We start from the raw sequence: 72,089 nt of genomic DNA, 5'->3' as shown, positions 1-72,089 counted from the left end.
TTGAAAACAACGTTCAAACCTATGATTGCGTTGGATAAAAACCGCAATTTTTATACGTGTGCATGCAAAACAAATTTCTTGTTAGAGAGGTCTAAATACAGCACAAACAACATTTTCCAAAAGACCAAAAAAGTGAAAAAGTATATTTTAACAAAACGCATTTGACTAACAGGTCAAACAAAAAATGTTCTTAAACCCTGCTGACTGCCATTGGCGATTGTCAAATAAACGGATCGCCGATGTAATAAATGGATCATAATTATAAATTCAATACTAAACAGAAAACAATAAACTTGCGGAAAAGATGGTATACCGCAAACAAAAGGTGCAAAGGTTTTTGTACACCTTATCCGGATTTCGACAATTAATGTCTCTTCAGTGATGTTAGGAATCGAAACGGTATTTGGAAAGCCATACAATTTACCTCAATTTCGGATAGACTCTTGAATTTTGAGGAGTCAAAATAGGATGAACGGATCATATAAACCCGAAGGCAAATATAATACAAGCCCAAACGAAAAAATATAAACAAGCCTAAATTGAAAACAACGTTCAAACCTATGATTGCGTTGGATAAAAACCGCAATTTTTATACGTGTGCATGCAAAACAAATTTCTTGTTAGAGAGGTCTAAATACAGCACAAACAACATTTTCAAAAAGACCAACAAAGTGAAAAAGTATATTTTAACAAAACACATTTCGACTAACAGGTCGAACAACAAATGTTCTTAAACCCTGCTGACTGCCATTGGCGATTGCCAAATAAAATGATCACCGATGTAATAAATGGATCTTAATTATAAATTTAATAATAAACAGAAAACAATAAACAACGGTATTTAGAAAGCCATACAATTTACCTCAATATATATATATATATATTGTTTATATTTGTATATTAGTAGATTGATTATGTTTTATGCATGTAGTTAATTTTGTATGTAGAGAGCCTTATTGAAAATTGGTTTATTATTATTATTATTATCCTTTATTTCAAGCTTGATTTGATAGATGCGTTACGAAACGTTGAATTATTAAGTTATAGGACATCTTTTATTTAGCGAAATTCGAAGGTAAAGTCAAAGACTTTCTTCCTAAGAAGCTCCTGTACGAAGTCTACCTCATATTAATAAATGAACAAGACGACAAGAAGAGGAACACTATTGGTTCCCTAATGAATGTCAATTGTTTATCGAAAAACACGTTCTCCAAACATAACAAATATGTTATCAATAAAAGATAAAGCATGCTGACAATGTCTGTTTCAGATATTTTTTTGTTGAATCAGAGTACTATTTATTTCTTAGAAATTATGATTTATTCAAGAAGACATTTGTATCTACGTTGGTCATTCAGTTTTTGAAACAAAGTTGGACTAATTCTTTTAATCTGTCTTTAAGTTTGGAGTAGAAAATACTAGCGTAAAGGACAAAAAATTATTTTATACTATTGCAATAGGAAAAAGACTAATATAATATGTACTCTTTTGAATTTTGAAGTATCCACATCTGATTCACACCGCCCCTAGAGTAGGTAGTTTCACTTAACCTTTCAATATATTTCTTTTTGTATCTAGAAAAATAAAAAAAAAACAAACGATTTTATGAAGATGTTGAAATCAACTGGTTTGTGTGGTTATGATTAGTTCAACTATAAAAATGCCAATGTTTTATTGATGCTAGCTATAAATGGTCAATTTTTCGAAACTTTCAAATCTGATGTATCAAGTTTCGAAAAAAAAAAATGAACTAAAAAACTTTATTGTTGAAATATAATAAAATTGACATAAAGAAGAATTTGATCTCTTTACAAGGAAACAATTCAATTACACTTGTATGTATCGTGAAATTGCGCTTGCTCTGTATGTCATGTGTGATTTAATAATGATAAGCAAGATGTATGTTTATGTGCACGTGGCGTCCCCATATTGCCCTTCGGAGAAAGTACTGTATTAGATTGTGGGATAGTTTACTCTATCAATCTGTCGGAATAGTATAATGCTAAAATAACTTGTAGTGAGTTGAACAATAGACACATTTAATAGTTAGAAGGAAAGTTATTGATAATGTATAAATCTATTAAATTTATCATTTTGTAGACTTTGACATTGAATTTTCGTATTTATCTTAAATCATGAAAAGAATGGACAAAACTCTATTAAAAATCAACCTACATAGACAATTGTTGCGTGTTTAAATCAAGGAAGTTATTATAGTTTCCTCTTAAATTTTGGTGTTTTCATTCACGTTGTATTAAGTAAAACAGTTAATGAGAAATTACAAAATCAAACTGTCTGAGGCATTCACGAACCCAAGATGGAGTTAACATCGTTCATGGTGATGACAAAACTTGTGGTGTCATCGGCAAAGTGGCTGTATGAAAACAAAATGGCTGTTATTATCCAGGCAAATAATTGTTTCCTTTCATAAACGATATATCATGTTATTCAAGACTTTCCAATCTTCATAAAAAAAAATAAACATATAGAAAATTGTCAGTGTATGTGTGTGCGTTTGAGAGAGAGAGAGAGAGAGAGTTTTTTTGCATACAGTAAATTTAGGGGGGATGAAAAAAGTGTATCTAAAAGACAATATATAGATTTAATTCTTATAGAATTTTGGTTTTGGAAAACAAAATTCCTTCTAAAACATTTTTAAAAATTACTCCAAGTTTATAAAACAAATACGCTTTTTTTGACAAACATTAGAAATTAATGTTGAGATATAAATCATCCTAGTTTTGAATTGCACACAGGTTAAGAAGAAATACTGTGAATTAAGGTGAAGATATAGAAAAAAAGACTTTGAACATGACCCGATAAGAAAGATATTAAAGAAAAATTTGCCCTACCTTAATACTGTCATTCTTGTGACCTAAAGTAAGCCTGCTATCAAAATCATGCACGAGTCATAGTGAAATATTAGAACGATTACAGTTAGTTATTTATGTGCCAAGAGTGATGAACTAATAAATATTCTTGTAGTAATATTGAAAGAGCTCGAATGCGTATTTATATCGAGGTATCGAAAAGTCAGATAAGTTTGTTCATAAGACCCAAAACAAAGCTTACAACAGTCTTGTCGCTTGTGATGTCAGCTTGTAAAATAGCACGCATGTACTGATCTGGTGCATTTTTATCCCTTGTCCAAAAATAAGTCATTGTAAATATTTTCATGATCAACAAAATATACGGATAAAGATAAGAATTTCTTCTAAATTCTAAAGGAATAATTTTCTCTAATTTAAAAACATTATGATTGTTGTGTCTTTAATGCCCTAACGGGCAATATTACAAGAACATATATTAAGAATGAAATAAACAAAAAGGCCTTAAAAGGAATGGGATTTGAAAAATAGATGTGTACATTTACTTTGTCTGGAAAGCAAATCAATTAACAAGAAATGAAATGACATAACTTTTGAAAAAACAGATTATTTTTGTATCTAGAAATGTTGAACAAAGCTATAGTGTGGCATATGAGGGTACGTCTCTTGACAAGTCATGTTGAATGAAGCTTTGGTATAGACTTTAAGAGTACGTCTCATAACATGACATGTTGAATGAAACTATAGTATTGATTTTAATGGTACATCTCTTAACATGTCATGTTGAATGAAGCTATAGTATGGTGTTTAAGGGTACGTCTCTTTAAAGAGAAGCGAAAGATTCCAAACGGACATTCAAACTCATAAATCGAAAACGGACAACGCCATGACAAAAAAAAAAGAAAAGGCCCAAAAAGACAACAGTATACAAAAGACAACAAAGAAAACTAAAGTCGTAGAAACTCCGTCAAAAACCAGGGGTGATCTCAGGTACTCCGGAAGGGTATGCAAATCTTGTCCTACATGTGGTACCCGTCGTGTTGCGTATGAAATTATAAACCGGTGATAAGTCTAATTCGGTAGGTCACATTCAAGGAAAAGGAGAACGATATGAAGCTATAGTATGGATATTAAGGGTACATCTCTTAACTTGTGACTGGTGTTACGGTCATAATTATTTTTTCTAATAACGTGCAAATGGTTTTCTGTTAAAGAGAACAAATGGCCCTTTCGTCAAAACCAACAGATTTCATTGCTAAAGCTTTTAAACACACTAATGCTGGATACGAAAATATTCAATGTTGAAAACAAACTAACTTGTATATTATTTTTTCTACAGACATTGTTTGAATTTTACAGGGATACAATAGTCTATTTGCCAATAACCGATATGATTCGTTATAACTAACTTTTAACACTAATTGTTTTCATTTGCCAATTGTAGACAATTTAATGAATAATATATATTGACATCAACTTTTTTTTTTACTTCACAAAAAATTCAATGTGATTAAAAGATTTGAAAAACTAAAATGTATGTCTCTCCGTAGGGAAACAACTCACAAAATAAATCGTTTATCACAGGGTCAATCACGACTATTGTACTATACTAAGGAATGTATCGTGAAAATTTCGCTTGCTCTTGAGGTCCGTTGTGATTAAGTAATGATAAGAACAATGTATATAAATGTCCCGTCTACATAATGCCTTTCGGAACGATAGAAATTGCTGTATTAGATTTTTGGGTTAGTTTGATTCATAAGTCTGTCTGAATAGCAATATTATAATGACGTGCCATGTGTTAAGCAATAAAATACCTTTCAAAACAGTAAGAAAATTATTAATAATTTATAAATCTATTAAACTCAACCTATATCATTCGGTGACTTTGACATTGGATTTTCGTATTATTCTTAAATCATGAAAAGAATGGACAAATCTTCCTTATAAATCAACCTACATAGGCAAGGTTGCGTGTTTAAATCAAATAAGTAATTGTTGTTTCCTCTGAAAGTTGAGTGATTTTATTCACATGGTATATAAAAAACAGTTAATGAGAAGTTGCAAAATCCCACTGTCTGAGACATTCCAGAATCCGACATAGAGTTTACATCGGTCATTGACAAAACTTTTATTTTGGACAAAACTTGTAGGGGCATCAGGGAAGTGGCTGTTTGTTATTTCTTTATTTAGATATCAGTGCAGTTTATAGTTTGGTCTTTTTGGGAAGATGTTTTCGCGTTCCGAGAATTACTGTGAAACTAAAGTCCCAAAATTTATAATATGTGATTTTCATTCATCTGCAAACCTGACAATTTTTATTAAAAATAATTATCAAATTGTAATTTGATGCAGTTTTGCAAATTTTGCATGTTTTGTGAAATGTATCATCGAAGTGTACATATATCTCTGACCGAAATGAACTAGTTTGTATCTTAAAGTCTATACTTTATTTCCAATATGATTTCTTGGTGTGGTTAACAGTTTCCTTCTCATTCTTTTTTGGTATGAATGAGCCAAGTTTGCCAAAGTTTATTAAAATTGCAGTGTTTGTCTACCTTACGGCATTTATTTTGAGAAGTGACGATATTGTTACATCTTCCAAGAACACACGTTATCCTGCGTTCTTTCTCTTTTTTTCAGTTGTCCCTTTTGACCCACTTTGGCAACAGAACCTACTTAATCAATTAACTGTTAAATATGTTATCGTCCTAAAAGGGACTGGATTATTTTGCATAAGGCGTTAGAAAATAGCAAATGATTAATAGGAGACTGTCAAATATGTTATCGGCCTAAATGTAGCTTGAATATTTGCCATTCCGCGTTAGACAATAGCAAGTTTCTTTACGGAGACTAGCTCCGGGCAGATTGCAATATGTATCTTCAATTCACAAGACTTCAGAAATTGGGACCACCAGAGTAAACAATACGATAGTACTTTGATTATCTTCATTTTGTAATTACTATCTAGTCATATATTTTTTCAAAATTCTTGCTTTAAGTCTAGAGCACACTTATATATCAATGGTATGAAACAATCGCTTATCTAATCTGTGAACAAATACATTCGTACATAAAAGTTCTCCAATACTAGAAACATAACTCAATAGTTTTCCGCTATTAAGGCGGGGAAAATATCGGGTTTCCTCGATATTTTCTACTTCAAGTCATTTGTTTTCAACCCATTGCGGTTGCGGATGGATATTCTGTTGCAGTTAGTTTAATATCCGAGGTACAAGCGGGCCTGTTCATTTCCATAAGTTAAAGTAGGTGAAAGATACCAAACGTATATTCAAACTCATAAATCGAAAACAAACTGATAATGTCATGGCAAACAAAAACGAAAAACAACCAAACGACAAACAACAGCAAACAAAACACCACATAGAAAACAAAAGACAGAGCAACAAGTACCCCACCAAAAACCAATAAAACATGAGGGGGAGGAGGTTATAAATGATTTCGGGCCTGTTCATTTACCTCCTTTTGTGGTCTGCGTTTTCATATTTCTTTAACTATCCCTATCTATTTTTACATTCTACTGATTATCTACAGTGTTCCATTATTGTTCTTACTCCATATATTTCGATATTAAAACATAGCTTCCATAAATAGATCTATTGAACCCGTACAAAGACACTCAAGATTGTGAAATACGAGAGTGTAACCAAATTGCCATTAAATTTCGGGAAATACTGCATGATTTACCGCCGATTTAGATAAACTAATCTTTCCGCAGGATTATTTAGTAAATTTAATACGTGTTTTATTGCTCTTAGTCCTCTTTCGATAGAAAGCGTGAGAACTATTCGTCCATAATTTATTTTTGAGCATTATAAATGTCACTAAATTGCCTACGTTTTTTGTCCATTTGTTTTAGAATAGACTAGATTAAAACACGAGAAGAATTCCGAAAAAGAACTGTCCCCGTTTAGTGCCTATATCCACGCCCATACTTGAAATTTGAGATGACTTCGAAATAATTTCAATTTTTTTTCTGTTACCAACCAAATGTTAAGGTCATACTTTGGTTCAATTAGTGAATATAACATACATCATTTCAGCTATGACCTTGACCTTCAATATTTGAATTTGGGGAAGATTACCACATTCCTTTGATGAAATGCTAGGTCTAGTGAACGAACAAATAGAGGAACATCGACAAACATATAAACCCTTCATACTTATATAAACTATCATGATAGAGTTTAGGTGGAAAAAAAATGTTCCAAGCCATTAAATATAAAATTGGCAACTTTTAGGCTTTAGACTAAGGTATAATCGTGAACTTTCCAAGTAACGTTTCAATTGGATAATGGAATCGATTCAGATGTTTACGATCATACTGCAAAATCATTTTACTAAAACTGCAAAACAGTTGCTTTTTCTTTACTTTTTCAGTAAAATGTCTCTTATTAGAGTTGTACACACTTGAAATTAACGTTGCTTATTTTCATATTCCTTGGTGATCTCTTTAGATCGGAGGAAAACAAGTAAGATATTTGGCCGGCCTACCTCACAATAGATCTACTCAATATATGTTCCCTTAATCAGGTTAGTTTTATTTGCTCGGGTCTTCATAAACCCAAGACCGTAGTAATCCCACCAACACACGTCTTAGATCTAAAGTCCTTCACCGACTAGATACCTCATTTAAATTCTGATATAAAACATGGAAATATCACAATGATTTTAAAGAAAATTTAGTGAAAAATAAACTCACTGTCAATGATCATTTATATAGATATAAATATTCCCATTACAACAAGAATTGATCATTTGAGTGATAAATAGGTATTTCACGATCCATCCGGCTACATGTGTTATGTAATGGAATTAAAATTAAGCATTTCTAGATACACACTTTGAAGAGTAAGTTAGTTACGCTATCCCCCCCCCCCCCCCCCCAAAAAAAAAAAAGAAACTAACCTTGAGTTATGCGTGTCAAATGTATAAAATATGTTGAGAACAAAACGTTATTTTAATCTTCTAACAAGTCAAAGTGCGATGTTCTATTTTATGAAATTTGTGATTTCCCTCCAGAGTTTTACATATTATGCACAGTATAACAAAAACATGAAATAGGAACACAGCTGAGAAAATGACACATCGAGTAATTAGAAAACCTTCAAAAAATTGAGATTGGAAACGGGGAATGCATTAAAGAGACAACAACCCGACCAAAGATCAAAAACAGCCCAAGGCCACCAATGAGTCTTCAACACAGCGATAAAATCCCGCACCCGGAGGCGGGCTTCAGCTGGCCCCTAAACAATAATGTATACTGTTCAGCTAATGGACGTCACACTCAACTCCAAAACATATAAATGAACCAAAATTAAAAAAAACATACAAGACTAGAAAAGGCCAGAGGTTCCTGACTTGGGACAGACGCAAAAAATGCGGCGGGGTATAGTTCATATTTTAAATCATATTTTAAACGAAATCGAAAAATGTGTATGTCAAGTAGCAGCACATAGCACTATTCCATGTGAATCTGGATGGTGGGAATCTTCATTTTTATATTCTTAAATATTTTAGAGAATTTTTTTCTTTATTCTTTTTTTATTTTGTCCTTTATTCTCTATTTTGTTTTATAAATTAGCACTCTATTATTCTCTTTTTTATAATCTTCAGGCACACTTTTCTCTAATCTTGGTCCATTAATTTATATTCTATTAACTCCATCCAGACCATCTTCCATGGACTCGTTAACAGTACAAGTCACAACTTTCCAAAGATTATCCCATGACGGTAATGAAATTGCATAATTTTGCATATAGTCCAGCGGTCTATATCACAAGCAAATATTAGTACATTTCAATTAAACCGGTATTTTTAAGTACACATAACAAAAACTATAATACTGTTTTTGTGCTTTTATGCTTTGTTCCTTTGTAAAATTTTCTTTATTAAACAGAAAGCAGAAATTTAAAGATATGTTGTTATTTCCTTAACTGAATACACCTATTTTGACCTTAACGTATCAGTTACACCGTCTGACATATCTTAACCACCATTTTATGACGGTACGTATAAGTCGAAATCATCTATAACAAATATCTTCTTCAGACTTAACCTTTTCATACATTGAACGCCCTCTGTCTTGTTTGAAGAACAGAGAACACACTAGCTTAGTCATAATAGCATTATCTATTGTATCTAATGCTTTTAAAACCAATTATATTATGATACGGGAAGAAATTTACGATCCAGCTATTGAAAACACGGAAATCGTATTATTTTTGTATTACAAGATACAAATGATATATACAGTTAGTGGTGTAGAAAAGTTAAAATGCTTGAGAAAGTTCAGTCAGTACGATATTATTTAATATTTCAAAAGAACTTCACACAATTTTCCAAAATTCTTCAGGACATTTGAATGCAGGATCCAATCTGATAGATACAGGACATTTGAATGCAGGATCCAATCTGATAGATACAGGACATTTGAATGCAGGATCCAATCTGATAGATACAGGACATTTGAATGCAGGATCCAATCTGATAGATACAGGACAATTTTTAAAGAATAATTCAAATAGTCATTTAACGAAGAGTAAACAGAAAAACTCAGACATTTATCTAAATATGTATAGTATTTTTGCCATAAGTCATTCCTGAATTCTTAACTGATTCACCTGGGATGTTATTAAGGTGCATGTACAAGTTGTATCCCCTCTTAGAGAATAGCACTAGTTCCATAATCCCTAGTTTTTAATCTCACATTCTCGGAACTTTACAGCAAGCACTGAGCCTACTGGAAAGGCACAGAAATGTGCGATAAGCACCGACTTGCTTCAATAATGAGCTTTGGTAATTATTCTCTCACAGTTTTTTATTGTTTTTTTTTCCACTTCAAAGTAACTTATAATCCGATTTCAGTTTAAGCTGTAAATAAAGAATCGACCACTGTATTTCTGGATTAATTTCATATAGCAACGCCATAAATAGTACAAGAAAACACGAGTTTGTGCAACGGTACAATGCAGGTTTCCGAAAAGAAAGGGACAACAAACAATAAAAAACAGACTATAAAACGAATTTAATTGTACTAATATGGTAGGTTAATTGTTGGTCCCGATAATATGTTATATAACTCAGTTAAATCTGCAACCAAATTATGATATTACAATTCTTGATTGAAAGGCGTTTAAGTAATTAACACAGTTCCTTCACTAAAATCAATTAAGCCAATGCATACATACGCTTCCAATTTTGTTCCACAAAAGAGAGCTAAAGGAAGTAAAATTTAAAATAATGTAAGAATTGCTGATCATGTTCCAGGAAATAAAAGAGGTTACTATTTATATGGAAGTGATATCAAATGAATTTCACAAAACTTAGTACATTTGGAAAAAATGGGTATGAATTAGGAACGAAAATCTTAAGATATGGCTACCTCGTATAGCATTCGAAAGCTTATTGTTAGTAGTATCATTATTGTCCAATCGTCAAATATTCGTACGGTGCAATTTCTGTCAAATCAAAGTCAAAGACAGACACTTTCTTAATTCTTAATATTTCATCAATATTACATATTCTGTATTCTGAATGACAGAATGATATTTGAATATCTTCCTAATTAAACATATACTTTAAATCATTAATGATGTATTCTTAAATGAAAAGTTTCGTTTTAGAAATTCAAGTGAAATGATAACAGTGACTGAATGCCAAAACATTTCTTTGTCTTGTTGTTTACCTTATACAATACACAATCCATAATAGCTTACCCCCTTGCAATATACGGGTATATAAGTTAGAGCAAAACTAATATAAGAACAGGTAACACGAAACCAATTTACCGTTATTTCATGCCAAGACAGTTTCTGACATCATTACCGAATTAACTACAGTCCGTTTATGTAGAACATGAAAATCATGACAGCTCAAACGGTCGCACAAAATACAACCATGTCCTAACCTGTTGAAAAAGAGCAGTTAAGCTCGCTCAGTTGTTCTATGTTCATAAATATGTTTGTTTAATGTTTTCAAATACGATTGAAGAAACACATTTCTTTAAAATGACAAACGGTTTAAAAGAAATAATTAATATACAGTTTTTACGCCAGATTTTTTAGTGGTAATTTTGGTGCACAATTTTTGCATTTTAAACTTTCTTCTTTTGTTATCATTTGACTTGAATTTTCGGGTTAGTAATTGGGGAAGTCCACCATTTAGCTAGACCAATTTTTACAGTGTTCGAATTTAATGCTAAATAATCCATAGTACTGGTAATTTAAATGAGGAAAATTCATCAATCATCTTTTGGTGCGTACGTCTCTCAATTCGTAAAGAAGGATTAACAGCGAAGTAGCGACTGCTTACAGGACATGAAAATCTTGTGTGTTAACGTGAGACTCATCAAATCAATTAGTACGCAGGAAATTTGGAAGATACGCTAGTTGTAATGTAGCCATGTTTTAACGACAATTTTTGAAATTTAATGGTTTTTCCTACTCAGTAATGAAAAGTTCGAAAAAAGTTATTTCATTGTAAAGTACTAAATGTTAAATACGACGATCATTGCAATACTGGGAGTTAGTTTTGATTTTTGCGATTTTGTTTAAATCCGCATATTAAACATTTAACTAAGCGAGATGTCTATTAATCGGTGTGCCTCCTTAATCACACGAAATATCTAATATGACAAATAATGATGTAAAACGTCATCGTCTTTGCTACAAATGGTACAAGTCTACGGCATTGATATGCCGAAATACTTTTATCATTATACTGTTATGCAGATTTATGAAGTTTTACAACAATCAATACCATTTATATAGAACAAAATTATGTCTTGTTTGGCTAAAATGGAACGTAAACAGTCACACAGTCAAAGTTGAAATAATACATCTGAGAAGAATTTCCTCCATCTTAAAACCCTCGTGGTCTCAGTAGCTGTTGTCCTATTTGTTCCAACCATGTTGATTTTTTATAAATTTTTAAATGTATAAGATACTTTTTAACCAAAGTAAATTTGGCAAATGGGCTGAAACTCTTCAAATTTACTTTGAACATGCTCAGTGGTAATACCACGGGTTTTACAAGTTGCTTTATAGTATGTCTGTAGCCCATGCAATTGTAGCCAGGATCCAAACTTCTGGAGTCTACAGTCATATCGGTGGAACCTGGGACCCACTAACCTGCTAAAATAAGTCCGGATCTAAACGATAGAATTAGGATGGTGACCGTGTTATCCCCCAAACCCTGTTTATCGATCATACCTTGATATGGGGTTTATCCATCTACACTCAGTCAAGTAAAAATTAAACCGCAATTAGAAAATTATCTTTGAAAGACATATCTCAAACCGGTTGCCCAGAAACGCATAATGACTCGTGGGGTGAGTATAACTGAACTCTTTATCTTAAACTTCGTAAGTCATTTGAAGTTACATTACGATATAGCCATTGAACGTGTAGAATTATACACACACACACACACACACACACACACACACACACAAAACAATTCTTAGATTAAATTTGTTTTTATCTTAAAATGCACTTGTATCAAACTGTTTGTGTTTTAACCATAATTCATTTACTGTATATACTTTTCTTCTAATTGTAATCAAATATAAATTTGCTGTCATCTTGAATTTTTGTATATTGTAATTATTTTGAGAGGATTATGTTAAGTTGTTATTACTTGTATCCATTCATATTGTTTATTTAGACAATATATTTAAAATTGTGTGACTTATTTCTGTCGTCTTCTACCATTTTGTCCAATGTGAGGACCACGAGATAAACATTCCGAAAAAAAATAAAAATAATAAACAGCTGCGCCACGAGCGCATGATACGCCCGTCGTCTTGTGTTTGAGGTTTTATGCAATAATCATAAATCGTTTCTGAGATACGGCGCGACATGTGAAAACCCCCCATTTTTATAAAAAAATCAATAACTCTAAAATAGAATTTTGAATCATCACCAAAAAGTATACAGATCTTTAGATTAATATAATTAAGAAGTGTGTAAAGTTTTAAGCAATAATCATAAATCGTTTTTGAGATACGGCGCGACATGTGAACGCCCCCCCCTTTTTTTTTTTACAAAAAAACTCAATAACTCTAAAATAAAATTTTGAATCATCACCAAAAAGTATACAGATCTTTAGATTAATATAACTAAAAAGTGTGTAAAGTTTTAAGCAATAATCATAAATCGTTTTTGAGATACGGCGCGATAGGTGACCCCCCCCCCCCCCCCCCTGTTTTAGTTACAAAGTCCCGTAACTCAAAAAGTTTTAATCTTATTTTCACCAAAAAGTATACAGGTCGTTTGACCATCATAAGGAACAACTATGTTAAGTTTCGTGAAATTTAGATAAGTCGTTCTCAAGTTACGGTGCGACATGTGGACGGACGGACAGACAGACAGACGGACGCCGGACATTTGTTTACCATAATACGTCCCGTCAAAATTTTGACGGGCGTATAAAAACAGTTCACCGAACAAAGAGATACAAGCAAAAGTGTGGAACAATTATAAATAGATATATTTTTAAGACGCTCTTCCAGCGGTGATTTAAAATTTAACATTTGGGTCCTTTCTTATTTTTAGAAAATTTATAACTTGATGGTTTACGACAATAAAAAGGACTTTTGTAACGACATGCAAACATGATAGATCAAACAGATATATATATGTGATAAGTCGAACGTTCAGTAAAGCTTCCACAAAGCATGCGTTTTGTTATTTGCCAAAAAAGCGAAATAGTTTTATCAGATTTAGACAACTCCATGAAAAAAGAGTAAATATACAATACTATCCCTTTTATATAATAGTCGTGGCACCATGCAGCTAGCATCTGGTTACCGTTTGTTGACACTTTACTGCTACCAGCGACATATATGATGCTACCAGTTGCAATTTAGATTATAGATCAGCTGATTTTGTTATTAGCGTCAATAAAGAATATATGAATTAATTGAAATTGATAACTTACTCCCCCGAACACGTTTCTGAGTCTGTCAGAATTCCGACGATAAACTAATTAGTTTAATAGATTTTCATAGAAAGATCGCTACCAATAATTTTTTTTTCATAGATGCAAGTTCGGATAAAGTTGCCACCCACAATCAACTTTTTATAGATGCAAGTTAGGATAAAGTTTCCACCCACCATCATCTTTTATCTGATCCTTATACTTATATGCAGACATTGTTTCTAGATTTTGTGCACTCTATTTTTGTCTGGTGAAACATCAATGTTTTCGCCCACACATGGAAAAGCTAGACTTATACTTATTGTATGGTAATAAGCTTGTAAAATCCTATTTAAACAGCTTCTTTATTTATAACATTTTCCTTTGATTCCAATAATTATCATTTTACTCAACAGTATTTGATATATGTAATCTTTTTTAATTATGTAATTTAAACAAGGGAGTGGTAAATTGAATACTCAACGGCCGATATCTGTTTCCGCCAAAAAATGCAGTCATTTGCGCTACAATCTATTTGCTACGTATGTGCTATTTGAATTTGATAACTATAGGTATCATTTGCGCCAATTTGACAACTTTTGATTTTTTCTGTGAGAAAGCTACTAAAAGAGGGGCGAAAGATACCAAAGGGACATTTAAACACATAAGTCGAAAATAAACTGACAACGCCATGGCTAAAAAAGAAAAAGACAAACAGACAAACAATAGTACACAAAACAAAACATAGAAAACTAAAGACTGAGCAACACGAACCCCACCGTGGGTGATCTCAGGTGCTCCGGAAGGGTAAACAGATCCTGCTCCACATGTAGCACCCGTCGTGTTGCTCATGTTAGTACAAACCCGGTAATAAGTCTAATTCGGTAGGTCACATTCGGGAAAAGGGGACGGGATTGTAGTTACGACATTTGGAACATACCCGCTATCATTTGTGAAACGGATATTCCGTAACGGCCAACCAACTCGTGATGGCGTCCGTAAAATTTACGAAGGGATGATTTCAACTTCACCACTTGAAACTCTTGGTTTAATAACTTCCTTGTGAGTAGCAATCCTCTATTAAGGAAATCGTGATAGGAAATACAAGCCCTGGAGTATCGTATCAACTGTGAGATATATACTCCGTATGCAGGCGCTGCTGGAATGTTGCTAATAAAAATGGAAAGTTCACAATTGGGAAGCTGAAATCATCTCTTTTGTCATAAAGTTTTGTTTTCAACCGACCCTCATTGTCAATTTCTAGATGTAAATAGATATAGGAAGATGTGGTATGAGTGCCAATGAGACAACTCTCCATCCAAGTTACAATTTATAAAAGTAAACCATTATAGGTCAAGGTACGGCCTTCAACACGGAGCATTGGCTCACACCGAACAGCAAGCTATAAAGGGCCCCCAAAATTACTAGTGTAAAACCATTCAAACGGGAAAACCAACGGTCTAATCTATATAAAAACGAGAAACGAGAAACACGTATGAACTACATAAACAGGCGACAACTACTGTACATCAGATTCCTGACTTAGGACAGGTGCAAACATTTGCAGCGGGATTAAACGTTTTAATGGTACCAAACCTTCTCCCTTTTCTGAAACAATAGTACAACATCACAACATAGAAAGACACACTATAAAATATCAATTGGAAGGCTTAACTCAATCAAAAATCGTAAATTAACACACAATGAACGAATAAATTTGATCTGTGATACCTGAATGCAAATACATAGTTAATAAAAATTATAAGGGATAAATAATTAAAGTCAAAAGTAAATAAACAGGTTTAAACAAAGTTAAAGTATGACATCACTGTGAAATGTTAAACAATTTTTAGAAAATCATCACTTTTGAAGAAACCTGCGTCATATTATACACAGGTAAATGAAAATAATTTTGTTGTTAAGTATACTTCTTTTTCTGTGTGTATAAAATCTTCCGTTTAGGAATACCAAGAAATTTCTTTAATATCAATAAAACTAATCTAACACTTGGTACATATGGGGTGAATATCAACAATAAAACTATACAATTAGTGCTAGATAAAACTTCCTGTACAGGTCCAAGAACAGTATTTTAGGAGAAATGAAATAATTTTGATGTTCATAGTACGAAAAAGTGAAAATTTGTAGTAATACCAAATAATCAAAGCTGGTATATAGACAAGATCCATGTTAAAATTAAATAACAAAAAAGCATTACAAATAGTATCAACAGGTCAAATTAAAAAGAAAGTACGATTTGAGAGTAAGTCAAGATATGAGGCAGACTTAACTGTATCTGTTGTATCCTTTATCTCAAGTTCAATGGGATAGATGCGTTCAACATAGTCACCAAATTTGGAATTATTTAATAAGAGAACATCATCTATTAAATGATTGACTTCCCTCCTACTTTATCGGCAAAATCTCCCCTAAAACTGTATGTAGAAGTTTTCAAATAAGATCATCACGCTTTTCGAATTATTACTAAGTACCTAACGTAAAGTCATCATTTTTGTTCGTAAACAACACTAATACAATGTAATATCACCAAGAATACTGCGGAATTCTGTGGAATTCTGCTCCTCTTGTTGGCTAAACAGGAAGTAGTTCCCTTCTTTCCCTAAACATGGACTACGGGACAAAGGTCATACCTTTCTTTTGTAAATTTCTTCCATCAATTTTGAGGAGCCCGGAATTACCTATCTTGGAAGGCCGCTCAGATAACAATTCCGCTACTCTCATTCTATAATTTTCAATCTTTTCTATAAAGAAATGTATAGTGCTGAATTACATTGTGATATTACTTATTGGTAGATGCAAAATAGTTGAGAAATCATTTTAAAAAGTTATTTGGACTCCTTGATCAACTTCTGAATTTTGTTTTTTATTCGAATGAGCTATCATTAATAATGTTGTAAGGTCTTAGATTATTGTCTTCATCGAGACAAACTTTATTTTTATCTCCTATGGTTTAAATCATAATAGCCGTGCATATCGTAAAGGGAAAGAGGAAAATAGGAAGTTTGCTGTCCTGAGATGCGTTAAGGGCAACGAAACTGTTGAACGAGAAACACATTTGTTGCTACCTGAATACCCGAACATAATTGTTATTAAATAAAAAATAAAATGTAATTAACACCAAAGAACAGTTTGATAACTGGAACGTGGAATATCTGATGAATATGACCAATGACTAAGAAACGTGATATTTTATATAGCACATAAGTAATCTGTGGTCTGATCACCAGCATTATATTTGATAAAGTGACTTAATAAATAAAATTGTGAGAATATTAAAAGTAAAACGATCTCTCTCTCTCATTATGTATTAATCAGCTGACAAGAGTGAGTGTCTTGTGTAAGCATCGCATGAACTCCGACATGCAATTTGATATGTTCATTTTGTAAACGAAACTGCACGTGACATCCTAGTTTCGGAGATGTTATTTCAATCAACTTAATCATCATGATAGAATTTTCCGGTATGTATTGTTTTATCATATTTCCGACTAGCACAGATAACTTCTGAACCGTGTATTTTCGTGGAAAACACAGGAATCAACCAAATCAATACAAACGTAGCGTTAGAAATTCTGCGAGACAGTATGACATTGTCAGTCAATAACTACGACAGTCACTAGTTTTGTTGGGGGCCTCGGTGGCTGAGTTGTCTAAGTAGGCAGAGTACTGTATCACTAGCCTGTCAACACCGAGTTTGAGAGTTCGAATCTCGCACGTAGCAGTTGTGCTCGACACCAATCTTAATTGACTAGGATCGTAAGTTTTTCCTACCGAAGGTCGGTGGTTCTCTCCGGGCACTACGGCTTCCTCCACCAATAAAAACTGACCGCCACGAAATAGCACAATAGTGCTGAAAGTGGTGTTAAACACCTATCAATCAATCAATCACTAGTTTTGTTAACCTTTGACCAATCAATAGTCGAACAAAGGTACAAAAAAGTTATATGAATGGGACAAAAACTGACCTGAAAACGTGGACTTAAGTGGATCATATTCATCGATAATCGCCGAATATACAAATAAATACTTAAATAGCCAGTGAGGTCATACAACACGTACTATCATTTGCTGTCTGACAAAAACAATTCAAAAACAAGACAACAGACATAGAATTCCGTCCACATATACTTACAATGTATACTTAGTATTTGTATTTGTATCAAAATTTGACAATAGATAATACCTCTCCGATCTGTTGGTCTTTCTTGGATAATCGTGCAATAGACAAATTCAATAGTAAGAACCTTATATTTTCAATATAGAGTTGCAGCATTAAATCTTTTTCTTTTGTTGTAAATTTTGAAAATGTAACGTCAGGCCTCATTATACAGTAGTTTACCATTATTTAAGTCTCACGAATCGACAAAGAAGACACCAAAGACCAAGAAGTGCTAAACGTGATATTCTATCTAGCCCATAAAAAGTAATATGTTGTCTCATCACAAGTATTACATTTGATAAAGTGACAAGACTACATTTGGAAGTATATATAACTGTTAGTCTATTTAACAATAACACGATATTTTTCACAGTATTTGATGTCATTAATCAGATGACAAGAGTGAATGTTTTATGTAAAAACTCATCAAAGCAAAGTATATGATACACCAGACGCGCGTTTCGTGTACACAAGACTCAGCAGTTGAAAGACCAAATCAAATACGAAGCTGAAGAGTGAAAGCGTCGATCGCAGAAACTTTTGAAAACTTGAATCTATAAAAACAAGTTTAATAAGGTCAAATATTATACTCTTCACTTAAGTAGGGTCTGTTACAAACGGGACAGATCTCATAAATGAATTTAAATCTATATGAATTAAGAGAAAGCGAGTATTTGCTTCTGAATAAATTAATATTGTTTTTTGTATGTATTGTATCTTCATTAAATGTATTTGATGTGTGATGCTATTACATGTCTTCTACGTACCTAATATATATTTGGTGATGAGAAGATACTTTAAGATATATTTTTCAAGATTTCAAGATTTCAAGATTCAAGATTTATTGATAACGCTCAGACACATACATATGTTACATGAGGTCAAAGTATAATACATAAACAATAAAATGACGAAATGAGCATGCATTACTATTTAAACATATAGAAATCAATTTGTAAAATATTTTATAAACAAGCAATTTTCTTGAAAAATTGAAAGTCGTTTGTAGACTTCCATATTACATATGGACAATAATCCTGCCATGTTAATGTATTGTGGATTAATAGTATAGTATATATTAGGTAAGTATTGGTTTCTATAATTAACAATAGAATCATGTTCACATAAGTCAGGAACCTGATGTTCAGTGGTTGTCGTTTGTTGAAGTGTTTCTCGTTTCTCGTTTTTTATATAGATTAGACCGTTGGTTTTCCTGTTTGAATGGTTTTACACTAGTCATTTTTGGGGCCCTTTATAGCTTGCTATTCGGTGTGAGCCAAGGCTCCGTGTTGAAGGCCGTACTATAATGGTTTACTTTTACAAATTGTGACTTGGATGGAGAGTTGTCTCATTGGCACTCATACCACATCTTCTTATATCTATATAAATAAAACATGAAATTCATCACCAACAATTTCATGACATAGAGTACAGATTCTCTCTGGTCTTGGTATATTTTGCCAATGCCCCGTCTCGATTGGAATACGTAAGTTCGATGTCCTTAATTTTGTTACCCAGCCTCTATTTTGTTCAGATAGTCTGATCAGATATTGTTCTAATCCAAAGTCCTTTTTAAATATCCCATAAAATTGTCCCCGAGATGAATTTGATATATCGCCAAACCATGAGGTGATAAAATGATCACTCAATATTCGATGAAGATAATTTGTATCACAAAAGCCAATCTGATTCATGAAAATATATCCTAGACCATTTTTGTTAAATATTGATTCTCCAAAATAAATTCATTTGAAAACATAATGACCATGATTTGTCAATGATAGTATCAGCCTGTACAAAGCACTACTGAGTTTATTGCTATTGTTTACAACTTTACACCAGTATGAAATCATTCTACATTAAACTCGAATTTGCAAAGGAAATTTTCCCAATTCCCCATACACCATAAAATTGTGTGTAGTATTTCGAACTTTTAAAATTCTTTTTGCAAACTTTCAAATGCACCTGTTCAATTATTTTTCAAATTCTCAAAACCCTAAACCTCAGAACCATATAAAAGAATTGGTTCTATCGTAGAATCAAATAATTTCAGTTGCAAATCTATTGAAATATTTTCGTTTCTAACAATTCGATATATAAAATGTATCGATTTTTGCTCTTGGTAAATAAGTTTCTTTTTGGTATCTAAAAAATGTTTCCAAATGAAACTGTATATCCTGGTTTTGGGAGATAATCATCTTAATTAACTTAATCACCAGATTATTCCGGAATGTATTGTTTTCTCTCCCAGTTACTAAATTCACACCGATAACGTTCATGTATTTTGTGGTAAACAAAAGAGTCAACCAGTACAAACATAAGGTGAGAAACTCCCCGAGACTGTTTGAAAACGCCAGTCATTGACTAATCGGCCGTCTATAGGTTTCTTTACTTTTGACCAGTGAATAGTCGAATATGTGACAGAATTACTAAAAGTGCGGCGAAAGATACCAAAGGGACATTCAAACTCACAAGTCGAAATTAAGCTGACTGCGCCATGGCAAAAAATAAAAAAGACCAAAGACAAACAACTGTACACAAAACACAACATAGAAAACTAAAGACTAAGCAATATGAATCACTCCAAAAACCAAGGGTGATCTCAGGTGCAAAAGTCATATACAAGGGGCATAATCTGACAATTATATTGTATCATGGCAAACAACAATATAATCATTAGAAATAAAAACCTGGTGTCAAACGCGATGTAGTTTACTTTGTCCACACAATATAAGGGACAAACTATGTACATATATTTGGGATGCCTGTACAGTGCTTGATGCTATAACATTTACAAAATATACTGGAATATAATATCATAAAGGAACAAATTATGTTATTCTTCTACTTGACAGTAAATGACATGAACTGAACAAATAGTTAAAGAACTCGCACATTAAAACAAAATGATTTACCTCTACGTGGACTTGAGTGTTTGATATTAATCGATAATCGCCGAATAGACAAATTAAAAGAGTTATCGATACATTGCTTGAATAACCGATGAGGTCATAAAACACGTAGTTTCATTTGTTGTCTGACAAAAACAAACCAAAAAGTAAGACAACAAACACAGCATTCCATCCATTTAAATACTTAAATTTAGTATTTTTATCAAGACTTAACAATGTTCAATACCTCTATGATCTTTTGATCTTTTGTGTATAGTCGCGCCTTATACAAAAACCTTAAAATTTAGTACCTTATGTTTCCAATTTACAATTGTAGCATCAAATTTTCTTGAAAAAGATAACAGCTCTTAACAATATATCGTACTTATCTCACATCAAATAAGCCTTTAACATTTTGAATACCGAAGTCGTTAACACAAAATTTTCTCATAGCGTCTAATTAGAGATTCAATAGTACAATACATTCTCTTTTTATTTAGTTTTAACTGTTTATCTGGTTTGTGGATTCTCCAACAAAAATAAAAAAAAACTGCATTTCACAGACTATCCTGTCTGTATGCCGATCACCTTATTTAATTTTGGTTAACGTAATAACATTAACGTTACCAACTTAACTCGGCCTTTTACTTTGAAGTATTTTGCGATTCACAAACTTTAGATTTTTTAAAAATTCATTATTAATATTCACGTTCTTACACACGCACCCAGGGCTGTCATGAAAGTTACGGACACCTTTTTGTTATTAAGTACATACTATAAATATCAGTTGTTCGGAAAGGTGCGATGAATTTACCCGTATGCATTGCTGACGTAGATATACTGTTTAAAGAGGTTTGTTACAAATCTGCAAATTAACGACGCGTGTGCCTTCTTTTTGTTGATATTTATCTCCAAAGATATATTTAATCATTCTTCGTAGAGGGGTCTAAATACAGCACAAACAACATTTTCCAAAGGACCAAAAAAGTGAAAAAAATGCTGACTGCCATTGGCGATTGTCAAATAAACGTATCACATGATGTAACAAAATGGATCTTACAAATTATTAATTTAATAAATCGCCAATGGCAGTCAGCAGGGTTTAAGAACATCAGTTGTTCGACCTGTTAGTCAAATGCGTTTTGTTAAAATATACTTTTTCACTTTTTTGGTCTTTTGGAAAATGTTGTTTGTGCTGTATTTAGACCCCTCTACCAAGAAATTTGTATTGCATGCACACGTATAAAAATTGCGGTTTTTATCCAACGCAATCATAGGTTTGAACGTTGTAAAATTCAGTTTAGACTTGTTTAATCATTCTTCGGTATACACGGCTAAATTATGATGGGTTATCACTGTCGTATTGAAAAGATTCGTATTTAATGTACTCTGACAAAGCAATGTCCAACCCAAAGAAAAACCAAACCAGGCAAACAAACAATATGATACTGAAAAAGATAAATTTCAAAATAAGAAAAACATAATAAAAAACAAAGGTGGTCTGGGAGTATATCAAGATATCAGTAATATATGTTAGTGTTTTTCGGTCAAGAAAAAAGAAGTACAAATGTTACAGATGCATGATTTGTATTACCTAACAAGTAATGACTAATGGTGGTTGTAGTTTCGGATTTGCATTGAAAGTGTTTATTTGCAGAAGCCTTAATGCTTCAAAGGAATTAAAAGCAAATTAATTGCCAGATCAATTGTATGGCTGTTTACAGGATTCTATAATGACCCTCACTTGTCTATATTATCTAACAAAAGAGAACTTAATTAGCAGGTAATACAAAACTCGCTAGCGGATAAGGCATTAGAATATCATTTAATTAAACTTTTATCCTTTCCATAATGAGTTTATTTATTTACGGTCTTGTTTTCAATCTTCTGGCCTTTATTGCGGTCGTAGGTGTACTTGGCGGAGAATGGATTTATGCATGTTGTTGATGTTATTTGTACTTTATACTAAATGTATCATTCAGTGCGTGACGATATGACGAAATAACATTATTATGACACAGCTATTACATTTTTTGTTCGTTGGACTATCTAGCTGCCAAAATGTCTTGAATAAAGTAAAAACCATACATGAATAAATAAATCAAATATATACTTTCATGAGCCTATAATTCAGAGGTTGTCTTTGGTTGTTGCCTGGCATATTTGTTTTTTGTTTGTTGTTTTGTCAGAAATTAGGCCGTTCCTTTTTTCATTTGAATTGTTTCGCGTTTTGTCATGTTGGGTCCTTTTTATAAGACTATATAGTATTGAGTTTTGTTCATTGTTGAAGGCCATACAGTGACCTTTAGTTGCTTACATCCACGTCATTTGAACTTTGTTTGATAGTTGTCTCATTGGCAATAATACCACATCTCCGTATTTTTTTCTATGACGTCTGTTTCCTTAAATGTTCACTCCATGGTTTCATATTTAGATTTTTTTAATTAAAAACGTTATCGCTTTCTCTAAATAGTCCTTAAAAATATCATGCAGTTTTACCGGTATAGTCTTTTCCCCGGGCCAATAACTTGAATTCAGAGAAAAGAAAATGAGATAAAAGTACTAAGCCTCGCGATTTACCTTATGTAACAGATAAAAATCCGAAGAATATGTGCAGCAAGTTGATTTGGTGTGGCCTTATCTTTATTGATTATGTTACATGTAAATGCTTTGTAAAGTAAGCAGTTATAATGCTTAGTATTTAAAACGTGTCTAAGTATTTACAATTAAAATTTGCAGTGAAAAACACGATTTAAAAATACTGTCGCTTCTTTGCGAAACTTGATATCCATAAAAGCGTAAATAAAAGGGTTCACGATATTATTGATAATAAACATTTCATATATAAACAGCACGCCAGATCTTCTAGTGTCTGATAATTGTTCCCAGAAATCTTCGTATAATCCTTCAATTATAAGCAACACAACTTTTGGCAAATAACTTAATACAAAGACCAAAGTAATAACAAAAAACATAATTGTCAGTTTGTGAGTTATTCGACGGTTACTCTTTTGTCTTCTTTTGGATCCAGATAGAGTTGTTTGGTGATTTTTGGCAATATTTGTATTTGAAATGTTTGAATCTCCATCTGAAGTGATGGAAGTTTGTATACCGCCATTTTGACCTACTTCAGAAACTTCCTCGTCGTCAGTTTTTGTCTCCGATTTTCCAACTTCTACTCGATTACTATTCGATTTGTTCAATTTGAATTGACGAAAAACTGTGCATCCGATTCTTGAGTATAAGACAATAAGTGTTGTTACTGTAGCAACAGCAAGAAAGCCTATCACAATGGCATATACGGCCCTTGCTAATTGGTGACCTTCTTTTAATTTGCCACAATTTGTTCCGTTTATTCCATAATTGACGCTGTGAAATGGAACAGAACCGTAAACGAACGGTAACGGGAATGCACATATCAATGAAATAACAATTGTTAGTATCAACGCAATTCTTTTAACACGAAGCGACATTACCGGTTTATGAGGCATACATACTTTTAGATATCGTTGGACTGCAATAATAAGTAATAAAAGAATCGGAATGAATGTAGTTAATCCGGCAAAGAATTGTGCTGTTTTACACAATATATTGTTACTAAATGTTACTTGGTGAAAACATTGTATTATTAAGAACAGTCCACAATAGATTGTTACTACCATGTCAAATACAGATAAAATCGGTATGAAATATCTCTCATCTGACAATCCTTTCATTTGAAAAGTATAAACTGATAAAACCAGTATATTTCCGCATGTTCCAAGAACGATATAAATCGAAAGTATAACAATGTTTGGTATAAGACTTTTTGTTATCATATCATTCCATTGAGAAACTGTAATTTCAGCCATTGTTCTAATAGTTTTTCTGAATCAAATACATGTGACTAAGTGAGCAAAGTACACGTTATTTCCTTTTGCATAGTAATACATTTAATGTCATTCTTTTCGAGCATATTGATAATATCAAAATTTAAAAACAGCGACACCTTCCGGTTTAAATCAAATAGAAAACAGCTTTTTTTTCATTCAGAAAGTACAGTGTGTATGTAATAAAATGATCAAGGAAGCTTTTCTATTTAATGTTCGATTGTTTCCGTAAAATTGTGAATGTCATTGACCCTTTTATGTACATTTTCTCAAACAGTTGCTATTCCCACGCGGAAAAAATACTAACTGGGCATGCTCAAAACTATGGGTCTATCGCCAAATGAATAACGATTGCTTTCAATTGAATACAGATAAAACGTCTTAAGGTGTAGTTGGTAACTTTTATTTCAATAGTTCCCGATTGATTTTTGCATTTTAAACCACTCTGTGTAAGGCAAATCTGTTGCCGTCAAAGTACATTCTATGTCTACTGAATTTTAATAGAGATTTTTTTGTATATATATATATATTGATGGGCTGTTTCTCCTTGCCCACATCTAATAAAAAGCCTGAAAGCCTGTATTGTTATGAATAACAGTTTATGGCCAAACTCAGTAACGAACCGTCTAAACTCCATTTAATTAGTAAATTCAACAACGTTTACCGTTATCTTGATGATATATTTTGTACAATAATCAAGAAATTACACTGCCGGAATTTACCCAAAGAAACTTACTTTAAAGAAATCAAATATAAACAGCAATAAATTTTTTTTCATAGTTTTAGATACATGTATTTCAGTACTCACGGGAACAATATACAAAAATTAACGAAACGAGGAAGATTTTTTGTTCCCTATCGTTAATTTTCCTTTTTTGGACGTCGATGTTTCTTTGGACCCGTCTTACGGTGTTTATATATCCCAACTCGCATGTCTGTAGTGACGTTTTTGATTTCAATGCATGTAATCTATGTATCACTGATAAATTATTTAGTTAGAGAATTACTTAAAAACTTTACTAAATTCTTTCAAAGATACAAAGTTGGGCTTGGAAGTTTGGTTGTACTTGACTAAACTTAAGAAAACTTAATACAAACGGGATATCACATCCTTTATTTTTACTTTGATCTTGTTTATAGAGCCCGAACATTTAGATACGATCCTTGTAAACTTATCGATCAATGTATAACCCGGCCACATTTTGTTTGTGTCTGTCCCAAATGTCCCTGTAATTCAGTGGTTGTCATTTGTTGCTGTATATTATGTTTTTTTTTCGTTTATTGTTTGGAACATAAATCAGGCCACTAGTTTTCTCGTTTGAATTATTTTATATTTGTTATGACTACGTCATTTGATATCTGATAAATAAATAGCATTAGCAACGACAGCATCTGTTGAATTCAGTGGTCCTGATCTAAAATCAAGAATGTCTACTGTAGCCGAAATTTGTGTATAGATATAGGAAGATGTGGTATGAGTGCCAATGAGACAACTCTCCACCATAGTCGCAATTTGTAAAAGTAAACCATTATAGGTCAAAGTACGGCCTTCAACACGTACTTTGAATTGCAAAACCTCAATTGACCATCCAATGACATAGGCTGACAACACTCCGTTTTACTTTCTGTTCCGGTAATTCACAAAGCTTTGCTTTGCTTTGTTTATCTAAAAACGTTCCGTTCTACTTTATGTTTTCAAAGATCTTTCGAGATCCTCTAGTTTTGTTCGATAAACAAAGCAAAGCAAAGCTTAGCCACAGGATATGTATTTTGATGAGACTGTCATGTTTTTGTCAGCAGCCATTTAAGATATTACCTACTAGTAGCAGATAGCCGATAAGAGGTGGCTGTATAGTGTGCTATATAAACTGTTATATTGTATTAATATTTTGAATGACCAATCATCATTTTCAGTATACTGAACCTAATAACTAATATACTTATATTTTTTTTCGGCAGACAGTTAATATATTAGCTAACAAGTAGCCTATTGGTTAGCCTTTTAATTTACATGACCAAAATCGTAGTAATGCCTGTCTGTTTTCGTTGTATTTAAAATGCATACGGAAACTTGGAATAAATCAGGTGCTGTCGTATTCTAGGACGGTCGATGATATATCAACGTCATCAGGTGGTACCTTGTAAAATGTCATTACCAAAACATACTGTTTTAATTTAAGTATTGAAAAATGAACAAAATATCTACTGATCATATTTATTTAGTGTTCATCTGTTTAAAAATTGTCATATCAAAAGGGAAAATAATATATGTCCCTTTTAAAACCCGAAATCAACAGTATAAAAATATGGGACAGTGTAATGTATCATTGGTTGTGTTAAGTTATTATGATAATATTCATTAAACTATAACAATTAACTGCCTATTTCATTCAAGAAGGGAAGAAATAAAAAGGAAAATTGCAAAAATTCCTCCCTTATGTAATATGAAAACAGAGACGCACGATCTTATCCGTCGGGTCTCCAACAAAATGATTAGGGTTAATTGTACGGTGTGTTATATAAACTGTTATTTTGTGTTAATATTTTTAATGGCCAATCATCATTTTCAGTATAGATTGAACCAACAAGCTTGTCGTAATATTTTTAATGACCAATCGTCATTTTCAGTATAGTGAACCAATTAAACGTTTATATACGCAAGAAACATGGCTAATGGTTAATGGTCATTTTATAATCACTGAAAACAACGTAATACCATGATTGAAAACAATTGCTGTCATCGTAGACTATTATATTGGGAAAAAAAAGAGACGGAAGATACCAAAGGGAGATTAAAAACTCATTAGTCGAAGAGAGACCGGCAAAATCATGACAAAAACGGAGACGCAAGATAACAAAGGGGGAATAAAAACTCATTAGTCGAAGAGAGACCGGCAAAATCATGACAAAAACGGAGACGGAAGATACCAAAGGGAGAATAAAAACTAATTAGTCGAAGAGAGACCGGCAAAATCATGACAAAAACGGAGACGGAAGATAACAAAGGGGGAATAAAAACTCATTAGTCGAAGACAGACCGGCAAAATCATGGCTAAAACGGAGACGGAAGATAACAAAGGGGGAATAAAAACTCATTAGTCGAAGAGAGACCGGCAAAATCATGACTAAAAAGGGGACGGAAGATACCAAAGGGAGAATCAAAACTCATTAGTCGAAGAGAGACCGGCAAAATCATGACAAAAACGGAGACGGAAGATACCAAAGGGAGAATAAAAACTCATTAGTCGAAGAGAGTCCGGCAAAATCATGACAAGAACGGAGACGGAAGATACCAAAGGGAGAATAAAAACTCATTAGTCGAAGACAGACCGGCAAAATCATGACAAAAACGGAGACGGAAGATAACAAAGGGAGAATAAAAACTCATTAGTTGAAGAGAGACCGGCAAAATCATGACAAAAACGGAGACGGAAGGTACCAAAGGGAGAATAAAAACTCATTAGTCGAAGAGAGTCCGGCAAAATCATGACAAGAACGGAGACGGAAGATACCAAAGGGAGAATAAAAACTCATTAGTCGAAGAGAGACCGGCAAAATCATGACAAGAACGGAGACGGAAGATATCAAAAGGAGAATAAAAACTCATTAGTCGAAGAGAGACCGGCAAAATCATGACAAAAACGGAGACGGAAGATACCAAAGGGAGAATAAAAACTCATTAGTCGAAGACAGACCGGCAAAATCATGACAAAAACGGAGACGGAAGATAACAAAGGGAGAATAAAAACTCATTAGTCGAAGAGAGACCGGCAAAATCATGACAAAAACGGAGACGGAAGATATCAAAGGGGGAATAAAAACTCATTAGTCGAAAAGAGACCGGCATAATCATGACTAAAAAGGGGACGGAAGATACCAAAGGGAGAATAAAAACTCATGAGTCGAAGACAGACCGGCAAAATCATGACAAAAACGGAGACGGAAGATAACAGAGGGAGAATAAAAACTCATTAGTCGAAGAGAGACCGGCAAAATCATGACAAAAACGGAGACGGAAGATATCAAAGGGGGAATAAAAACTCATTAGTCGAAGAGAGACCGGCAAAATCATGACTAAAAAGGAGACGGAAGATATCAAAGGGGGAATAAAAACTCATTAGTCGAAGACAGACCGGCAAAATCATGACAAAACAGAGACGGACGATACCAAAGGGAGAATAAAAACTCATTAGCCGAAGACAGACCGGCAAAATCATGACAAAAACGGAGACGGAAGATATCAAAGGGAGAATAAAAACTCATTAGCCGAAGACAGACCGGCAAAATCATGACAAAAACGGAGACGGAAGATATCAAAGGGAGAATAAAAACTCATTAGCCGAAGAGAGACCGGCAAAATCATGACAAAAACGGAGACGGAAGATATCAAAGGGAGAATAAATACTCATTAGCCGAAGACAGACCGGCAAAATCATAACTAAAACGGAGACGGAAGATAACAAAGGGAGAATAAAAACTCATTAGTCGAAGACAGACCGGCAAAATCATGACAAAAACGGAGACAGAAGATACCAAAGGGAGAAAAAAAACTCATTAGTCGAAGAAAGACCGGCCAATTCATCACAAAAACAGAGAAGGAAGATACCAAAGGGAGAATAAAAAATCATTAGTCGAAGAGAGACCGGCAAAATCATGACAAAAACGGAGACGGAAGATATCAAAGGGAGAATAAAAACTCATTAGCCGAAGAGAGACCGGCAAAATCATGACAAAAACGGAGACGGAAGATATCAAAGGGAGAATAAAAACTCATTAGCCGAAGACAGACCGGCAAATCATGACAAAAACGGAGACGGAAGATAACAGAGGGAGAATAAAAACTCATTAGTCGAAGAGAGACCGACAAAATCATGACAAGAACGGAGACGGAAGATAACAAAGGGAGAATAAAAACGCATAAGTCGAAGAGAGACCGGCATAATAATGGCTAAAACGGAGACGGAAGATAACAAAGGGAGAATAAAAACTCATTAGTCGAAGAGAGACCGGCAAAATCATGACTAAAACGGAGACGGAAGATACCAAAGGGAGAATAAAAACTCATTAGTCGAAGAGAGACCGGCAAAATCATGACAAAAACGGAGACGGAAGATAACAAAGGGAGAATAAAAACTCATTAGTCGAAGAGAGACCGGCAAAATCATGGCTAAAACGGAGACGGAAGATAACAAAGGGAGAATAAAAACTCATTAGTCGAAGAGAGACCGGCAAAATCATGGCTAAAACGGAGACGGAAGATATCAAAGGGAGAATAAAAACTCATTAGTCGAAGAGAGACCGGCAAAATCATGACTAAAACGGAGACGGAAGATAACAAAGGGAGAATAAAAACTCATTAGTCGAAGAGAGACCGGTAAAATCATGACAAAAACGAAAAACAGCGAAAAGATAACAACAGTTTACAAAACTCCACACGAGAAACTAAAGACTGAGCAACACGAACCTCACCAAAACCAGGGGAGATATCAGATGCTCTGGAAGGGTAGGTAAATCCTGCTCCAGACCGCACGTGACACCCACGGTGGTGTTCATTCAATGATGTCACTATAAAGGAAGAAAAGATAACAATAAAATGGCTACAATTGGAACATATCAGTTGTCATCTGTAACACAGATATTATATTTCGGTCAACCAACGCTAGACTTAAGCTTGCAGCCTCGCCAGCTCATGATTGAGTATGAAATAAAATATACGATTAACGTCATTCATAAACAACAATGATAAACCAGTACGGTAATCTGCTTATTAAGTATAGCCAGCACATAAGAGCCTATCTAAAACGATAAAATAACACAAATGAACAACTTAAAGTCCTGTGAAGTTATTAGCCCCTTCGCCCGTTTTTGAAAACACAAATTGCAATATTTCATTACTTATTCGGGAAATTGTAAGGGAAAGATATTTACCCGGGAGGGGGCTATTCCTCTTCGAAATCTAGTTACATTCATATAAAACGTAGGATTTGATAATGATGCTAGTTTTCATATCTATAGACCCTTAAGGAGAGGCGTGATGTATGATCTTCTTTCTGTTTTATAGATAAATAATTGCTATTGATTTAATCTTATGTTTTGTATAGTATAGGGAATTGACAGTAAAATTCTCGTATCATTTGATAGAATTTGATATTTAATTAATAAATATTCGTCTTTAGTTTAGTATTGTATGGTGAATCATAAAACAATGATTACATAATGGTATTATATTCGATGGAATTACAATCATTTCCCAGAATTAATCCATTTAATTTTATATTGAATTACTTACACGTGAAAATATCGATTGACCAAACAGCCTTACATACAATTAACCTTTATTGTGTACTTTTGCGGAGAATGATTGATTGATTGTTGTTTACTTAACGTCCAACGATGTAGAGAGAACGCAGACATGTTGCGGAAGTCATTTGCTAAATTTTCATCATTGTGAACAAAGGAAGCTGCTGGGTATTCCTTAAAATGACAGCAATTCAACAGTATTTTGTTTCGACAGATCAATAATTGAATTATTTTTTTTAAATTAAAAATTAAAGTAAAGTGATAAACTAGACGATTATTACTATTAGAGATTGGACCATTTTTTCTTGCATTTATTTCATGAAAGTGGATCATTTTCAAAAGACTTTGAATTCACTGTATTACAGTTTCAAGTGTACTTTAAAAATTTTACATTTTTAAATATTGAGCCAAGTTATAAGTATTTCTTAAATGCTAAAAACCTTACATTTTGAGTATCTATATAACAATTAATACGAAGGACATTCCAAACAAAACCTAAATTCCATCAACATTGTCACTATGTTTTATCTTCAAAATGAAAATTTACTATTTGTGTGACTTTGTTGACTTTTGATTGATTGATGGGTGCTTAACGTCTAGTGGCAAATATTTCATACATGTTCAGGACGAGAACAAATTGACAACAGATACAAAAGATAGGTCCTGGAATAGAGGCCGTCCGGGAGGAAGGTCGGGGAAATTCAGACTGCTACTGGAAAATGAGCATACTGACCGGACGTGGCTGCATACTTGTACATCCCGCACATTCAAACGGACGCCCCACTTTGGCAAGGGTTTTACTGCCGTTCGGAAGAAGACCTGTAATGACCATATTTCTCTTTCCCAGTCACCCTTGGGTGTTGACTTTTGATGTAAAATATGCAAAATTCTATCGACTTTGTCTTGTTTAGTAATGCGTAGGGTTGCATATCATTTTGATTTTATAATTTTGTAAACTGTTGGACAAAGTTTCTAGAATATTTTATGGACTTATTAACATTTAAATTCTTCTAAGTTATCAACTTGTGAATACTCTTCATCTGTCTTTGTTTCTTTTGTCTTTTTGTTTTTTTACTTCATGCCGACCCGACGAGTCAATTCTTTTCAAACTAATTTTTACAAATGTTATATAATAAGCTGCTACACTTTTGTCTTAGGAAAAGAGGAGGGCTGGCCGCTCAAAATCTGTTTAACCCCACCACATTCCTTAAGTGCCCGTTTCTTAACAGGTGTCTGTAAATCGATGATTTTCGTTGGTTGTTGCTGGCTGCCATATTTGTTTTTCGTTTATTGCTTACTATACGATATGAGTGTTTCTCTTAGTTGAAGGCCATACGATGACCTAGAGTTGTCTCTGGTGGATAGTTGTCACATTGGCAATCAAATCAAATCTCCTTATTTTATATGAACAGAAAATTTGATTCAACTTTTGAACTGAATTAGCAGTTTATAAGTAATATTAGGCCTTCACCGCTAGAATAGCAGACAAATATAGCACAATAAAACTCTCATAAGACTATTTTATCGCTTCCAATTATTGAAGCATTGGCATGTAACTAGTCTGGCAACAAGGCATGTGATTCTTATGTATATGGAAACACAATCATTATGTAACTAGCTTAGTAGAATACTAGTAGTCATCGAAATATATATATAATTACTCATTTATTTATGCAATAAGATGATGTGTTAGTTATTGCCTTTTCGGCTCAAGATCTAGTTATTGCTTGTAATGACTATGAATGTATAGAAACCTTGTCATATTTCATGAATCACTTGCATCTCTTTGTAAACTCGAAGCGAAAAAGCATGGACAAATCTAGAATAAAATACTCAATATATATACATCTGTAGAAGCTTTACGGTTAAAATGAAATACAAACGACATAATTGAAAGATGACTTAGGATAGGTTATACTTGAAAGAAACAGCAAAAAACAACCCCCAAAAAACCAAACACACACAAACAAAAGAAAAGCAAACAAAACCATAAGACATCTAACATTGTTTTCACTTTACTAACATACAGAAAAAAAAACCGCTCCAATGTTCATTTGTTAAATATTATACTCTATTCTCGAGTGAATACTAACATAAAATACGTCTTACGGATACAGCGGGAACAATTATATTGGGCAAGCATATCAATTTGATTCTGGATAGAAAATATTGAACCAGTTGTGTTAAATGGGCTAAAACATCTGGCTCTAAGGACACGAACCAAAAAAATCAAACGCAATGGCAAAAATGTACAACCCAACACGTTATACCAATGTATAATAAAAAAGGGAGTACTATCCGTAAGTTAATGTTCCTGTCTTACGTCAGGAACTTCTTCTGTTTATAAATAAGGAGATCTGGTATGATTTTACATGAGATAACTATCCACCGGAGACCAAAGCACGAGGATATAAGCAACTATAGGTCACCGTAAGTCCTTCAGAGCATTTTTATTTTTTACCTTTAAAGAACATGGTGTTGATGGCAGATCTTTTAAAGCCTCTACAAAATTTATTTACAATTTGTACATCACTGGCTTTGAAATATTCGGCTTTGAGCGTTCTTTATGAAGGTAAATCTAGAAAAACGCTTCGGACGCATGACATTTGCAGTGTTGTTTTCATTTTTTAACTGAATTAAGAACGTTTAAGAGCTTGAGGTGTAGAAACTAGACCGCATCTTGACCAAATGGCTTGTCCAACTTTAGTTTGATGTTATGTTTTTGTTACCAATCAATATTCCTTTTAAAGAACGTGAAGAACTCCGACTATTCAAGGAAGCGATTAAAAACGTGGCTTTTGGCCAGTAAAAAAAAGCCGATTATGATTTTAATTTGTATATATCTCCAGATGTTTAGAAATGCTTAAGATTATTTTTAAATCATTAACCGTGCACTATTTTCTGTCAATGTAACAGTTAGATTTAACCCGTTTACCTACTTTCATAAAAATCAGAAGTACAACAACAACATTTCTCATAGCCATGTGCACTTTTAAATTTAGAAATAGGTTTTGAGTTTACCAAATTACGTAACTATGGTTCTTCTTCCTAATTCAGTAAGACCAAAAATAGAATTCATTATTTCTACCTTCCGGAATTCTATAGGTTCAGATGTTTTATACTGCAATTGTATATTAAAATGTACGTTTTCTCAACTGTTTATCGAGTTAAGAAACGCAACATAGTTCGAATAAGTTTCAAATTTCGTAGAAAAATGGGGAAAACAAAAGATAATTATATTGAAGGGAAAAGAGAATTGCCAATTATCGTTGATATTTGAGTATACTACATATCATTGTTAAGGATCTAAACAAATATCACATGGAACAGACTGATGAGGATCTGGATGGGTCCCTCATTTATTTATTCTTTAACTTTTTAGGCAACTCTATCTATTCTTTATATTTTAGCACCCCATTATTCTCTATTCTTTATCTTTTTTTGCCTATTTTTCTGTATTCTTTATGCACTTTTTGCACTATATTCACTATTATGCAAACTCCATCCAGACCCACACTGAACGGCTGATTCTTGTTGTTACAACCATGCATCTGTTAACAAATAATGTCCTTGCTACTTGTTTTAAAAATTATCCAGAGCTTATTAAATTTTGTCAGGAAACGTAATTAGATTTTTATATCGTATTTACATGAGTTTCGCCTGAGCAATATTTGTTCCAACAAATACGCTTTTTAAATAACCCTTAATTGCTTAAATCAAAAATTGCTAGAAGGATTGGTATCAACATAAATGATAATTTCAGAATGTGCTCCTCTGTCTGAGTCATGCATTGGAAGCTGTTCTTTTTGTGAAATATGAAGATCGATTGTCTATATTTGTTACAACGATTTAAGAAATGAGAACATTTTTTTATTATTTTTTTATAACATTTGACAGTCATAGTATGGTTTGATTGATTGATGTGATGTTGTGTGCTTAACATCAAAAGTCAAATAGTTCATGCATGTTTAGGACGATAACAAATTAAACAATATATCAAATAAGTAAATATTACAAAATTGGTCGACCGAAAAGGAGGACGGTTAATTTGGTAAAGATGAACTGTTGGATAGGGGTAGAAATTCAGCCAAGCAAACTGTTGCTTACTGTAAGATCGTTCTGTCATCCTTTAATTGACCATGGTCTATCTTCTGCCAGAGTTCTTAACAATATTGCATTTACACAATCATGTTTCTATGCATAAATAAACATTTATATATGTGGACTGTAGTCAAGATAATTTGATTTCATTTAAAAAATCGAGAGATCGCTTATTGACAAACGTTTGGTTATCGTGACACTCTCCCTACACCAATCAATATATCAAGCTTCACAATTCCGTCCCGACGTGACAGTGTATTTGTATATCCCGCAGAGCCAGACGGACTGCCTGAGTTTACTGCCAGATAGAAGCTGTCTCTATGAGATGACCATATGTGTAGGATACAACTTACGTTGAAACGTAAATTTTCATCAAGTTTACCTGAAAAAAGGGCACAAAATTAGTATTCAATTTTGGCCCCAAATGAAATATCGCAATTAATAATAATAATAATAATAATAATAATAATAATAATAATAATGATAAAAAAAAAAAAAAAACAACAGATAAGGGTACAAAGCAATCTTATAAGTCATTGGAACGTTTAAACTTTTAACAGGATTGCGAAATTAATATACTTAACATGAAGACTATCATTTCAATATTTATCTATTCTGGGTAACATAACAAAAATAATGAAAAGAATAGAAATTCCATGTAATTAAACTACATTTCTCTCAATTAAAACCAGAAATTAAAAAAAAGAAGAATGTTGGGAGCCGCCATAAAAGTAAGGTAATATTCTTATTATAAATAATAAATCTAGTTCTCAATACATATTGTAAACGTCATTTGCTCAATGTGAGTTGTAAATGACAAATACATATTAACGATGAAGGACCTGACAAGTTACATTCACATTAAGGTCAATGGGACATGTTCTCTGGTAAAAAAAACCAAGACCTTGGTTCAAAGAAAACAAGTGACACTTTCTTGTCTTGCAAGGTCGTCCTACATTTCATGTAATTTATTTTAATTGCTTTTCAACGCAAAAACAAACAACATTACAATCGATTTGTAATACTTTAGTAATTGTATTTCTCGCACCAAGTGGAACATAATTATCATCGGTTTACCAAATTCACGAATCAATAAACCAGAATTTTATAATTGTTGAAAATTACCGTTCCAACCACAAATTTTAATTGCACAATTACACCGGTGTCAGTTATACAGCTTCTGATACTAATAATGATTATCAAAGAGGAAAATGAAAACTGTAACAAAGAACCCGATTGAAAAAAAAACTCCTTCTCGGGTTTAACTATGCATGCAGATAGAAAGAACCTGCTGTATATATGGACTGTTCACTGTTTATGAAAATCAAATAGCTGATCAATATCATAATGGAAATCTTGTTCAGTGAGTTTAGGACTTAGGACTTAGACGCTTTTCGTTAAATAAGTGAAGTTAGTCCGCTAGTTGCTGTACCCTTCGACAATGTTAATGGAAGTATATTTGAATGACACCCTATTGATATACAGGAATCTGATGTTCAGTAGTTGTCGTTTGTTGATGTGGTTCATAAGTGTTTCTTGTTTCTCGTTTTTTTTATATAGATAAGACCGTTGGTTTTCCCGTTTGAATGGTTTTACACTAGTAATTTTTGGGGCCCTTTATAGCTTGCTGTTCGTTGTGAGCCAAGGCTCCGTGTTGAAGACCGTACTTTGACCTATAATGGTTTACTTTTATAAATTTTGACTTGGATGGAGAGTTGTCTCATTGGCACTCATACTCTACTTATATCTATATAACCTATATTTAATAAGTTGAAGTAGATCCCGAGGTTATTTCTATTGTTTATAAACCAATATTAATTTGTGCATATAATCAATGATTTTTTTTCGAGGTAATAGTGCTAAATGTTGATTTCGATAAATGCAAACGCCTGAACAAAAAACCAAGATAATATGGTGTCTTCAACCTATGATAAGATTTTAAAAAAGTTATATTCAACCGATGCCAACAAAAATATAACAGTGTTGTTATAAAATAATTTTTAATTTAAATGTTGGAAAATACATCAAGATCCATTCATATACTTGATGTCAGAAATCGATAAGTCCATGAGTCATCAGAGTAAAACCTCCTTGGCCAACAATATTATCGGTGCCTGAATATAGAATTATTTTCCATTCATAGCTGGCCTACTTATTTATACGAACGTTAAGCATCCCATGTTATCTATGAAGGATTAGTAAATTGAGACGTAATATTGACTGAAATGAATAAATACATTATGAAAGACGGATATCTTAATATACCTCTGTATCATACTGTCATACTGCATATCTCGTTTAAGTTTCTGAAAAGATCTTCATTGACACAGAAATTAATTTTCATATATCTAGAAACTCGGGCATAAAATCATGATTGGCAGGAAAAATTACTTGTAAATTTACCAGTATCATTTTGTGTCAATTTTAATTCATAGTCGCTTTTATATTTGCATATTCAGTACAAGGTAGCTTGCACTGTATGGAGTAGGTACATATATATCAAAATATGTATCTTACGATTTCTTGGTAAGATCTTCTGACTGCCAAAATATTTTCGAAATATTTGCATATTTTAGTTTGAGATGATTAAATTCTTTCGTCTACACACATACCTTTCGATGCCTTACTCAGTATTCTTTACACAATGCAAATAAAAGTAAAAACGAAGAATAGCTGCAATATTGTACATGTCTACAAAGCATTAAATGACAGATAACATTTTATAAAAGAAAAAAAGATTTTCTACCCCAGGAATAAATGACCTTAGCTTTATTTTGCAAAACCTCTCGGAATTTTGGGTCCTCAGTGCTCTTCAACTTCGTACTTTATTTGGCCTTTTTAACTTTTTTGATTCGAGTGTCACTGATGAGTCTTTTGTAGACGAAACGCACGTGTGACGTACACAATTTTAATCCTTGTATCTATGATGAGTTTATATACAAATGCAATACTTTCCCCGAAGTTTGGCGAGAAAATCAGAAATAACCATAGTTATGCTAATCATGGTTTTTAGGCATCACGTGATAAATAATACGCATTGCGTTTATCAGTACACTCTTGGACATAATATATTGATATTATAATAGTCCTAGGTAGGCTAGACTATTTGTCCTTTATCTGTTTACATTTTATGGATTGCAAAGTTACCAGGTTAACAGGAGAGATAACCTGTTAATCCATCTACTGAAATTGAAAGTTGCACTTATTCTACATGTATGTGATGGATATGTTTAGCCTCTCTCCTAATGTCGATGTCCTACACCGGGCATTAGGGTAACCACAAGTTATAGAATACAAAACTAATCTCCATGAAATTTTTCAAGCGTATGGGAATTAGAATTAACCTGCAATTGATTTGTTGATTTAAACCGTTTCTTATTAAAGCTTCATTAAATATTTAAAACTTTCATTTTTTTCAAAGTGTGCCTTCTGTAACAAATATAGATCCCCTTTTCACACTAAGCTACTTTCATTTAGGAAAAAAAGTTTTACCCGAAAATATCAATGGCTTCATTTAAGGATTAACACTATTGTAGTTGAAAAGTTCTCGTTGTCAATTGGCGATTTGACGGTCGCAAAAGCAGTTTTACTGGTAACGAGTAGCAATTCAAAATGGCGACCCAAGACATGTCAGTTGTGGACTTGACGGTAAATTTTAGCCAATGAAAAAAGTTGTTACATTAAGATTTCATTAGAGTAATGTTTTGATGCGACGATATCAGGATCGACATGACATTATTATTGTGAGATTCATAAAAAATTGAGACAATACAAAACATTAAGTACGATAAACGGATAACCAGTTTTCAACATGGTGAGATATCAGCTATTCAATATAATATGAATCTTTTTGTATCATTTGATGATATTCCAGTGTTTGTTTTTCCTATCATGATTTCCTTGATAGAGGGTTGCTGCTCACAAGGAAGCTATTAAACCAAGAGTTCCGAGTGATGAAGTTGAAATCATCCCTTCGTAAATTCTACGGACACCATCACGCGTGGTTGACCGTTATGGAATATCTGTTTCAGAGATGACAACGGATATGTTCAAATTGTCGCAACTACAATCCCGTCCCCCTTTCCTCGAATGTGACCTACCGAATTAGACTTATCATCATGTTTGTACTAATAATGATCAACACGACGGATGCCACATGTGGAGCAGGATCTGCTTATATAAAAATAAGAAGATGTGGCATGATTGCCAATGAGACAACTCTCCACAAGAGACCAAATGACACAGAAATTAACAACTACACTTCCGGAGCATCTGAGATCACCCCTAGTTTTGCTTTAAAGGGGTTCATGTTGTTCTTGCTTTAGTTATAAGTGTTGTTCTTTGTGCTTTTTTAATTTTTCAATGTTGGTGTTGTTTATACTAGTACCAGTCTCGTCTACGCTTTGTATTGAAAAACGTCTCAATTTCATTCGTCCTGAATATGCATATGAATTTGCCACTGAACGTTAAGCATCCATCCATCATCATCATCAATTTCAAAATTTCACATTCGGTCAAGTGTCAGGGTTAGACAATTTTACATCACCGATGGATTAGAATTTGGTGAAGTCTCAGGGTTATATAAGAGTATAACCAATCCGCTACTGCGTGATGTGTAATCTCTTGATATAACTTATCAACGAATACTATAATAGTAACACGACGGGTGTCATATGTGGAGCAGGACATGCCTATCCTTTCGGAGCACCTGAGATAACCCCCAGTTTTTGGTGGGGTTCGTGTTGCTCAGTCTTTAGTTTTCTATGTTGTGTTTTGTATACTACTGTTTGTCTGTTTCTTTTTTAGTCATGACATTGTCAGTTTATTTTCGACTTATGAGTTTGAATGTCCCATTAGTATCTTTTGCCTCTCTTTTTCAAAAGCGTCATACAATGACTAGCGTCTGATAATTTAAGATATCTACATGCAGAAAGTTAAATAAACTCAACATACAACTTTACCAAAAGTGACACTTAGCGTTTTGTAAAAATAAGGACGCAGGATAAAATGTTTGCAGCTTCCAGTAATAGCATGATATCAAAAATAAAAAGACACGAAGTTTGACCAAGATATAGCTTTTACATGAGGATCTGGATGGGGTTTACAGAATAGAGAATAATGGACAAACATGAGGATCTGGATGGGGTTTACAGAATAGAGAATAATGGACAAACATGAGGATCTGGATGGGGTTTACAGAATAGAGAATAATGGACAAACAGTGGAGAATAAAAGGCAGAAGAAATAAACAGTAGAGAAAAAAAGGTAACAAAATAAATAATAGAGAATAATAGTATGCTAAGATATAAAGAATAGAGAATAATGGACAAAATGTATAAAAAATAGGGGAGACTAGTCTAAGAAACTAAATGATAAAGAAATGAAGGAACCCCATTCAGACCCTATTACAAATCAATTGTATATAGACCGGGAAAGCTGAAATTTAATTGCAGAAAACATTAATTCTCTACTACACTTCTTTGCATGCCTGTTCAACGATCGATTACATTAAATGATGATACACCACGGAGAGGAAAGTCTTCTCCGTGGTTAAAGTTACTTAAAATGTCTAGTGACGTCAATGAAATCTGGGGTAATTAACGAATTAAATTCTGATGTGTTCCTACGCCAATACCAGACAAAACAAAATTAGTTATTATTATCATTAAGAAGTCAAGAAGTCAAAGATTTACGTCCGTTCTAAATTTTTATTCACAAACAAAAAGACTGGAAGGGTATCGTACCTGAGCTTTAAGGTTAAATCACAGGGAGCATATATCAATTTACATTTCATTCACATTGAAAGCAACGCGTCTATAGATGTCATTATCCTTAACGAAATAAAAAAGACTATCTTACTATTGTAAGAATAATACTCTAATATAGTGTTTAATTTTGAATCAAAGTCTATATACCAATGGCTGCATGCATACGTTACAGTGAAAAACACTAATAGCACTCTACTTACTCTCTTTATCTCAAAGTCAAAATGAGACCTTTACCTCAGAGCGAAACTTCACACCTTACAGTAAAATCAAGATGGCTCTAAGCACCAGTTTGTCTGGAATTATTTGTTTACTATCGGTAACTCTGCATCTGTGGAGCATTTATTTTCGACAAATAACTACAGGAAAGTTTAACGAATTTGACTACCCACAGGTGTCTCGTACGGTCGGTATTAATCGATTTAAATAGTAAACGTTATATATTGCACTATTCGATCGTATATAAATGTCTTTTCTGATTCTGTCTATGCAACTGTCTTGTTTATCTTGTTGTGTATCGTTTGTATTTTTTCCTCTAGGTTCCAAATTGTTTTTGCCACAATAGGAGTTCAATATCCTGCTTTCTTATTTGTTACAGTCAGTCCATACATTTTTCTGGAAATTAATCTGACTTTCGATCATATTTTCGCATAACAATGTAATAAATAACAAACAAGCATTCCTTAATATTAAGTCTGATTTGTTTATATTTTCTTTGCGATCCTTAGTGATAATAAGAAAATGTTATGTCATTCAATCATTGACATTCAAAAGGCAAATAGTCAAATAGTCACATAACAACGTATTTGGGTGGATTCAAAATAATTTTGTATCTTGAAGATGCATCTCTTAAATGGATAATTTAATTATTAAGGAGCAAGTTGAGTACACCTGTTACTTTCTGGAATTGTCTACTAGTTTAATTTATAACAGTTTTGTATAACGAGTGTCACATGGAAATACACGTTCCTATATGTACGTCATTCTTTAAAGATTTCCGGCCGTTCTAAATTTGTTTTCACAAATAAAAACACTAGATAGATATCGTATCTGATGTATAAGATTAAATTCCAGGGGGTACTTATCAATTTACACTTCATTCACATTGTAAGAAACGCGTCTTTAGATGTCAATGTCCTTAACTAAATTAAAAAGACCATCTTATGATTAATATTTTTATATACTGTTGAAATGTTTGCATCAAAGTCTATATATCATTGACTAAAACATTACAGTTATACCATGGCTGGAAAACAATATTCGTAATCATAAACATACCTAAAAGTTTTTATTGCCTGAAACGTTGTTTAGACTTAAGGCGTGTTTGCGCTTCATATTTGGTAAATACACTCACTTGTCTACTGTTGAAGACGGTATGTTGTATTTTGTTATTGGTATTATGTCTCATTTACATATTTCCATACCCTCTTGCAGTCATCCATTCATTCATTCGTGAATTAAATTAGACAATAAACCCTTTTAGACTGAATTCAGAAATAGTCCGTACACTAAGATACTGTAAATGCTACATAATTCTATGTTGCAAACATATTTATGTAACGAAAAAGAAGGACTAAGGACACATATAATCCTTACACGCACTAGACAACACAAAAAACAAATGGGCAGCACTTTAATTACTAGCTTAATCTCAATGTCACAATATGACCTTCACCTCAAAGTAAAATCTCACATATTATAGCTATTTCAAGATGACTCTTAGCACCAGTTTGAGCGGAATCATTTAATAAGTATCGGTTACTCTATATCACATTTATGCAGCGTTTTCTCGATAACTAACTACGGGAATGGTAAATGACCTTGACTACCAACAAGGGACTCGCACAGTCGGTTCGATTTGAAATTAAAGTTATATATGATAGTTATCAAAGGTACCAGGATTATAATTTAATACGCCAGACGCGCGTTTCGTCTACATAAGACTCATCAGTGACGCTCAGTTCAAAATAGTTATGAAGCCAAAAAAAAAGTACAAAGTTGAAGAGCATTGAGGATCCAAAATTCCAAAAAGTTGTGCCAAATACGCCATGTAATCTATTCCTGGGATAAGAAAATCCTTAATTTTCCGAAAAATTCAAAGTTTTGTAACAGGAAATTTATAAAAATGACCATATAATTGATATTCATGCCAACACCGAAGTGCTAACTACTGGGCTGGTGATACCCTCGGGGACGAAACGTCCACCAGCAGCGGCATCGACCCAGTGGAGTAAATAGTTATCAAAGATAACAGGATTATAATTTAATACGCCAGACGCGCGTTTCGTCTACATAAGACTCATCAGTGACGCTCAGCTCAAAATAGTTATGAAGCCAAACAAGTACAAAGTTGAAGAGCATTGAGGACCCAAAATTCCAAAAAGTTGTGCCAAATACGGCTAAGGTAATCCATTCCTGGGATAAGAAAATCCTTAGTTTTCCGAAAAATGCAAAGTTTTGTAACAGGAAATTCATAAAAATGACCATATAATTGATATTCATGTCAACTCCGAAATGCCAACTACTGGGCTGGTGATACCAACGGGGACGAAACGTCCACCAGCAGCGGCATCAACCCAGTGGTGTAAATAGTTATCAAAGGTACCAGGATTATAATTTAATACGCCAGGCGCGCGTTTCGTCTACATAAGACTCATCAGTGACGCTCAGCTCAAAATAGTTATAAAGCCAAACAAGTACAAAGTTGAAGAGCATTGAGGACCCAAAATTCCAAAAAATTGTGCCAAATACGGCTAAGGTAATCTATTCCTGGGATAAGAAAATCCTTAGTTTTCCGAAAAATTTAAAGTTTTGTAACAGGAAATTTATAAAAATGACCATATAATTGATATTCATGTCAACAACGAAGTGCTAACTACTGGGCTGGTGATACCCTCGGGGACGAAACGTCCACCAGCAGCGGCATCGACCCAGTGGTGTACTATTTGTTCGTATATCAATGTCTTTTCTGATTTCGTTTTTACAGCTATTTGTTTGTTTTGTTATATATAGTTTGTATTTTGTCCTTTAGACTCTGAAATTATATTGCGATAATAGTAGTTGGTTCAATAACCTGGTATTTTTTTGGTGACACTTCATACCTTTTTCTGGAAGTTAATTTGATTTTAGATCATATTGTCGCCTAAACCATGTAAACATGTAAAATAAACAATCCTCTTTATTACCTCTGACGTGTTTATATTTTTAATGCCTGGTGAAATAAAGAAAATATTATGTCATTCAATCATTAACATTTCAAAAGAAAGTTTGGAGGTCTATGCATATGGCCTTCATAAATGAGAGTTATTCCATATCAATTGTAAAACATACGACCCAAGATTTTTTGTCGGCATCAATCGTACACAAGGAAACGATGCAAATAAAAAAAACTGACATCATCTTGATATCAAATTCCGTTTGGGAAAATCACCAATCCCAAGATTATGAGTCATACCTATTGAACCATCGACGGATATGTAGTTCAAGTTAAGACAATTGGTATGGAGCTATTTATTAAAGGACACGGAAATGTTCAAAATAGCAATACATGTTGAATTGTTTATATCTCATTAACATAATTTTTCTATGGTCATTTAAGATTTATGTCAGCCGATTAATTAAAGTGTGCCTTCCTATGTTACTTATACTACTTCCAAACAAATTAAAGTATGAAACTTCTAAATGTAATTCTTTTTTTAATTATTCAATATATACAAATATCTACATAACATTCTATTTGGGTAGGCTCACAATAATTTTGTATCTGAAAGATGCATCCTTTAAATGAATAATAAGTTAATACTAGTAAATCTAATACACCTGTTAATTTCCGACATCGTCTACTAATTTCATATTAAAACAAATACTTCATTTATAACGGTGCAATACGTAGAACTGAAACCTCGAAGTAATACCTCCCCGGGTTTTGGGTGGGGATCGTATTGATATCGGAATGCACGTTCCTATTCACAGATCAAGAGTTTACTAACTATATATAATTAGGCATCCTGTTTGGATTGAACTGTTTCGCTTCTATTTGTCTGCAGGATATACTTTGAAGTCATATAAAGATGATTATATGTTTCTTTTCAGATTATATTTATTTATGAATTTATTATTTCATTTTGACGGTATGTTTGCTTTAAGCGCAATGTTATTCATATTTGATAATCTAAAAGCCTTGGATTAATTTGATTTATTTGATATATTTTTATTAGTTTTAGTATTTTACTTTAATCAAATCAATTAATTTTGTTGCTTTTAGAAGATATTGCAACTGTTTATAACTAACCAAACAAAAAACATTATTGACTATATATAACTTTATCAATATTAGCATTTTTAGAAGGTCAAAACTATGTAGCGCTATATAATATCGACTAATGCGGAGGTAAATAGGTAAATGTGTCTTGATTACTCGACTTTGTCTTATTTTTGTATGTCCTATCTTTGTCTGTCGTTTTTTTTTTTATCAACAACAAAATTATAACCATTGAAGATACGTCTTTTAAGTCAAAGAAAAAGATCTGAAGGACATTTCCTAGACTATACGTGTAATCATCATCTTTGATATCTTCCTTAAACTTTTAGTTTTCTCTTTTTTTTAACATAACCTTCACAAGGTATGCCCGGTAACAACGTTTTTGTGAATTAAATACTAAAAACGTTTGTGAACATCACAACGAAACATTCGAAACAGTATATGAGGATACGGCCATCATTTATGGTTTGTTTTATCGTTTATGCAATTTTGTCTATTTGTTTTTATGTTAGCACATATTATTAATTTTTTGGTCGATTTTCTCTATTCCTTATTTCATTTGCCTATTATTCTCTATTTTGTAAACCCCATTCATACCCTCGTACATCCAACAGCATTTAGGTAAGTTTTGCATCAGTGAGTTATTTGCCATCTTAGCTATAGTACGTTATACATAAATGTAGTTTATTTCATATTTTAACATAAAATTTAGTCAATATTCATCAATGTGAAATTGTTTTAAGTAACAAAAGCTGACCGTCTCACGACCTAGACATGTTGCTGTATATATCCAAGATGTCGTCTTATTGCGTTTCAATTTGACAGTCCCTCATAAGCCTGTTTGGGTGGCTGTTTGGGTGGCTGTGATGTAAATTAACACCACAATTGGTATACACCAACTTCTTCTATTCTCAAAGTTCACGAGAACTTACAATCCCGTTTTCCACCCTGTACTGAATTTGAGCGTTTCAGATAATACATTTGAAGATTCTTACTAATACTTATATTTAGCGTAATCTTCTTCCAGTTGCTTATTGTGTTTGATGTTGTTATTTACAGTTATATGCTAACATTTGTTATAGACACGCACAAGAGGGAGGAAAATCGGATTTCCATTTTATTTAATTGTTTATGTTAGAGTATAAAGCAAACCACTTAATCTTATTTTTTTAGTATTTGGAGAGTCTGGTTTTAAATGAGACTCATCGGTGGCCGAGTGGTCTAAGTAATCGAACTACTGTATCCCTAGCCAGTCAACAGTTTTCGAATCCCGCACGTGCCAGGTGCGCTCGACTCCAAACTTAATTGACTAGGTTTGTCAGTTTTCCTACCGAAGGTTGGTGGTTCTCTAAGGGTATTTAAGCTTCCTCCACCAATAAAAACTAACCACCCCAAAATAACACAATAGTATTGAAAGTGGCGTTAAACACCAATCAATTAATCAATCAATCTCCTTTCAAATTATAGCAAAATAAGAAGTACTTTACTTTTACTGTATTTTCATATCACTACACTGTGTAGGTAAATAAACTGATACTTCAAATTTGTAGTACAAATTTAGTACTGTAAAATTATGGTAATAAACTTGTGTGATTATTTGGAAGTGCTACACCACTTCTACTTTATTTAGGTAAATATACAGTAATATATATTAATAAAAAAAGTACACGTATAAAAGTAGCTGTGTCGACTTTACATATTGTCTAGATATCTGTCTATTGTTGAGGACTTTATGTTAACCTCTAGATGATATTTTGTATTTATGTCGTTGGGTTGCTATCTTTTCAACATACCCCACATCCCTTTAAGTCATAGACTGGTAATAGTAAAAGGAAGTTTACCAAGTTGTAGAAATACCTTTCCCGTGGTAAAAACACCCAAGTCAAAGTAAGAAGTAGAAAGCAACTGAAAAGCATGAACTACTTAATTCTTTGTTAAGATCTACTGTATTTGCCAAATTATGTAATTGTTGTATTGCTGGAAAGGCTAGTGACGAATATATTGAGGACGATATCATATTAAAATCAAAGAAACATACACATACTGCTTTGTCCTTACCCGCCACACTGAGCCAAATTTTCAGCATTCTATAGCTAACATATTGACAGTCAGCAACATGAAACGTCCTCCAAATCCAGACATACATTTCTTATTCCGAGCCGAGGCGGAAGATTATGTAAGAATTTAACACATTGATACCAGTAATGCAATAAAAACATTTCCCCTGTATATCTTCCCAAAGTTTCTATAATGTTGTTTGTATAATGTCTGGGAATTGTTTTGTAATCTGAAAGATGACAATTCTGTTTTGTTCTGTTTAGATTATTGTCAACATTCATTATGTAATTTTGACTGATATTTCTCCTTTAATAGCCATTTTGTTCATATTTGCTTTGCTTTATTTGTTATTGGAATGTAACTTAATCATTTCAACATGTTCAATTGACTGTTTATTTCCAGAATATTTATTGCAGATGGTTATATTTATTGGTAAAATTCAAAAATAGAAATAGTTTTTCAAAGGAAGGTCAATCTGAATCAGATAGATACATTGGTAGATTGAAATTGCTGTTATTGAAATTTGTCGTGCAAATTTGTTAATAAGCCGAAGAATTTTAACAAAAGATTTAATAGACTACAAATTAGAAATAGTCTATTTATATAAGTATATATATATATAAAACGTAAATGAGAGTGCAAGCGAACGACAGAAATGCATTTAAAGGGGAGCACCCTGTCTTTAAAAATTTAAAGGTGTCTATATAAGATGTCAAGCTCTAACTACTACGTCACAAATTTGTAAAAGTTGTGAAAAAAAATGAATATTGTTTTAATAAATATGGAATGCAAAAGTTACGATCAATCTATAAAGAACAAAATGCAGGTATATGTCAATGAGGCAGCAATAAAACAACACAATTAAACCAGACTTTACATGACCTTCATAAATGTGTCGCGTGGTATTCTCTATCAATAGAAAGTAACATCAATCTCTCAATATAAAATTGTTCTAAGTTTTGAGCAGGTTGAATCTGTGTAATAACAAGTTTGATGACAAATCGCAAGACTAGTCTTGGAGAAGTAAAAAAATAAATACAGACGTAGGTGAATAATAATAATTATCAAAATAACACGGAAAATGTCCAATCACGAAACATATAATTTGATGGACATACATGTATTTATACTTTTCGTTATGGTAATACTTATTATACTTAATTTAGCTCAGAAATTTTTGGTCTATAGAAATCTGCAGAAATTGTTTTTCATACCATTATGAATAATTATGCTATATTATCAATATTACTTTCCATTATCTCTATATTATTTCTATTATCCATATTGAATATTATGTATTATATAAGACTAAATATATATATAATCTACAAATATAATTAACTTTTTCTGAATCCTGGAACGAGGTTTCCGCTAAATATCAGTTTAAATGTTTTGATTATTATCATTATTATTATTATTATAGTGAACTTCACCTCTGACATTTAATAAATCCATAGACAATGACGTCGTTTGTAAAATCAAACCTCTTATAAAAACTGTGTTTGTATATACTGATATATTGATGAAAAATCTAGAAGTCCTTCCATGACGATTTTTTTTATGAGTATCTACTATATTTAACTCTTATTTATGTTTGGAAACCACTGTACAAACCCCCATTCAAACCAATATAAACATACAGCTATCATCTCGGATATTGCAAGTCACAAACGTTTCAAACCAGTTCGCATTGGAAAGGATGAAAAGGAGAAAAAATCCTTTCTTAAACTTTCCTTTGCTAACAACGGTCTAACAAAGGTCTCGATGCCATCATAAATCAGTTCACTCGAAAATACCCCCCCCCCCCTTCCCCCCTCATTTTAAAGATCAGTCTGTACCTATCATTTCTTACCTATACCAAACCAATTGCAACTAAAATGTTCAATTACAAACACGTGTTGCAGGATCTCAATATTGACGACGTCAAGTCTGAACCTCCTGATTGCATCTGTACTAGTTCCCCATTCATATATAATCCGACTGGCCACGTTATTACTGGTGACCTAAACATCGTCAATAACACTTCTATGCAAAAGGCCCGAAAAATCGTAAGCCTTAATCCATCAATTGGAAACACAACTTCAAAATACTGATGGATTCAGTCAAGGATTATGCCAGGCAATGGTTTAATCGCGAGAAAGAAGACGCAGATACTCTTTCCGAATGGATTAAGGCTGTGAGGTTGTTGAAACAAAAAAAAATTAATTAAAAAACTGAATGGGTTTATGAATACCCATGCTTCATCAATCTTTAAAGACCAAAATGTTGCATAACACTTGTCCTACCTCCATGACAAATATGTTGTTGTCCCCGCAGATAAAGCCCCAAACAACATCGTTTTTGTGTGTAAATCACATTACATAAACTGCTTGATAAATGAATTAGGTATTGACAATTCACGTAGAAACTCAACATATACCCCCACGACACTTACCAAAGAGGAAATCCTGGATAATGATAGGTCTGTTCTATGTTCTTTTAGAATTTCAACCAAAGATGAAGAACTGGATCTTCCATCACTGTAGTGGATACCTAAACTACATAAGTGTCCTTACAAACAACGTTATATTGCTGGGTCTTCCAAGTGCTCCACGAAACCTCTTTCTAAATTATTAACATCAATTTTATCAGCAATCAAGGCCGGGCTTCAAAGTTATTGTGAACTACCTATTCTAGAGGTGGCGTGAATCAGATGTGGAAACTAGAAAGTTCCAAAGATCTTAGAGTACATACAATCTAAGACTCTTTCATCTTGCAAACATGTGACTTTTCTACACTTTACACAAGTATTCCCCATTCCAAACAAAAAGACAAATTGAAAGAGTTGGTCCTGCTTTGTTTAAAAAAAAAATATGGCCAACGTAGATACAAGTATCTTGTCTTAGGGGGATAAATCCTACTTCGTAAAACATCACTCTGATTCAAACAAAACATTCTCTGAAACTGGCATTATCAAGATGCTTGATTTTTTATTGACAACATATTTTTTACCTTTTAGAGGACGTGTTTTTCATCAAACAATCGGCATTCACATGAAAACCAACTGTGCTCCTCTTCTTGCCGACTTGTTCCTTTATTCATATGAAGTTGACTGGAACTTCTTAGGGAGAAAGAAAAGAAGTTAGCAGTATCCTTTAACTTTACTTTCCGCTATATACTAGTAGATGATGTTCTCTCACTAAATTATTCAAAATTTGGTGACTATGTTGAACGCATCTACCCCATCGAACTTGAGATAAAGGATACAACAAATACAGTTAAGTCTGCCTTATATCTTGACTTGTATCTAGAAATTGACAATGAGGGTCGGTTGAAAACAAAACTTTACGACAAAAGAGATGATTTCAGATTCCCAATTTTAATTTCTCTGTAGCAACATTCCAGCAGCGCCTGCATACGGAGTATATATCTCCAAATTGATACGATATTCCAGGGCTTGTATTTCCTATCATGATTTCCTTGAAAGAGGATTGCTGCACACAAGGAAGCTATTAGATCAAGAGTTCCATGTGGTGAAGTTGAAATCATCCCTTCGTAAATTTTACGGACGCCATCATGATATGGGTGCACATTATGGAATATTCATTTCACAGATGATAGCGGATATGTTCCAATTGTCGTAACTACAATCCGGTCCTCCATTCCCCTAATGTGACCTACCGAATTAGACTTATTACCGGGTTTGTACTAACATGAGCAACACGACGGTTGCCACATGTGGAGGAGGATCTACTTACCCTTCCGGAGCACCTGAGATCACCCCCGTTTTTGGTTGGGTTCGTGTTGCTCAGTCTCTATGTTGTGTTTTGTGTACTGTTGTTTGTCTGTTTGTCTTTTTCTTTTTTAGCCATGGCGTTGTCAGTTTATTTTCTACTTATGAGTTTGAATGTCCCTTTGGTATCTTTCGCCTCTCTTTTATTGCTTGGTGAATCAATAGAAATAACAGGCACGTAATTTAATTGACGACCGCTCTTATTTCTGTTTTAAAATAAAATCTTAAATTAGAATCTTTTGTGGTACATTTAAGCCACATGATATATGTCGCCTCATCAAGTTTATGTTGATGTGCGTTCTCTAATTGCTTATCCCTTTTCCTTGCTAATGTTGTACTTGTACTACGAGATGCGACTTATCACTTGGGTTTTAATCATTATGTGTTTTCTATTTCTCGAACAGGAGCTACTTGTCCTGATACAACTACATCTATTTTTATACTGAACGAGCATATATCGTTATCAGCTGCTCGTAATAATACCTTTAAGACTGAACATTATCTACAAAAGTACCAGGAATAGCAATGTTTACTATTTCGTGATTTATTTTTTCCCATACTAATTATGCAATTTAATCTCTTGGATTAAAGTAAAGATACATGATACGAGATCAGTAAGTGAGTAAACAATTCAATATTATAGAAACTAATGCTTAAAAGCTAATGTTTATATATAGTAATGCTAATTGTGTTGCCGAACGTTTTATATATATATATATATAAAAAAACCTATTCAGTTCCATAAAAGGAAAGAAAAACTACAGAAAAAAAAAAGAAATCAGAAAACAGAACTTCCCCCAATCCAAACCCTCCCCCCCCCCAAAAAAAAATATAACCCCAAAAAAAATCTCCCACAAAAACCCCAAAAGCATTATAACCTGTACAAGTGTGAACGAAGAGCAACAAAATCGTGAAGAAAGAATGATGCAATTTTTCTTTTTAGTATTTAAAAAAAAACCGATTGATTTCCATGTGTATATTTATCATGTCTATAACTTGTCTAAATTTATGTGCAAGATCAAATATCAATTTTCAAACACCTTTTTAATCAATATATTTAAATTTGCTAACATGAACTGCGGTATTGAGAGAGCATATGGTTAATCCGGGTTGAATGCCATACGGTGGCCTTTGGTTTTATCGTCTACGTCATCTGGTCTCTAATGAAACGTAGTACCTTTGGCAATGATACCATACTTCTTATCATTATGTTAACACTTTAAAGGTTATTAAAAAGCCATGTTTGCCAAATGAACCAATAAACTTAAAACCTTAATGAACATAGATATATTCAAATATTTTTTCTAAGGACTCCCTGCCCTCAGTCTAAATGACTTTTAATTTTTTTTAAATGAGCATAATTTGATAGCATCATGTAATTTCAGGATATCAAGATAGTTAACATCAGACAATTTTAAAAAACGGAACAGGAAATCTCCAATTATTGACTCAAGCCTACGCTTTTCAAATTTTAAAACACATTAGTTGAAGAAAGACATATGTGGCTAAAAGGAAATGAATGAACACGAAAAGACAAACAGTTGTTCATAAAACACAACACAGAAAAACTAATGACCAAACAGCACGAACATGTGACATTTGATACCAGTTTCGTTAGTTCGAGCGAAACAATGCAAAAAGTATTCAGTGATGTTATTTAACAAAATTGTGTACGGATGAAGACTGATCAACCACAAACATTCCCTGTACAAAAGTGAACTTTGAGCAGATATTTTGACTGCCTTACTAGTTAACGTGGTAAATTTGTTCAGTCAAACAAGATAACTTTACAGAATGAACCTGCATATAGTCCATATTTTCATGTGACAGTCATAGCACTTTACCTTATTTTATTTGTTTCTATTATATATTAGACATGCAATAGTTTTGTGCATTGATACTTGAAAGACTACCTGTATGAATTGTGAATAGCTTGCTGGTATGTCGCGTTCTTTCAATTTCACTTTTGCCTATTTTTCTAAATTCATACTATTGAAAGTAGTATTCTGTATTAAACAGATGTTATCTTATTTATAATAAACCGCTTTACTAGTAACAATTCGAGGCAACATCTATAAAGCGCTTTCTCTATATAGAATGATATACATTTCACGTAATTTTTTTCTAGAGTTAACTTCAGATGTATATGTACCAAAATATTTGTATAACTGTCAAACAAGTAACAGGTGCATCCCTCACGAAGTATCAAACTTAAAGTGTATCGGTATCAAAAGAGGCCTCAGCATGAGTGTAGTAGTACTTGCAAAAACACTTTGGAAAGGAATTCAAAGTATTCTCAAATCTATATTCTCAAATCATTACAAAAAATAATTGAAACTGTATCATGTGTATACAATTATGTGCCAGTAAGAATAAGAATAATAATAATAATAATAATAATAATAACAATAATAATAATAAAGTATTAACAAAAATACAGAACACAAATGTAAATTCAAAGAGGGAGAAGTCCATCAAACGCTTGACTATATCAACCAACGGAACAAATGGAAAAAAACTGTCATGTTCCTGACTTGGTACAGACATATTCTGAAGAAAATGGTGGGTTAAACCTGAATTTATAGCTAGTCAAACCTCTCACTTGTATTACAGAAATACAGAAATTTGACAAAGACGACAACAGAAAAAGTGTTTGTAGTTGATAGTACATACAACAATAATATAATAAGGTGGTAATCATGTCGTAAAGGGACAAACAACTTCACGACCAAAAGAATCAAGAGGGGAAAAAATAAAGTCTGTTATATATTACACATAAATTAGAACTATGATTCAACCCAAAAACCATAAAAGAACCGTTTGTGCTCAAATGCTTCGGATTAGTAATTACTGCTTAACCTATAATACCCGTCCCATCACTCGTGACAACTCAAAATCAAGAGAAACGTCATGAACGTGGTTTGGATCTTTTCCACCAAAAATAGAATAAGAGTCGACATTGATATCTTTAATCAATGATTGTTTTATTGAAGCCATGCTATATTAGCTATATATTTTAACGTAAAGGATAAATAAGGTTTACGTATTTTTATCACTCCGTGCAACATCACACCCACGTTTATTTCTCATCAAGTTTTATATATCTACTACGGATTAAATAAATAAACACACTATCATGTAGTGAGTTGTAAAATCCGGAAGCTGCACTCGGTAAATCCTTCATATTTGGTAATTGATTTAGTCTGTACAAATTGTAAACAACTGAATGAACCATATGAAATATGCAAATAGAAGAATTAGATTTATTTTTCATTACTAAACAAAAGATCTGTCAAAAGTGATATTGTATACCAGATAAACATTTTTGGTTTGGTTGTAGATGTCTTTGCATGCAACATTTGCAATATTTCATACAAAAGAGCCTCTACAGCAATGCATAGCGACAAATATATTTTGTTTTATTAGTAATATACATATGCCACGATATCTCAGTAGCATGAGTTCGAATCCCGGCCAGGGAAGATCAAATATTTGCTTCCGCAAATTTACAGATCTAACATTGTTGGGCTGTTATTCAGAAGAATTATATATACAGAATGTGTTTTCAGCCTTGTATCACCATCACTGGTGATCCAATGGATAAAATCTGTCGTAAAGTTGTCACTGGTTCAGACGTATCGATTCCTTACATCTCTGAAGAGACATTAATTGTCGAAATCCGGATATGGTGTACAAATTTTTTCACCTCATGTTTGCGGTATACCATCTTTTCCGCAAGTGTATTGTTTTCTTTTTGGTATTAAATTTATAATTAAGATCTATTTTGTTACATCTGCTGATCCGTTTATTTGGCAATCGCCATAGTAGTCAGCAGGGTTTAAGAACATCCGTTGTTCGACCTGCTAGTCAAATGTGTTTTGTTAAAATATACTTTTTCCCTTTTTATGTCTTTTGGAAAATGTTGTTTGTGCTGTATTTAGACTCCTCTAACAAGAAATTTGTTTTGCATGCACACGTATAAAATTTGCGGTTTTTATCCAACGCAATCATTGGTTTGAACGCTGTTTTCAATTTGGACTTTGTTATATTTTTTCGTTTTGGCTTATATTATATTTTCCTTCGGGTTTATATAATCCGTTTATCCTATTTAGACTCTTTAAAATTCAAGAATCTATCCTTAATTGAGGTAAATTAAATGGCCTTCCAAATACCGTTTCGATTCCTAACATCACTAAAGAGACATTAATTTTCGAAATCTGGATATGGTGTACAAATTTTTGGACCTCATGTTTGCGGTATACCATCTTTTCCGCAAGTTTATTGTTTTCTGTTTGGTATTAAATTAATAATTAGGATCCATTTTGTTACATCTGGTGATCAGTTTATTTGGCAATCGCCATGGCAGTCAGCAGGGTTAAAGAACATCCGTTGTTCGATGCTAGTCAAATGCGTTTTGTTAAAATATACTTTTTCACTCTTTTGGTTTTTTGGAAAATGTTGTTTGTGCTGTATTTAGACCCTTCTACCAAGAAATTTGTTTTGCATGCACACGTATAAAAATTGCGGTTTTTATCCAACGCAATCATAGGTTTGAACGTTGTTTTCAGTTTAGACTTGTTTGAACGGATCATATTAACCCGAAGGAAAATATAGTACAAGCCCAAACGAAAAAATATAAAAAGCCTAAATTGAAAACAACGTTCAAACCTATGATTGCGTTGGATAAAAACCGCAATTTTTTATACGTGTGCATGCAAAACAAATTTCTTGTTTGAGGGGTCTAAATACAGCACAAACAACATTTTCCAAAAAAACAAAAAAGTGAAAAAGTATATTTTAACAAAACGCATTTGACTAACAGGTCGAACAACACATGTTCTTAAACCCTGCTGACTGCCATTGGCGATTGCCAAATAAACGGATCACCGATGTTATAAATGGATCTTAATTATAAATTTAACACTAAACAGAAAACAATAAACTTGCGGAAAAGATGATTTACCGCAATCAAAAGGTGCAAAAGTTTTTGTACACCATATCCGGATTTCGAACAATTAATGTCTCTTCAGTGATGTTAGGAATCGAAACGGTATTTGAAAAGCCATACAATTTACCTCAATTTAGGATAGACTCTTGAAATTTGAGGAGTCAAAATAGGATGAACGGATCATATAAACCCGAAGGAAAATATAATACAAGCCCAAACGAAAAAATATAAACAAGTCTACATTGAAAACAACGTTCAAACCTATGATTGCGTTGGATAAAAACCGCAATTTTTATACGTGTGCATGCAAAACAAATTTCTTGTTTGAGGGGTCTAAATACAGCACAAACAACATTTTCCAAAAGACCAAAAAAAGTGAAAAAGTATATTTTAACAAAACGCAATTGACTAACAGGTCGAACAACAAATGTTCTTAAACCCTGCTGACTGCCATTGGCGATTGCCAAATAAACGGATCACCGATGTAATAAATGGATCTAAATTATAAATTTAACACTAAACAGAAAACAATAAACTTGCGGAAAAGATGATATACCGCAAACAAAAGGTGCAAAGGTTTTTGTGCACGATATCCGGATTTCGACAATTAATGTCTCTTCAGTGATGTTAAGAATTGAAACGGTATTTGGAAAGCCATACAATTTACCTCAATTTAGGATAGACTCTTGAATTTTGAGGAGTCAAAATAGGATGAACGGATCATATAAACCCGAAGGAAAATATAATACAAGCCCAAACGAAAAAAATAAAACAAGTCTAAATTGAAAACAACGTTCAAACCTATGATTGCGTTGGATAAAAACCGCAATTTTTATACGCGTGCATGCAAAACAAATTTCTTGTGAGAGGGGTCTAACTCCAACACAAACAACATTTTCCAAAAGACCAAAAAAGTGAAAAGTATATTTTAACAAAACGCATTTCACTAACAGGCCGAACAGCAAATGTTCTTAAACCCTGCAGACTGCCATTGGCGATTGCCAAATAAACGGATCATCGATGTATATGTATATGTATAAAACGTCTAGATATTAGTAAACGATCTTTCTTACGATGGCGCTGGATCGATACGACTAACGATTCATATACACAATAAATAAATCATATAAACGCATAAAAAGTGAACAAAACAACACCAATCTTATATATTTTAAAATCTTTTAACAATATTTCTTAAACGACTGCCTGTATTGGAGAAGGAACTGTTTACTTCCAGATCAGCATAATGTATCCCTGTTTTGATTAAGTTTGTTTTCCAAATATTGCTTTTTTGTTCTGTTGTTTGTCTTCTTCTCTGACTTGTTATTTTGATTACTTCCTAGGCCGTACTTTTTTCGATATTTAACTTCCACTCTCTTTCATCAGGTTCTTTATCCAATTCTTTCATTGAAAAGAGTATAGATAAGTGGTAATGTTAAAATGCGATAGTAAATATTCAAAACAAAAATGTATCTTTTTTGTTCTCATTTACGTAAAAATATAAACAAAATTTGAATAACAGTATTTGATATGAAATAAATGTGAAGATTGCAAATTAATATTGTAAGAGATAAAAGATTTTTGGTTGTGATTTTATCTTCATATAGAACCCCCTCTGCCTTCCCCGCTTATAATAGACATCAGTGTTGGTTACTTAACGGGACGAAAACATATCCGTCAAACTTAAAATTGTAAAACACAGTATTTTATAGATACGCTGAAGTGAGTTTGATCACAGGACCACTGTACCTCTTTTAATTACATGTAGGCACCAAAGCAAACATTAAAATAGTTTCCCATTTTCAATGCATCAAAACAAAGACTGAAATTGGTATTTACTACTTCACCATAGGCACATAGCATGTAGGAGTATTAGCAAAGATTGGTCGGCTACGTGAAGGGTGACATGTCGTCGTTACCACTAGTTCTATGTAAGCTAGTATCTAGATAATCCGACTGAGCGTGTTGGTTGAGAACATTACATGATATTATTATATTCTTATGACAGTACAATTCTATCGTCCTAAAAATAAACAAAATATTTCCCACTGGAGTTTAGCATGTAAAAAGTGTTTTTTTTCTAGGTATAACAAGCAACAAAGTCAACTGTCTTATATTGTTTTAACAAAAGAAAAACAGGCAAATCAATTCAATCTTAATTCAAATCTAGAAGAAAAAAAAACCAACAAATATGAATTTAATATTTTACCGAATTAGAACATATACACTATTAGTGGATAATGTTATCATAGATATATTTTAAATGCCACGAATGAATAAAGTTGTAATATTATCCTGTCATTTTGCCTGATATCATCTACAAATTAATTCAATTGATGCCTACAAAATGAAAATATCATAGGATGCGTTTTAAAATTTCTCGATTGGTTTATCAAGCCCGATACATTGAAGCAATATGGTTGACTGGAAAAATGATTGGTATATATGGACATCGTAAAAGCTCATAAATATTCATATATCGAATATTAATTATGTCTATCAAGTTTCTACTGCACTTGCATGTAGACAAAATTGTATTCAAACGTGTTAAAACGTTGCATGAAATCCCACGAAAGAAACAACATTGATAGATGCGTTCTAGTATAGTTTGTATTGAAAATCGAATTTTCAACTGGTAAATATTTTCTATTGTAAAAAGCTATCTATCAAGAATACATTAATAGTACCGTTTTATATAGATTTCCATATTTAAAATAATCACCTGCTGTATATCATAAAATATCAAACACAGGTATGTTCGAACATCAAAATTAACAAGGACATTTTCGTCTAATCAATCAGAGTATAGATCAGCTACAACGTCCATGTCGTTACTATAGGTTAGCATAATTAAGGTCAAATGTTTCTAATTCGAAACTATACCGACACATGTGGCGGAAAATACCCTTCCATTGAAAAAGATGAATTTTTATATTATTGTCTGCTTTAACAAAATAATGATACAATTACCTTAAGTCATTCTTAAGTCAGCCTAAGACAGCATTCTAAGGTCTCCGTATAGACCCCTTTTGCTAACCATACCATTCATTACAAAGACATGCACACATGTAAGCAACAATCCACTCTAAAACTTCAGCATGGGTAATGCGTGAATATAAAAATATGGTGGGATGTTCTCTTTTTTACTAAGAATATGATGGGATTTGTGCTCTTTGTCACAAAGAGTATGGTGTGATGTGTGCTTTTGTTACTAAGAATATGGTGTGATATATGCTCTTTGCTATTGAAGAATATGGTGTCATGTATGCTCTTTGTTATTAAGAATAAGGTGTGATATGTGCTCTTGTTATTATGAATATGGTGTGATATATCTCTTTTTTATTAATTAAATTGAAAATGGAAATGGGGAATGTGTCAAAAAGACAACAGCCCGACCAAAGAGCAGAAAACAGCCCAAGGCCACCAATGGGTCTTCAACACAGCGAGAAAATCCCACACCCGGAGGCGGGCTTCAGCTCGCCCCTAAACAAAAATGTGTTCTACAGTAGTTCAGTGAAAATGGACGTCATACTAAACTCCAAAACATATAAAGGAACTAAAATTAAAAAAAAACATACAAGACTAACAAAGGCCAGAGGCCCCAGACTCGGGACAGGCGCAAAAATGCCGCGGGGTTAAACATGTTTAGTGAGATCTCAACTCGCCCCCTATACCTTTAGCCAATGTAGAAAAAACAAACACACAACAATACGCACAGTAAAACTCAGTTTAACAGAAGTCCGAGTCCGATGTCAGAATAGGTAACAAAAGAAACTAAGCAAAATGACAATGATACATAAATAACCAAAGGTTACTAGCAGTTACTGACATGCCAGCTCAAGGCCTCAAAAAAACTGATAAAACGATTATGTCTTCATCAAGCACAATCCCTCCCGTTAGGGGTTTAGTATCATACCATCATAAAATATATTAGAAGAACATAACCCGTATCATGCCAACAACTGGTTTTAGAATAAATGTGTTTATTTCCGATGCAAAGACCCTATGAGTGAATCAATATTAATACCAAATATATGCCATCTTAAATGACCTGACAACAGTATCGTAACTATATCCCTTCTGAATACTAGTAAGTCTGTTTAAAGGTTTGGTTAGCTTTAGAGGTGAATGCCGACATTTTTGTGCTTTGTAAAGAACATTACCATAAAAGATTGGATGTGAAATACCTGAACATATAAGATGTCTGCATGTTGATTTATATTTACGAATGATGTCCTTGTACCGATGATAAAATTAAGTAAATGTTTTGACTAGTTTGTGATATCGAAAACCCTGGTGTTATAATTTTTCAGAAATACAGAGACTTCTTTCGTTAAAATCAAATACGCTGTTACATACATGAGCGAATCGAACAAGTTGAGATATATAAACACCATAAGATGATGACGTTCCATTGTCACCATCTTATGGTGTTTATATATCTCAACTTGTTCGATTCGCTCATGTATGTAACAACGTATTTGATTTTAACGAAAGAAGTCTCTGTATTTAAGAAAAATTATAACACCAGGGTTTTCGATATCACAAATTAGTATGGATAATTAACAATAGGAAATAAAAAATCATCTCTTTTATCATAAATTTTATTACTTAGCTTCCCGTTAAAGATATAGATATCAAGATCCAGGAAAGGGCAGTGTTCATTGTTAGTATTAGCTTTATTTAAGGTCAGTTCAGCCTGATAAATCTCTTTAGTGTACATACTGAAGTCGTCATTATTGAGAGCCAATATATCATCCAAATATCTAAAAGTGTTATTAAATTTTTGTATCAGATGTTGTTTCGATGGGTCTTTGCTGATTTTAGTCATAAATTGTAACTCATAACAATATAGAAACAGGTCTGCAATACGTGGTGCACAGTTAGTCCCCATTGGAATTCCGATAACTTGACGATATACGGAGTCTTCATAGCGAACAAATATGAATATAAGAATAGTTGTTTGTTTTTATAGTGATTAAGAATATAACACAATGTTGACTGCTATACCCTGATTCTTTTACATATTTACCTATTATGTCTGTCTGTTTTACTAACACATTGTTGGCAATATAATGGATTTCTATGTGACTGTCATACAAGTGAGAGGTTCAACTAGCTTTAAAATCAGGTTTAATCCACCATCTTCTAAATAAGAAAATGCCTGTACCAAGTTAGGAATATAACAGTTGTTTTCCATTCGTTTGATGTGTTTGAGCTTTTGATTTTACCATTTGATAAGCCACTTTCCGATTTGAATTTTCCTTGGAGTACGATTTTTTTGTTATTTTACTTTTTTCGCATCGTGATTCAAACCAGTAAGACTAACAAAGGCTAGTGGTTCGTGACTTGGAACAGGCGCAAACATGCGGCGGGGTTAAACATGTTTTGTGATATCTCAACTCTTCCCTATACCTCTAGCCAAATGAATGTGGAATAAACAAACACACAGCAATACGCACAATAACACTCAGTTAAAAAGAAGTCCGAGTCCGATTAAACAGGTAACAGGAGAAACTCAAAAAAGTGTCAAGAATCAACATGAATTAACAATGGATTACTAGCCGTTACTGACATGACAGCTCCAAACATCAATTAAACTGATCAAAATATCTTCATCATATGATAATTATCCAAAATCCCTCCCGGTAGGGTTTAAGAAACAGGCCATCATAAATTTTACGAGAAGAACACAACCCGTATCATGCCAACAACTGGTTTTAGAATAAATGGTGCAAAGACCCTGACAATAGTATTGTAACTATATCCCTTGTGAATAAGTCAGTTGAAAGGTTCGGTTAACTCTTGAGGTGAACGACGACATTTTTGTTCTTTTTATATAATATTACTATAAAAGATGTTATACCTGAACGTATAAGATGTCTGCACGTTGATTTGTATTAACGAATGATGTCTTTGTACCGATGATAAAATTTAATAAACGTTTTTAAAAAAAAATTGTGATATCAAAACCCCTGATGCAATAATTTTTCAGTAATACAGAGATTTCTTTCGTCAAATTCAAATAAGTTAACTTATTACATACACGAACAAATCGAACAAGTTGAGATATATGACAAGGGAACTTCACCATCTAAAAACGGATAATTAACAATAGAAATTGAAAAAGTATGTCTTGTATCGTAAACTTGGTATTAAGCTTTCTGTTAGAGACATAGATATCATACCCCGGGAAAGGGTAGTTTTCTTTGTTAGCATTAGTCTTAGGTTCATGAAGATTTATAATTGCTTATCCCTTTTCCTTTGATAATGTTGTACTTGTACCGCAAAATACGACTGATCACTTGGGTTTTAATATTTATAATCAATATACATTTCTTTTTCTCGAACAGGAGCTTCTTTTCCTTCTTTAGCGCTTAAATTTATTTTTTGTGGGTTTCGTGTTTCTTGATCTTTATTTTTCTATTTTACGTTTGTATTCCGTCTTATTTCTCTTTGTTATATCGTTGTCTGTTATTTTTTCAAATTATTACCTTTTGTAAATTTCTTATTTGTTTCCCATTTGTTGCCTATACTCTGTATTGTATTATTACTGTTTTCTCCCAACATATTTTTATGAGAATATATATATATAAGAATGTTATTTGTAAATACAGTATTTTTGTTTATTTTAACTGTTAACTATTTTCTGGGTCTATTTGTTTTTTTGCGGATATATTTCTATATCTCCCTAGACTGACTACAAGAAAAATGTTTATTTAAAATGTATCAACAATTTTGTCATTAAAATAAACTTGGAGTTTTTCGAAGGCCGTAAAATATATGATTGAAATTAATGAACGACAATTCTTCAAGAAGGTCAACAACTATATGTTGTGATCAATTTTCCAAGTACCGTCTATGTTTGCAATTTTATTTTTTTTTGACAAAAGGTAGGACAATTTGTATCCCAACCTGTATAAACCTTACGGAGGATGTTTTGATGGTTTAACTTTTTTGTACGTAAGATTTTGTGAAGTTTCATTGCGTAATCACCTATTTTGTAAAGCCATTTTTACTCTTAATGTGAAATATACCTTATTGTCAGATCCTACACAATACACCAGACTCGTTTCACTTGCTTTGTAAAGACCAGGATACAGTTTGTCCTGTATTACTTTCCTTTGAAAAAAGTTTATAATTGGAAATAAAGTAAGTAATTCGAAAATGGACTATTGTGTAGACACAGTATAATACTGAATATTTGTTTAGTAGATATGGTATCAAAACACAATGAAACCGAATAATCGAGAGAGACAAACAGAGAGAGAGAGAGAGAGAGAGAGAGAGAGAGAGAGAGAGAGAGATACTTTAAAACATCTGTTTTTTCCTCCTTAACGAATGATAATTATATAGTGATCACTCATAACACGAACATGTAAATTAAATACATCTATACGTCCTCGGTCACTAATTACTTTCCAGTGAAAATATATAAAATTATAAAAGAACATTGTTCGAAATACTTACGAAATGAACACATACGCCTTTGCATTTCTTTTATTGAGATGTCTATAGGAAACGTGTAATCGGTTACTTACGCAATGCCATGACTGATTATGCCTTGATGCAAATCAAACAGTTATTTAATACATATATTTTTTTTTACTGTACGATCATATATCGTTATCAGCTGCTCGTATTAATACCTTTAAGACTGAACATTATCTACAAAAGTACCAGAAATAGCAATGTTAAATACTTCGTGTTTTTCCCAATACTAATTATTTGGTTTATTGAATCTCTTTGATTGAAATAAAAACACGTAATTAGAGATAAGTAAGTGAGTAAACAATTCAATATCATGTAAACTAATGCCTAAACGTTGGCGTTTATATATAACAATGTTAATTATGTTACCGAACGTTTTATCATATATATATATATATAAAAAAAACAACAAACAAACAAAGAAAGAAAGAAAAGAAAAACAACAAAAAAATAGTAATCAGAAAACAGAACTACTTCCCATTCAAACCCTCCCCCAACAAATAAAACCCGGAAAAAAAACTCCCCTTAAAAAAAAAAACAAAAAACAAAAAAACTGCAACCTTTAGAAGTGTGAACTAAGTTGAACAAAATCGTGAAGAAATAAAGTTGCAGTTTTTTCTTTTTGGAATTTAAAAACAAAACGATTAAATTTCATGCGTTATATTTTTATTTCAAACAACTTTTTAATCGAATTATTTAAAATTACCAAAATAAACTGCGGTATAGAGAAAGGATTAGGTTAATCCCGGTTGAATGCCGTACGGTGGCCTATAGTTGTTAACGTCTACGTCATCTGGTCTCTGATGAAGAGAAGTACCATTGGCAATCATACCATACTTCTTATTATTATATGAACACTTTCTAAGTTATTGAAAAGCCCTGTATACCCAAATGAACCAATGACCTTAAAACCTAAATGAACATAGATATATTCAAATACATTTCCAAGGACTCAGTCGTAGTGACTTTTTATTATTTTGTAAAATGAGCATAATTTGATAGCATCATGTTAGTTTAAGGATATCAAGATTGTTAACATCGGACAATATTAAAGAACGAAACAGGAAATCAAAAACTGTTGACTCAAGCCTACACTTCAAATAAGTTCGCTGTATACTATTACAATGTGTGTTAAGAAAAACCATTTTAAGTGCTTTTCAATAATTAAAACATATTAGTCGAAGAAATACATATGTGGCTTAAAGAAAAAAAGAAGAAGAAAAGACAACCAGTTGTCCACAAAACACAAAACAGAAAAACTAACAATCAAACAGCACGAAAAGTTGATATAAAGTATTTTGTGATGTTATTTATCAAATTTGTGTACGGATGAAGACTGACCAAGCGCAAATATTCCATGTACAAAAGTGAACTTTTAACAGACATTTTGACTGCTTTGCTAGTTAACTTGGTTAATTTGTTCAGTCAAGCAAGTTAACTTTATCAATGACAGAATGAACCTGCATATAGTCCATGTTCTCATATGATAGTCATAGCACTTTACCTTATTTCATTTGTTTCTTTTATATATTAGATATTCAATAATTTTGAACATTGATCTATAAAATGCTACATGGATTTGTAAATAGCCTGCTGGTATGTCGCGTTCTTTCAGTCTCACTTTTGTCTATATTTCAAAATTCATACTAGTGAAAGTTGCATTCTATAATGAACAGATGTTATCTTATGTATAATATTTCGCTTTACTAGCAACAACTCGAGGCAACATCTACTACATAGATATACTTTTTACGTAAAGTTTTTGTAGAGTTAACTTCAGACGTATTTGTCCAAAAACAGTAAAATAACAAAAATACCGAATTCCAAGTAACATTCAAAACGAAAAGTGGCTTAACAAATGGCAAAATGAAAAGCTCAAACACATCAAACGATTGAAAAGCAACTGTCATACTTCTGACTTGGTACAGGCATTTCCTTATGTAGAAAATAGTGGATTAAACCTGGTTCTATAGCTAGCTAAACCTCTCACTTGTTTGACAGTCGCATATAATTTCATTATATTGCAAACAATGTGTGGGCAAAGCAAACAAAATCATTGTATAACTGTCAGACAAGTAACAGTTGCATCCTTTACGAAGTATCAAACTTAAAGTGTATCAGCATCAAAAGAAGCATCAGCATTAGTATAGTAGAACTTGCAATAATACCTTACTAAGAAATGCAAAATATTTTCAAATCTATTTTCTCGATTCGTTACCAAAAATAACTGAAACTGTGTCATGTGTATACAATTATGTTGCCAATAATTATAATAATAATTATAATAAACAAAAATACTAAAATCGAAGGTAAAATTAAAGAGGGCGAAGTCCATAAAATCCGACAAAATCAAACGCTCGACTTCGGATTAGTTAGAAATCGCGTCACTCGGTACGACTAAAAATCTGGAGAAACGCCATGAACGTGGTTTGGATCTTTTCCATCATAAATGGAACAAAAATCGACATTTATAACTTTAATCAATGGGTGCTTTATTGAAGTCATACTATATTAGCTATCAATTTTTACCTAAAAGATAAATACCGCATTTTAATCACTCTATGCAACATGACACCCACGTTTATTTCTCGTCAAGTATCATATTTCTTCTACGAATTAAATAAATAAACACAATATCATATAGTGAGTTGTAAAATCCGAAAACTGCACAGTGCAAATCCTTCATAAAATTATTATTTGGTTATTAATTTAGTCTGTACAAACTGTAATCATCTGAATGTAACTTATTAAATATGAAAATGGAAGAATTAGATTTATTTTTCATTAGTAATCAAAGAATTAGTCAAAAATAATATTTTATATTGAATAAACATTTATTCGGTTTGTTTGTAGATGTCTTTGCATGCAAAATTTGCAATATTATATATAAAAAGGCCTCTTCAGCAATTTGAAAGTCGAATAAGAATTTTACTTTTAGTTAAATATATAGACATGTAGGTTAATCGTTTCAAAATATTTCGTAAACGGCTGCCGGTATTGGAGAAAGAATTGTTTACTTCCGGATCAGCATTAATTATCCCTCTTTTGAATAAGTTTGGGATTCCAAATATTGACTTGTTTGTGTACTACATGTATTGCTTGTCATTTCGTCCTTTTTTCTTTTGTTCATGGCCTACTTCTACTTGTTATTATTGTTACGCCCTAGGCAGTACCTTTTACATTTTAAAAAAATATTTAACTTCCTCTAGGTGTCATCAGGTTCTTCTTTCAATTCTTTAATTTGAAATGATAAAATGTAATGGCAATTATTAAAAGTACGAATTCCGTACGTGTGAGGTGACATGTCTTTGTAACCAGTAGTCATATTTATAATCCGACTTAAGTATGTAGTCATTTCAGGTTTAGGAATGTTTTGTGAGAAGTTCGGACTCCTTGGGTTTTTTGCTACGATACAGGGTAAAATATTTTGCCTCATATCATCCACTTTTCTTTGCATAGACTCCAATAGCTAATAAAAGGTCATTACAAAAATTTAAGCAGTTTTTAGATTTATTTTCTTACGATTTGTGAACTGAGTAATGCCAATGCTAAACACAAGGTATAAGACCGACTCAGTCTTTTCCCGCCATATTAAATCAAAAAGAAGTTCCATAACCTATCAATATATTTTTTAACCTATTTTGTTTCTAAAATAATGCTCTTCTGATTCATAGTATCGATTTTAGATTCAAGATTTTTAATTTCACCTGACTCCATCCTTAACGTGTTGGTTTAGCACACGAAATGATATTATTTCATTCATATGACAGTAACATGTTTATCCTAAACATTTTGTCCATTTTGGTTTAAAAGATCTTCATTTTTAAATAAGTTTGAGATTTCAAATATTTTGGCCTGGAGCATTACTGAAGTGACATTCATTGTCGAAATGCGCATCTGGTGCAGAAATAATGATACCGTTAATGTTATAACATGCTGTCGTTCTAAAAGTTAATGAGCTAATTGCAACTAGCCGGTTAACATGCGAAAATTGTTTTCTCTAGTAATAACAGACAATAAACTCAATTGTCTCGTATTGTTTTACAAAAAAAAATAAGGAAATCAATTCAACGCAATTTCATGCACACTAAATTCAAATTTTGATGGAAACAAATTCGTGTATCAAAACAGTAGATAGGACTTTAATCTTTTACCGAATGAGAACAAATACACTATCGGTGGATACTCTTGTCATAGATTATTGTATAATGCCATGAATTAATAGAGGTGTAACATTATTCTGCCATTTTATCTGATACAATCAATGAATTAATTCAATTGATTCCTACAATATGAAAATACCATAGGATGCGTTTTTGAATTCCTCAATCGGTTTATGAAGTCCATAACCTTAATACAATACGATTGACTTGATTGATATGCACATCGTTTAGCCCATGCATTCTCATATATCAAATCTTAATTATGTTTTTTCAAGTTTTGACTGCACTTTCATGTATACAAAATTGTATTACTGTGGAAACAGAAATTTCCTTTTAAAAGTGCCAAGAGAAGAATATTTATTACATTCGAGCTAAAAAAGCTGTTGGTTTACTGAACCTGACCTAAACAAGCATTTACCTGTACATACTGTTTCAATATGCATAAATGATTGATTTAAAGCACGCGACGGCAGTGAACTGAAAAACTGCAAGTTTGGAAATAATTGGCATTGGTGATAATGACCATTTCAATACCTTCATTTTCTTTATCTGAATGTTTTCATCTTGAAGATGTGAAATTTTCAATCCGCAAATTTTTGAATGTTAATGTAGCCTGCGTATATCTTTTTGAATGGTTTGAACGTTTACGTTCTCTAAAAAAACCGTGAAAAAAACCACATGGATAAATGCGGCTAAGTAAAGTTTGATTGGAAATCGAAAATGACCACTACTAAATAGTTTCTATTGTAACAGTAGTAAAATATATTTATAAGAAAACATTAATTGTACCATTTAAACTATCACCTACCGTACATCACAAGACATTAAACAAAGGTATGTTCCAACATCAACAATGATCAAAGAACAGATCAATGACCATGCTGTTACCGTAATTTACTATGTTCGCAATTCGAAACTGCGCTGTTATAAGGTTTGTGTTTTGTTACTCAGAAGATACTATAAGGTTTTCCTTTTTTTACTCAGAAAATACTTTAAGGTTTGTAACTTTTTTTGTCAGAAGATTCTTAAAGCTGTGAGCTTTGTTACTCAGAAGATAATGTAAGGTTTGCCTTTTGTTACTCAGAAAATACTATAAGTATGAAAATAAGAAGATGGTATGATTACCATTGAGCCAACTCTCCATAAGAGGTTTGTAATTTGATATTCAGAAGATTCTTTAAACTGTCAGCTTTGTTACTCAGAAGAAACTATAATTGTTGACTTTTTTTTAACTAAAAAGATACTGTAAGGTTTGTGTTGTGTTACTTAAAACATTCTATAAGGTTTGTGTTTTATATTAGGACGACACTGTACGGCTTGTATTTTGTTACTCAGAAGATACTATAAGGTATGAGTTTTATTACTCAGAAGCTAATACTATAATATTTGTGTTTCGTTAATCAAAAGATATTTTAATGTTAGTGTTTTGTCACTGTGAATATACTGTTATGTTTGTGTTTTGTTAATCAGAAGAAACTGTAATGTTTGTCTGTTTTGTTACTCAAAAATACTATAAGGTTCATGTTTTGTTACTCAGAAGATACTGTCAGGTTTTGTTAACATTCTAATGTTTGGTAGCTATTGATTGATTTATAGATTGTTTGTTGCTTTACCATCGGCATGTTTCTACGTCTCACCCTTAAAAACACAGACTCTTCAGATTTAACCCCTCAATAAAAAATAAAAACTAGTTTACATTCATATGTTTGGTTGCTATAACATTGATATGTTTCCACGTCCCAACCTTTTAAAAGGTTATTACTCTCTTCAGATTAAACGCATCAAGAATAAATAAAATCTAGTTTACATGATATACCATTGATATGTTTCTACGTCCAAATCCTTCAAAAGATACAGACTCTCTTCAGGTTAAACGCATCAAGAATAGATAAAATCTAGTTTACATGTTATATACCATTGATAGATTTCTACGTCCAAATTTTCAAAAGATACAGACGACTGTCTTCAGATTTAACGCCTCAAAAATAAATAAGAACCAGTTTACATGCTATACCATTGACATGTTTATACGTCCCAACCCTTCAAAAGATACAGACTCTCTTTAGATTTAAAGCCTTTCCCTCACTTAAATCTCCATTTCTATATACGATTCAATGAACATTATATAAATAACACATAGCTGAGAGGGTTATAGAGCAGATTGTTACCCCGAGAAAACATTGTCAGCTGAGGCCAAGCCAAGGTTGACAATGTCTTTTCCAGGGGTAACAATCTGCTCTATCACCCTCTCAGATATGTGTTATTTAATTTATTATACTGAATGTTCTGTTATTACTGTCTATTGAATTTCAAATTCAAAGTAATAAACTATGTCGTCTTGTACATTACAATCATCCATATTTATTAAAGCGCACACTTGAGCAAGCGTCTCCGTGAAGGGTAATAGAGTATTTGTCATGGGATAGAGTAAATTGTCTCCCTCGTATTAACCAATCAAAATCTGGCATTTTGATATGAAGTATAATTAATTTGGAATATACGCTAGTTTTGAATTATTCGTGCTTGAAACTTTATCCTTGTTACATTAACAGTGTCCATAATCAAGTTTTGTAGAACATTTGAAACACGACAAAGGAGAATGCAATTGAGGTTTTCATTCCCTAAAACATAACATAAATAATTCCATTTGATGATTAATTCAAAGATCAGTTTTAGAACAATAGCACTGAGTTTTACCCTAGAAGGATAACTACGTTTTTTGAATAATGTAATTCCTTTATGTTGAGATCTAAATATTGGTCTCTGAATGGTAAATTAAAGAACTGATTATTAAGTATGGCTGTTGGCACATCTTAAATCTAAAACAAGACATACTATTTCATGTTCCAATCATCACGTGTTTTAAACTGTATAAAGTGTAAACAGCTAGAATGTACTGCATTTCGAAGAGCAAAAATATACCAACAAGCAATACTACATACAACTTCATGCTTCAACAAATATTTCGTCACTGTATGTGCAAAGCGTGTTGTTTCTCAAGCAAAGGCGTATTATAGTATCAGTAAATACTCGAAATGAGACATTTCACGAATAACTGGTTGGAAATAATTCCCATCAGAATCTTTCTTTTTCGGTAGATCAAAATGTAGGGATTCCAGTGAGAGTACAAAAAACAACAACATTCAGTTCACAACGGAGATAAACATTATCAATTTTGAAAGTAGGAATGGAGGAATGTAAATCCCCACGGTGTATTTAATTCAGTAGTTGTTAATGCATAACGCCATTCAAACACACATGTATTATTATCTTTTGGTGTTAATTTTAAAGAGTCAATTGTTATATCAATGGCACAAGAGTGTTGTTTACTTTTTGAAAAATGAAAATGTACTTTATGAAAACTGGATGTACAAGATAATGCATTTATATGTTGCTTATCTATGATGCATTCAGACGTCTTGGCTACCACTTTCTGTCGATGCACTAAAATTCAAATATTAACCTCGGAATATGCTTTTTCTTGGAGCTATTTGTCATTGTTGAACATACCCAAACAAACTTCGATCTTTGGACGGATCTATACTAATATGCAGAAAGTTCAATTAGTATGATAAATTCATTTAAGAGCAATCCTTAGATGCAAGACAGATCGACACTTGTCTAAATAATCTTTTCAACATTCATCTCTTGTAAAAATTGTCATTCCTGATTAAAACATCATTCAATCGATGACTTTTATATGTCTGATATCAGCCTTGTATTTATTTCAGTTGCAAATCTGAACTCGGATGAGTTGGTGTAAATTGCACACAATAGCAGTTTTCTTAGAGAATTAGACTGTTTGCATTTGTTCTTGAAAAATTATTTTGCCTTACTAAGGCAGTCCTTAAAGATTAGAATGTTCTATTTTTGATAGTAAGGTCACTTACACTAGTGTTGGTCAAGATAACAAAAATGGTGAGAGTAGATTATTAACAAACTAGTTTAATGCACCATATATCAATGTGTATCTCAAGTTAGGAACCTCGTCTGTGATTGTTTTGTATGTTCAATTTTCTTAGTAGAGATGACCAGGATATTGACGAACGAACGTACGAAAGCGTAATTTGGCGAATCGTACGAAACGGGAGCTGTTGTTTATACATAGTACATTAAAAACACAAATCTAACATCTCGCATCGTCTGCATTAAGTTTACATGAAATATTTCCTGTCTCGGTAGCTAACTCCTCACGTTGAATTGATGATTAATTATGTAATATTTCTAAAAAAGAATAAGAATAAGGTGCATTCGATATAGAAGACTCTGCTTTGACAATGAGGTTCCAAAAGGGAATTAAATTAGTTACGGAGTTAATACAAGGGTGGTAGCATAAATATTGACGCTTTTTATATTTATATGATTGATTATGAGTTATTATCTTTTTTTTCACTAATTTTAGTTGGCTTATGCCCCAGACTAGTCGAATAAGTCTGGATGCAGAGAACCTCTTCCCAAATTGAATAAAATGTGTAGGACTTTTTTTACGAATATTTTGTGATAAAAAGGTGATACTTCAAA

General features: G+C 32.7%; 1 protein-coding gene across 1 annotated transcript; it reads right to left on the bottom strand.

Moving 5' to 3' along the window:
- Positions 1-23,452: 23,452 nt before the first annotated feature.
- Positions 23,453-24,820, bottom strand: LOC127700278 (cholecystokinin receptor-like). The gene has a single exon (XM_052203698.1). The coding sequence runs from the start codon at positions 24,689-24,691 to the stop codon at positions 23,567-23,569; it is 1,125 nt and encodes a 374-aa protein (XP_052059658.1). The 5' UTR covers positions 24,692-24,820; the 3' UTR covers positions 23,453-23,566.
- Positions 24,821-72,089: the final 47,269 nt, after the last annotated feature.

Source organism: Mytilus californianus, unplaced genomic scaffold (assembly GCF_021869535.1).
Source record: "Mytilus californianus isolate M0D057914Y unplaced genomic scaffold, xbMytCali1.0.p SCAF_5, whole genome shotgun sequence".
Lineage (NCBI taxonomy): Eukaryota > Metazoa > Mollusca > Bivalvia > Mytilida > Mytilidae > Mytilus > Mytilus californianus.
Note: the sequence above shows the minus strand (reverse complement) of the source record. Positions and strands in the feature narration are given on the sequence as shown.

Excerpts from the sequence above, each read along its gene's own strand:
- LOC127700278 (XM_052203698.1), bottom strand. The coding sequence starts at position 24,691 with ATGGCTGAAATTACAGTTTCTCAATGGAATGATATGATAACAAAAAGT.